Source organism: Chenopodium album, chromosome 2, assembly GCF_948465745.1.
Source record: "Chenopodium album chromosome 2, dcCheAlbu1.1, whole genome shotgun sequence".
Taxonomy (NCBI): domain Eukaryota; kingdom Viridiplantae; phylum Streptophyta; class Magnoliopsida; order Caryophyllales; family Amaranthaceae; genus Chenopodium; species Chenopodium album.
The window spans coordinates 73064733-73136821 of record NC_137835.1 but is presented as its reverse complement, the minus strand read 5'-3'; the positions used below and the strand labels follow the sequence as shown (position 1 = coordinate 73136821).

General features: G+C 33.7%; 6 protein-coding genes across 6 annotated transcripts in view; 3 read left to right on the top strand and 3 right to left on the bottom strand.

Moving 5' to 3' along the window:
• The first annotated feature begins 4466 nt into the window (after positions 1-4466).
• Positions 4467-10953, top strand: LOC145600503 (ATP-dependent Clp protease ATP-binding subunit ClpA homolog CD4B, chloroplastic). The gene is made up of 10 exons (XM_081656389.1): positions 4467-4628; positions 5842-6416; positions 6961-7076; positions 7170-7292; positions 7419-7604; positions 7746-7961; positions 8072-8289; positions 8647-8722; positions 8807-8896; positions 9548-10953. Exons 2-10 carry the CDS (start codon positions 5858-5860, stop codon positions 10727-10729), a joined length of 2766 nt encoding a protein of 921 aa, XP_081512515.1. The 5' UTR covers positions 4467-4628; positions 5842-5857; the 3' UTR covers positions 10730-10953.
• A 3124-nt stretch (positions 10954-14077) lies between these two features.
• On the top strand, positions 14078-19466 carry LOC145600507 (phosphoribosylglycinamide formyltransferase, chloroplastic-like). The gene is made up of 8 exons (XM_081656393.1): positions 14078-14179; positions 14846-14945; positions 15557-15989; positions 16341-16452; positions 17991-18167; positions 18633-18759; positions 18963-19076; positions 19160-19466. Exons 3-7 carry the CDS (start codon positions 15611-15613, stop codon positions 19074-19076), a joined length of 909 nt encoding a protein of 302 aa, XP_081512519.1. The 5' UTR covers positions 14078-14179; positions 14846-14945; positions 15557-15610; the 3' UTR covers positions 19160-19466.
• Positions 19467-19792: 326 nt separating this feature from the next.
• On the bottom strand, positions 19793-28481 carry LOC145587310 (dual specificity protein phosphatase PHS1-like). The gene is made up of 11 exons (XM_081644044.1): positions 27923-28481; positions 27641-27730; positions 27363-27508; positions 25769-25973; positions 25106-25279; positions 24864-25024; positions 23447-24500; positions 21927-22073; positions 21593-21820; positions 20626-20783; positions 19793-20372 (listed from the first exon to the last, which is right to left on the bottom strand). The coding sequence occupies exons 1-11, from the start codon at positions 27971-27973 to the stop codon at positions 20015-20017; spliced, it is 2772 nt and encodes a 923-aa protein (XP_081500170.1). The 5' UTR covers positions 27974-28481; the 3' UTR covers positions 19793-20014.
• Positions 28482-28945: 464 nt separating this feature from the next.
• On the bottom strand, positions 28946-33207 carry LOC145600498 (serine carboxypeptidase-like 45). The gene is made up of 10 exons (XM_081656387.1): positions 32838-33207; positions 32569-32670; positions 31991-32086; positions 31743-31835; positions 31549-31628; positions 30579-30863; positions 30335-30459; positions 30136-30228; positions 29543-29660; positions 28946-29429 (listed from the first exon to the last, which is right to left on the bottom strand). The coding sequence occupies exons 1-10, from the start codon at positions 33148-33150 to the stop codon at positions 29280-29282; spliced, it is 1455 nt and encodes a 484-aa protein (XP_081512513.1). The 5' UTR covers positions 33151-33207; the 3' UTR covers positions 28946-29279.
• A 13982-nt stretch (positions 33208-47189) lies between these two features.
• Positions 47190-58523, bottom strand: LOC145600490 (coiled-coil domain-containing protein SCD2-like). Its single transcript, XM_081656381.1, has 17 exons — positions 57885-58523; positions 57098-57267; positions 53765-53837; positions 53586-53627; positions 53443-53505; positions 52980-53029; positions 52879-52906; positions 52278-52349; positions 52060-52170; positions 51917-51977; positions 51506-51622; positions 51304-51425; positions 51143-51200; positions 50775-50816; positions 50224-50264; positions 48401-48527; positions 47190-47622 (listed from the first exon to the last, which is right to left on the bottom strand). The coding sequence occupies exons 1-17, from the start codon at positions 58236-58238 to the stop codon at positions 47480-47482; spliced, it is 1674 nt and encodes a 557-aa protein (XP_081512507.1). The 5' UTR covers positions 58239-58523; the 3' UTR covers positions 47190-47479.
• An 11776-nt stretch (positions 58524-70299) lies between these two features.
• Positions 70300-72089, top strand: part of LOC145600484 (golgin candidate 6-like) — a 10875-nt gene continuing 9085 nt past the window's right edge. Inside the window, exons 1-3 of the mRNA XM_081656375.1 lie at positions 70300-70451; positions 70925-70986; positions 71721-71773. Of these exons, the coding sequence (XP_081512501.1) occupies positions 70963-70986; positions 71721-71773 (77 nt within the window). The 5' untranslated portion in view covers positions 70300-70451; positions 70925-70962. The remainder of the gene's footprint in view (positions 70452-70924; positions 70987-71720; positions 71774-72089) is intronic.

Sequence of the window (72089 nt, the reverse complement as noted above, 5' to 3'; positions counted from 1 at the left end):
CATATATATATATATATATATATATATATATATATTAGTTGAGCATAAAAGCATAATTAATCCATAGATGAGATGGTAAGACTTCTAATGCATATTTTTGTAGTTGTGTGTTCAAATCTCATGGTTACATGGTAGATGACATTTTTCATTAAAATATACTCATAATTGAAAGATGATGTGGCAAGGGTGTCACGTGGAACATAAACGTATTTAGGAACACATTTAAATATATAAGTATAGATAGATTCGCATTCGGTTTTTCAGGGAGAGAGTATTCCCTAGCTTTTCTTCACCCTCCAGAATTAACTTCATTCATCTTCTCCATTGGGCTTTCAATACTTTGTCTTTGATTAAAATGGGGAGGTATTGCGTATTCTTTTCTCAAATACACCTTGAGGGGAAAAAAAAAGGAATCAAGGGAAAAATGGGGAGGTGTTTGTTGAAAAGCACACTTTTAGTCGATGAAGGAAAGGGTGGCTATGATTAAAATTCAACGATTTTGGCATTACGCATAGACTCATTGGCCTATGTTTAAATTGGACTTTGTCATGGCATCTTTTTTTGATTGAAATCTACCGTGATTATTTAATTTTGTCAATCTGTATCATGTAGAAACTTTAAGGGACATTCACATTAGTCGGATTCAAGAAATCCACACCAAAGGGAAGTTATATTTTTTATTTTGTGTGTTTTTCTCATGATAGAGCTCATATGTCCATTCGACCAACGATTAACATTCCATTTATGTTTGTTCTCTTGGTGTTAAATGACCTCTTACTTACCAGAACCAATTCTACCAAATCTAAATTGGACATGAGCCAATGCTAAAGTTGTTTGAATGATCTTAAAGTATATCATTATGATTGGATCAATACTGCCCACTTAATGTAAGGCTTCATTCTCTTTACCAATAATATCTTAATTGTAAGTTGAAATTATTTTAATTGTAAGTTGAACTTGGTAGTCCTTATTCATTATAACTAGCCTTAATTTTGACTCGTTCGATGCACGTGTTGTTACTTAGGTTATCTTTCTAAAAATGTGTCGGTGTTGTTGTGGAATTTAGTTAGGTATATATACATAGATATTGTAGGACATGAAATGACACATTGCTTTAAGTTATATTTAAGTTTAGGAGATGAAAAAACTATTTTATTGTTAATGTATGAACACTAATTAGTTTAACTTTAATTTATTAAATTGTATATGAAACACTTAATTTTCTTACTTAAATTTGTAAGTTTTAGAATGCATAAAAATTAAAGACTCAAACATTATTTATATTTTTTGTTTTTATATTAAAACTAGTGTGTGGCCCGGGCGATGCCCCGGGTTGCTAGTTTGTACTTGTTGGTTTCGAGTTTAAGTCTTGCTATAAACATTTTTTAGTTACCAAGCTCAATCATTACCTAATGGAAACAAATAGTATGATAAAACACCAATTAATTTATCTAGTTAATTATGATTTTGTTGGATAAAAAAAACACAATTAATAAATGGCTAAGATTGTAAGACTTGTAACTTAAGACTTGTTGGTCTTGAGTTCAAGTCTTGTTATAAGCATTTTTTAAGGGGGGTGTTAAATACCGCCAACAATTTTTATCAAAATCGCCAACATTAAAAGTGAATGGACATCAATATCCTTACTTATACCCCCACCCATCTTCCTCTTTCTCTTTTATTTTTTTCTCTATCATCACCCACAAGGGCCACAACCAACACTTCCCACCACAAGAGCAATTGTACGTCGGAGAAGAAGAGAGCACAGGGCCCGACGGCGACGGTGATCGGAGGTAATAACAGTGGTGTTTACCTCCAATTTGTTTTAAGAAAATATCCGGCTTTCATAGTTGACAATAGAATGATTGATAATTATTTATGGACTGAAACATTGAATTGAAATAACACAATTGCAGTAGAAATTCTCAACAAAAACCTTATTTACTGATTTAATTAGATAGCAACCCAACTTGGGCGTTGATTGGGTTCAAAATGTTCAAGTCAACTAAAAATTCCCTTGTTGAAGAACAATAGCAACATTCTAACAAAACATGAACAAGCAAAAACATATTTATTATTATGATGAATTACAATACACTATTGAAATTATTAAGAGCAACCATATTTTTTATACATCTTTCTCATATGAACTTATTTATACACCTAATCAATCACGTCTTTAAGCAATACATGTCTTCATGAGCTACTGTTTATATATGCGCATCTAGTTGTGTTGATTTGAAGCAGAGCCTCACCCAAAATCGATTAAACACCACGGTAATCGGTTTCGCACGCGGTCAACCATGGTCAATCGGCGTGCAAAACCGGTCACTTGGGACGGTAACCGGTTTTGGACGCCGATTACCGTGGTCAACCGGCGTTGAAAACCGATTACCTTCCTAAGTGTCTGGTTTTGAGAGTCGGTTGTGCTGGTCGCTGGAATTTAAAAAATCACCTTCCCCTGTGACAAGGGACGGCGATGGGTTGTCGTGGGCGGTGATGGTGTAGTGGGTGGTGGTAGTTGTGGGCGGTGATGGTGCAGTGGTCCTAGTGGGTGGTGGTAGTTGTGGGCGTTGATGGTGCAGTGGGTGGTGGTGGTCGTTGTTGTTGTGGGGGCGTGGGTAGTGCCGTAGTGGTGGCAATGGTGGTTGCTTTGTGGTGGTTAACTATTGAGTTTTTGACATAATGTGATAATGGACTTAGGAGAGAGAAAGTAAAGTGTGGATGAGTAAGGGTAATTTTGTCCCTACATCACTTTTGTTGTCGGTTTGATAAAAAACGTCGGTGGTATTTAGCAATCCACTTTTTTAAATACAAACCTAATACATGTTGTGAAGGTGACATGTCATGCTTATAGTGACATGTGGCACATATTGCTGACATGTCGAACTTAAAAAAGGTGACACGTGGAACATATTCTGTTTTAGGAACGCTTTTTAATATATAAGTATAGATGGGAATTTTAAAAGAAAGGATAAAGTTAGGTGACATGTGGCATATGAGTGATTGTGGTGACATGTGGCATATGAGTGATTGTGGTGACATGTGGCTTAGGGCCTGTTCTCATTGACTGAACTCAGCTGAACTGAACTGAACTGAACTGAATTGAGCTGAACTGAACTTAACTGAACTGAACTAAGCTGAACTGAACTGAACTGAACTGAATATTTTATAAGAGAAGGAAATTAGGAGCTGAACTGAACTGAACTGAGTTGAGCTGAACTGAACTGAACTGAGCTGAACTGAACTGAACTGAACTTCAACGTAAGAGAACATGCCCTTAGTATAGATTTGTGATTTGTGTTTTTAAATATTAAGTATAGATATAGATTTTTTTAAAAAAACTTATGTGAGCCGAATTTCCTAATTAAGGTTTATTTTTCATAGAATAAATGATTAAAACAAGATCTTTATGTACAAATTTTACTTGGTTTCAAAAACCATCAAAATAAGTTATTTATCTTTAAGTACATAAAATGTCGATATATAACCTAACTCATCCAATTTCCAAATTAATTGGAAATCAGCAAAACGTCTTTGTTAGTTGTATGTACGTAACGTAATCAAAACCTTTGGAAAACACCAACGTAACTCACACCAATCAAGCAGGCCCATTTTAACAAAAAAAAAAAAAAATACAACAAAGATATTCCTAGACCATGCTTGAAAAAATCACAAAATTACAAAAAATCATCAAAAAAGCAAAATCAAACTTGTATACATTATAAATAATGTACAAACAACTAGAAGTTGTACAAGTTAAGATTAAGAAGCAATGATAATTAACAAAATAAAAATAAACAAGACTACCTCCACCTCACAATAAAACATCATTTTGATTTTTTTACATTATTTTTGTACTAATTTTAACAACTTTTATTACTAATATATAGAACAAGTTTAATTAATGTAATTATCATCACATTAATCTTTATTCTTATCTGTTAAAAAAAAAAAATCATCACATCCATCTCAAATTGGACCCCGTTACCTATTGTAAACAATCTATTCATCATAACTACTAAGATAAGACATTACCCGTAGTTGTTAATGTAATATAGAGTATAAGGACTAACGTGTTTCTGCAAAATATTACATGTATTGAGAAACGAAGAAAATAACGTGGTATAACTATGTACATATGATATTTTGCTATACGTCTTAACCACTAAAATAAGATGACATAATTTGTTGATTTAATCTCAATGTATTATTCTAACAAACGTATTTCACCAAAATATTACATGTATTGAGAAACGAAGAAAATAACGTGGTATAACTATGTACATATGATTTTTTGCTATACGTCTTAACCATTAAAATAAGACATAATTTGTTGATTTAATCTCAATGTATTATTCTAACAAACGCATTTCACTAAATTATTACATTGTATTGAGAAACGAAGATAATATCGTGGTATAATTATGTACACACCGCCCCAATTATCATAGACCACAATATATTATCCACTTCTCACTCTACACATCTCTTCCTTGCGCACAACCTCATCTCAGCCGTTCCTTCCTCTCAGCTGGAAGGAAAAGTCTCTTCATCTTCTTCTCTTTCTCTCACCCACCATTTCATCTTCTCTTCTCTCACTTTCTCTCTCCTCCATTTTTCTTCTGGTAAACTTTTCTGCAACTTCTACACTTTTCTTTTTACTTTTTTTATTATCTTTAATTGGTATTGTTTATTGTTGGGGTGCTTTAGCTTTGTTTTTGTAAGTTAGGGTTTTGTGAATTTCTGCTTAATTTCTTTCTGTTATCATTTGTTTGTTTAATCCTTTCTGGGATCTCTTTCTGGGTATGTAATATGAAATGGGTTTATCTTATTACTTTGTTTAATTGTGTTATTGCAATTGTAGATGTCGGTTTTCTGGGTTTTTATTTTTTCATTTTCTTGTTTATTTTTTTAATTTTTATTAATTTATTTCTGTGGATTCCCATTTTGTAGTATAATTCATGCCAATTATTTTCTCAAAATGAAGTTATAATCTGGGGTTGTTTTGGGCATGGATTTTGATTTTATTGGCGAATGATTGAGAGGCATATTAAACATGTAAATCTTGAAAGTTATTGTTATTTGGATAAGTTTTAGTTAGTGAAAGCTTCTGTGAATGGTTGAGTTAGTGTAAGAATTATGATATTTATCCAGTATCTAATTTAAGATGTTTGTTTGGTTCCGGTGTGATTCGTCCTGGGTTAGGCACTGAGGAGGGGCTGTGTAATAATATAGGATCTCTCAGCTTGGGAAAGTGGTGATGATTGAGTTTCGAACTGTGTTATCTTATTACATAATGTTTCCGTGGTTTCGAATTGTGGAATCTTATCTTTGTATGGTTGGTAAGGTAGTGATGATTGAGTTTTGATTTGTGTTATCTTGTTGCATGACGTTTTCTTGGTTTCAAATTTTGTTATCTTATCTTTGTTTTATGTGTGTAGTTTTTAAGTTCAATTGCTCTTTCAATTGTTGTGACAGTCGTTTAAGAATGGTTTTCATGATTCCATGTAGTATATTTCTGTTTGTTAATGACTTTTTTCTTTTACTTTTAAGAAGTTATGACAAATGGTTACTCTTTGCAATGTGAATTTTAAGCTTTTTATCTTCTTTCAAACACTTTGCAAGCCTTTCGTGTCTTCTTTATGTAATATTTGTTATGGTGGTTAATGTGTGCTAAAAGTGGCAATCATGGTCTAAGTATTATAAGGCTTACCTTGCATAATTTTTTGGTAGAAAAAAATGTGTTTCTGGAACTTGGTTTTTGATTGTAATTATCTCTACAATCCCGAGCTTTGCTATTGATAATTTTTGCTTACCAATTACTCTCATCAAATGCAGATTTCTGGTGGAAATCATGGCTGGGGCATTAATTCAATCAACTAACATCCCTGCTTCATTTGCATTAAATGGCCAATTTCAAAGATCTGGTAAGGGTAAGAAGGCTGTAAAGATGATGGCCAGCCTTCAAGCCCCCGGATATAGAGTGCGAAGTTTCTCAGGGTTGCGTGGAGGAAATGCTTTGGATACTTTGGGTACTACTAGTGAATGTTTCTATTCCAAGATGAGAGCAGTGCTCTCTGTACGTAAAGGGACAGCCAGCCGGGGTGTAGTTAGAGCTATGTTTGAACGTTTTACTGAGAAAGCAATTAAAGTTATAATGCTTGCTCAAGAAGAGGCGAGACGGCTAGGTCACAACTTTGTTGGCACTGAGCAGATTTTGCTGGGTCTTATTGGTGAAGGCACTGGAATTGCTGCTAAGGTTCTGAAGTCCATGGGAATTAATCTGAAGGATGCTCGTGTAGAAGTTGAGAAGATAATTGGAAGAGGCAGTGGATTTGTTGCTGTTGAAATTCCATTTACTCCTCGTGCCAAGCGTGTTTTGGAGCTTTCATTGGAGGAAGCCCGTCAACTTGGTAAGTCAATGGGAGCCTTAAGCTTCCAACTGAAGACTGTTGCTCTGTAGTGTACTAAGTACAAGATGGATTGCTAATTTTTTCATGTGAATCTTATCTTTTTGTTAGGCATGCTTTTTAATCTTATTCTCTTCCTCTTAACAAGTTCATAATTTTATCAGTGGATCACATGGAATTCACATCTTTTGTGTGTAAGATATACATTTGTGCAGGTCTTTCATCCTTATTAAAACATGATGTTTGCTAAAGTCATCATTGCTTAGTGTAATGTATCTATGCCCAGTTGCCTATTTGGTAATAACATGTAAGCCCTGCAAGATGTCTTTGATTGGTTAAATGGTGCATATCTTCTTGTTGTGATGACCACATTATATCTGGCCTAAAGATTGTGATTTGTGGATGTTGGATCCTAAGCCTGCTGTTCAGCTAAGCTACCCACTGAAAAGAAAATTTAAAATTAACTTATTACTTTGATTAGCTCTGCACAATAGACACATGGTATTGTTCTGTGTTTGATTATTACATGGTTTTAAAACTGTGATAGGCCACAACTACATTGGATCTGAGCACTTGCTTCTGGGTCTTCTTCGTGAGGGTGAGGGTGTAGCTGCTCGTGTTTTAGAGAACCTGGGTGCTGATCCTAGTAACATTCGTACTCAGGTTAGAATAAAAGCCCTTCTTTGATGGTTGATGTTCTTCTGTTAACTATATTATCCTATTTAACGCTGTAAAATTTAACCTGGGAATCAATAGGTTATTCGTATGGTGGGTGAAAACACAGAAGCTGTTGGTGCTGGTGTTGGAGGGGGCACTACAGGGAACAAGATGCCAACCTTGGAGGAGTATGGAACAAACTTGACAAAGTTGGCTGAAGAGGTAGGTCTTATACTCTATCCTTCACCCACTAAAACATGCTTTGAGAAGGAATATGCACAATGTCTCATCCATCAGTAGTTCAGCTTCAGCTGAGAAGCATTATGCTGAATTAATTTATTTTCACAGGGAAAATTGGATCCTGTTGTTGGAAGACAGCCACAGATTGAACGTGTTACCCAAATTCTGGGTAGGCGAACAAAAAACAATCCTTGTCTTATTGGTGAGCCCGGTGTTGGTAAAACAGCAATAGCAGAGGGCCTTGCTCAAAGAATTGCTAATGGTGATGTTCCAGAAACAATTGAGGGAAAGAAGGTATATGAAAATTTGTATGCTCATATTTACTATAATGTGTTGTGAAATCCCTACAAGGCTAAAATATACTCATGATCTACATATCCCTACTGCAAATTATGTTGATATTAATATTTTCTTGTTTCATATAATTGACACCAGGTTATAACTCTTGATATGGGTCTTCTGGTTGCTGGAACTAAATATCGTGGAGAGTTTGAAGAAAGGTTGAAGAAGTTGATGGAGGAAATAAAACAAAGTGATGAAATAATTCTTTTTATTGATGAAGTACATACTTTGATTGGAGCCGGGGCAGCAGAAGGAGCCATTGATGCTGCAAACATCTTAAAGCCTGCTCTTGCAAGGGGGGAATTACAGGTAAGCTAAGACTTTCACTTTGCTGTCAATGTGCTGGTACTTGCGCATATATTGATCCATATGTGAAAGTTGGGGATTTTTAGGTTGTTTTTTTTTGTGTTTGTTTGTAGTGTATTGGAGCTACCACCCTTGACGAATACAGAAAGCACATTGAGAAAGACCCAGCATTGGAAAGAAGGTTTCAGCCTGTTAAAGTGCCCGAGCCAACTGTAGATGAAACTATACAGATATTGAAGGGCCTGCGTGAACGCTATGAGATTCATCACAAACTTCGTTACACGGATGAAGCACTGGTGGCTGCAGCACAACTGTCATACCAGTATATCAGGTTTGTCTTCTGGTGTTTCTACTGTAAATTTTCATGAACCATAGGGGTGCTAATTTGTAATTAAATTTACGGTTTTTACTAAAGTTGCATATGTCTCATATTTCTCCTGTTCATTGGACATTGCATTGGGTTCTTGAATGCCAGTTTGTAAAACATCATATACAAGGCATACTTGTGTCTTTTATGTTGGGCTAATCATATGGGTTTAGCCCAAGTAATAAGTTGTAACTGGTAAATGATGACCATAATCACATAAGTAGTTGTGCCATTTAATTTTTGGTAGGTTCATCTCATCTTCTTTATGTATGAATCTTCTGCCACGATTCTGATATTCTCAAATTCCTCAATATGTTGCAGTGACCGTTTCCTTCCGGATAAAGCTATTGACCTTATTGATGAAGCTGGTTCCCGAGTTCGGTTGCGCCATGCACAGGTAAATTTTTTTTATATAGTTTTGCATTCTTCAATTTTTATGCTTTCTGATTTCCTCTAGTTTAATAATTTCTGATTTCTGCAGCTCCCTGAAGAAGCTAGAGAGCTTGAGAAAGAACTTAGGCAGCTCACAAAAGAGAAGAATGAAGCTGTTCGAGGCCAAGACTTTGAAAAGGTATGCTGCCTTATTGTGAACTTATATGTGGTACTATACTGATTCAGCAGGTTTGTATTTGATCCCTTTGGATTTTGAATTTAGTGCATCCCATGGAAAAAAAAAAGAGAGCATGAAATGAATTTCAGAGGTGGGACCAGAAGATCTCTCAATAAAGGATTGACAATATGGTTATAATTTTTTTTTAAAGTAAACAGCTAAGAAGTTTCTACTACAGTATTGGCATAATATTTAAAAATTATTCATCAAGTTAACCTCCTATACTAAAGCAATTTTATAGTCTTTTTTGGCTTCTTTTTTTTTAAAAAAAATTCCTGATCAGTATGCTGTAATATCTACCTGATGGGCTTTCTGTGCTCATAGATGCATGGATGCTTATAACCCCCTTCTTATAAGCTTGTCTTTTAAACATGTATATTGTTGATGATAGATGTAGATTCTTGCTTAAAAAGTAGATTCTTGCTTTAATTTTTTTGTTCATAGATTATTGGAAGCTCTTTATTCTTTTATTTTTCTTCTTATTGCCACTTTCAAAGTATGCTCAGAATTGAAACTTAGCAACTGACTAAAATTTTGTATGTTCTTACCTTCTTTGCACTTCCATTTTCACGCTCATGTCAAGTATTAACCATGTGCAATGATTATGTGTAGGCTGGTGAGTTGCGTGACAGAGAAATGGACCTCAAGGCCCAAATTAATGCTCTTATAGAAAAGAACAAGGAAATGAGCAAGGCAGAGACAGAAGCTGGGGATGTTGGTCCTACTGTCACAGAAACTGATATTCAGCACATAGTCTCTTCCTGGACTGGTATTCCAGTTGAGAAAGTGTCTACAGATGAATCTGACCGTCTTCTCAAGATGGAGGAAACACTTCATACTAGAGTTATTGGTCAAGATGAAGCTGTTAAAGCCATTAGCCGTGCCATCCGTCGTGCTCGTGTAGGCCTTAAGAACCCCAACCGTCCAATTGCAAGCTTCATCTTCTCAGGGCCAACTGGTGTTGGAAAGTCCGAACTTGCTAAAGCTTTGGCTGCTTACTACTTCGGTTCTGAAGAAGCCATGATACGGCTTGATATGAGTGAGTTCATGGAAAGGCACACTGTATCCAAACTTATTGGTTCACCCCCTGGTTATGTGGGTTACACTGAGGGTGGCCAGCTAACTGAGGCTGTCAGACGCCGCCCTTACACAGTCGTGCTTTTTGATGAAATTGAGAAGGCTCATCCTGACGTCTTCAACATGATGTTGCAAATCCTTGAAGACGGCAGGCTGACAGACAGCAAGGGAAGGACCGTCGATTTTAAAAACACACTCCTGATCATGACATCGAATGTTGGAAGCAGTGTAATCGAAAAAGGTGGGCGCAGGATAGGTTTTGACCTAGACTATGACGAGAAGGACAGCAGTTACAACCGAATCAAGAGCCTTGTCACTGAGGAGCTGAAACAGTACTTCAGGCCTGAGTTCTTGAACAGATTAGATGAGATGATTGTGTTTAGGCAACTTACAAAGCTGGAGGTCAAGGAGATTGCCGATATTATGTTGAAGGAAGTATTTGAGAGGTTGAAGAACAAGGAAATTGAGCTTCAAGTAACAGAGAGATTCAGAGATAGGGTGGTGGATGAAGGCTACAACCCTAGCTACGGTGCTAGGCCACTGAGAAGAGCCATAATGAGACTTCTGGAGGACAGCATGGCTGAGAAGATGCTTTCAAGAGAAATCAAAGAGGGCGATTCAGTGATTGTAGATGTTGATTCTGACGGAAATGTTATGGTCCTCAATGGTAGCAGTGGTGCACCTCCTGAGAGTTTACCAGAGGTCATCACTGTGTAGAGATCAAAACACTCCTACTGATACTTCGTATGTTTATTTGTACTTGGATTTGCCTTCTGAACTCCGTATACATATGGTCTTTGTTATGAATATAGAGATTTTAAAGCAGGACCAATTGGTTTACAGTGGCCATTTGTGACATTAATCACATGTCATAACACAGATTCAGAAAGTTGTAGTATCAATTTTTCTCTAAGAAGTATGATAGTAGGTAAACTTTTGGCTTTTGTAGGAGTTAGAATGATGTAGCTTAAGGATAATGAAATTCTTATTCTAGTATAGTCTGTTATCCTGTTCAAGTAATTAATGGTTCATCCTTTGTGAAACTCTTGCATGCCAAAAGTTGTCTTTCGATTCGATGATTTGATTGACAAGAGTGGTGGTAAGTGACTAGGGGTCTTTCATAAGGTGGTATGAGTTTGGATTTAATGGTTCATCCTTTATGAAACATTTAGAGGAACTTGGTTTTTACACCAAGTGTGGGTTTTTGTCAAGGATCGTTTCTCATGTTAATCGTTAATTTGATAATTGATACCAAAAGGTTTGCTATGGCTCTATGAGACATAAGTTGTGGGTTTAAGGTACAAACTTGGAGATATATATATATATATATATATATATATATATATATATATATATATATATATATATATATATATATATATATATATATATATATATATATATATATATATATATATATATTTTCACAAAGAATAAGTATGTGTTTAGTCTAGGCCCTTAAACTTTGAAGTATCTTTACTAGTGTTTTCCTCTTTTTATGATAAAAAGTTTTGGATTTGGGCAACTTAATAATTATTTTTAGTTAAAATTTTAACCTAACCTGAAAATGGTTTGAAACCTAGGCCATATATTTAGCCTTAGCCAAATCTTGCTCATGATCATTGATCAGGTCTAGAGTTTAGTGTCGAATTCTTGACTCATCATTACATTATAGAGTACAGATGGCACTGGGTCAGCTTAAAGCCCGGCACAGCCCGACACGAAAAAAGCATGGCACTACATGGGCACAAAAAAACATGGCAAGGCATAGTACTGTGCGTGTAGGCCGAGCCTTGGTCGTCTTTATATGGGAGTAGCACGATAAGGCACGACCGAACCCGACACGACAAAGCATGCTAAAATTAATGCAATAAGCACGTAAGCTCGGCATGGCCTGGCGTGATGGCACGTGGCCTAGGCCGTACACGGGCCAACCTTTTAAAAATTTCGCCTCATCACGGCATGACATGAAACTTGTGGACTGAGCCATGGGTCGGGCAGGCACTACTTGACACGACCTTTTTTTAGTTTTTTTTTTTAAGGTAGTTATTTTGTTATTTTGACAGGTTTATTACCCCTCTGTGTTTTAATAAGTGTTACACTTTATTTATTTTTTGGCAAAAAGCTATATTTAAATACTTCGTATTATATATCTCTCTCCTCTTATAGTCCCCACCCAAATTCACTACTACTTTTTTATTTATTAAATTACCTTAAATTATCACTATGTGAGTATGTGTCGGTCAAACTGTAATACTTATTCCGTATATAAAATAGACAATGTTGTTATTTTTATTTGAATGAAAGAGACAATGTTGTTGGTATAACACAAGCTATTTTTTTTTTGGACGGATAACAAAAAGAAGCTGTTAGCCTGTTACGTATAAGGGATTTTATTTTTATTTTTATTTTTTTTGACAAGTATAAGGGATTTTATTTTATTTAAATTTATTTATTTATTTATTTTTATCATATCATATCATATAATAACTAATATATAAAGCTAAACTTTTAGCCAGGCGACGAGGCAGTGACACTTAGCGTTCCAACTTTTCGCCAAGTGTCGTGCCACGTAAGATAGAGTTATATAAAATTCAATTTGTAGGATAAAAAAGTTAGTTTAGAATTTTAGGATAAAATTGTTAATTTAGAGTTTTATTTTTGATAAAGTACCAATATTTCATAGGTACAAATTGAATTATAATTTTATTCAAAAAATAATTAGATTATAATTCTTAAAAATCATCATATAATTTAATTTTTTATGTCATAATATATTTTTTGGAGCGAAGGAATTAGTTTAAAGTGTAAAACATCTATCAATTAACTCAATTAACCTATACTAAAAGCGAATCTAAGATGACATTTGTCACGATGTCATTAATAATTTTCCCTCCTTTTTGCACTTTCCTTTTTCTTTTAACCAAATTTAAATGACTTCCATTTTATAAGCTACAATAATACTTATTTCTATTTTGACAACATATCTAATCCAATCATACCAATTAATATTTTTTTTAACATATATTCTATATACTTTAATCTTTTAGTTACAAGTATACAAACATAGATTAAAAATAAGGTATTAAATATATCATTGTCCAAGATTATTATAATATTAAGGAGTATCAATTTTTTCCTCCAAGCTCCAACATTAATCATTTGACATTAATCGTTATGCAATGTGATTATTAAAATTAAAATAAAAACCGCTACTACTCACTATAAATACATTTTAAAAAAGTTGATTATGAGATACTAATTATCCTAAAGTAATATAAATCAACTAAATTTTCATTTAATGCCGGTCAAAGTGTGTCAACAAAAATATAAGGACAAATGTATATGAGTTCGTATACGGGTACTAACTTTTTTATTTTTTTTTTCCTTTTTTTTTGAAGACATATACGGGTACTAACCTAACCTAAGCTTATATTTTCGTTTTCTTATATAAAACCTAATAGCTTCTAAATTTCTATTAATAAATTATTTTTTATAAAATTCAAAACAATAACCTTTACGCATTTGGTATAAATTAAAATTCAAGTTATTTTGTGACAAATATTTTTTTTTTTGGATAAATTGTTAAATTAACAACCATTCTTTATTCCCCTCAAAAATAAAAATAATAAATAAATAAATAAATAAAACCATTCTTTATAATTTTTGTTGTAAAGTTTAATTATAACCGTGCATGGCACGGGACTTAACCTAGTTTATAATATATACTAATCGGTTAAAATAATATACTTCACAACTAATAGAATTTTATTAGGGTTCGGCTCAACCCAACGGGCTTTGAACATTTAAATTATTTAATTTATTATGTGTTTATTTTTTTTAATGTATTAAATCGAACATTTCCACCAATATTAGTATTAGTCCTTACATGCCTACTATCAATAGTATATTTTAAAATTTGACATATAAATTAAAAATTTATCTTTAAATTCATTAAATAAAAAGCTATTACAGTCTTACAGACGGCTTTTAATCTTTTATTAGAAAAAAAAAAGTGTATTATTTTTCCTAAAAAAAAAAAAAAAAAAAAAAAAAAAAAAAAAAAAAAGGGTGCATTATTCCGTTTCAATAATTCCGTTGGTATTATTCCATTGAAGCGGTTCTGAAGTTCTGAGCTTTTTCTCCTTCATTGAAGCGGCTTCTGAGGTAAACTTTTTATTATTTTTTATTAATCGAATTTTAATTTCACAATCTAGGGTTTATCGTTTTCCCTCTTCTCTACTCTCTATGAAATGAAGCAACCATACGCAGTAATCTGCTTCACTGCTTGCTTAGTAATCTACTCTCTTCTGTATTTTTAAAGCTTGAATTAGAGGTTTAATGTATATCTATCAACACAATTTCTTATGTATAACATTGTTAGTTGACGAGCATTTGAATTTTTCTTCAATTTAAGTGTTAATGCAACTGTAAATTGGTTCCAACATAATGCCAGAATATTTGTAATTTTTCTATTGTGTTGTAATTTAATTTTCGTACTGAGTTGAAATTTGTGGTGTTGTGTTTGGTCATGAATTATTATTTGTTTGATTGATAATAATGGGGTGTTAAAAGAAATGAAAAGAGGATAAAGAATAAGGCAAAACTGAAGCAGCAGGTAGCAACACAACAATAATAATGGGGCATCTGTTGTATGCTTGTTGTAAACTTGATTACGTTGAACTCGGGTTTTCTCAATTTTTGTTTTTTTTTTTCCAGTAACTTTCGTACTCTCATTCTCTCTGTACATTTGTTCCCTTTATTAATTTCTTTTCTCAATTTTCATACACAAATTAAAAAGCTCAAACCCTAACTTTCTTTCTCTATCTCTAGCTCTTCTCACTGCTCTAGTCGGTGAGTAGACTGGGTGCGGTGGTTCCGTGGTTGTGACCGACGGGTCCGACGGCCTGCTGCCAGCCTGCGACTCTGCGAGGTAAGTTTATGTAATTCTGTCGCTGTTTTTTTTTTTTTCCAATTTCTTAAATAGTTAGTTTAATTTGTTTTGTAATTGGGTTATTTGTACTTGTTTATAATTATAAATTGTACTATTGTAGAATGTAGATTGTTAATTTGTTTTCTATTAAGTATTGAAGTGTTAATCTTTTTTTTTCAATTTGTTTTTGTATTTTGAGTTTTTCAATTTCTTAATTGTTATTATGTTGATTGAATGATTGTTAATTATTTTGTAACTTTTGTTCATTTGTTGTATTGTTAGACATGTTAGTTTGTTACTGTTAAATGAATTATGAAAGATGGACAGTAGATGTAGTACTAATTAATTTTTTTTAAAATTATTGTAGTGTACTAGTGTGTGACCATGAACACTTTATTTTATACTTAAATACCCGATTTATATCCTTGTATTTGGATATCGGGTGTTTGATAAAGTTCGAACCCCCTAGATTCAATTCCTGGATCTGCCACTGGTTGCTGTAATCAATATTTATACACACATTTTCATACAAATATCTACGAGATCATTTTGGTCTCATTGAATGCTTAACTACGTAGTGCCTTATGAATTCAACTTTTCTTGTCCATCAGTTCTCTTTTGACTCTCTACGGTTGCAAGAAATATATTCCGCATTTTAAGAGTTGATGGGTGCTCAAAGTTTGCTTACAAGACTTTCAACAAGTGCTTTTGTGCTATCTTTCAAGGACTTTCAAGGCTCGTTGTCTGATACAGCAATCCCTTGTTTTCTTCTACCAACCAAATGGAGTTCTATGCCAGCCGATCAAAAATATGGTTTATCAACTTGTAGAATTAGGACTAGTAGAAGACAATTCTTATGTTCAGTCAGCTCCCGTAAAGTAGATGATACTTCTGACAATTTAGCGCAACGCAGTTCGAAGCCTAGCAGGAAAAGGTTGGCAGTTTTTGTGTCCGGTGGAGGTTCTAATTTCAAGGCAATTCATGAAGCAACACTCAATGGATCAGTACTTGGAGATGTAGTTGTGTTGGTTACCAACAAAGAAGGTAAAATATAGCATCTTTTATTTTTGCATTGACAAGAATGTGAACTCCGGTAGAAGATCGTTTTTCCCTAGAGTTCACTCTCACCTTTTTCTGATCTATGTTTTTTGTATGTATGCGTTTCATTTAGATATCATCTGCTTCTTAAGAAGTTTAGAATTCTGTTTAACATTCTTTAGTGTTCATGCTTCCATTTAATGTGTTTCATATTTTCATTATGTGTGTAGCTATATATCACTAACTTACTTGCTAGCTTACTCATTCATTTGGTTATAAATAACTAGCTGTGAAAATTTCATCATTTGATTTGGTTATAAATAACTTGCTGTCGGATGCACCGTATGTGAATGACAGGCTGCGGAGGTGCAGCCTATGCAAAAGAAAATGGTATTCCAGTTGTTTTGTTTCCAAGAACAAAAGAAGAATCACAGCAATTCTTATCCAGTGACCTTGTAACTACTCTTAGGTTAGTTTCTTGATAACACTTTATTTGCTTTACTACTCGGGATCATTATTCTCTTCCTAATTCCAAATAGCAGACTTGAGTAATTCCTTAACCAAGAGTCGTGTAAAGTTTATTTCTTGTTGCATAAAACTTGTTATTTTTTTATTTTTTTTTCAGGTTGCTTAATAAACATGTATATGTACCTCCTCCATATATTTAGTTCTTCCACTTTGACTTTTAAGTGTGACAATGTACAACTTTGACTTTACAACTATATTTTAGTGAAACATGTAAAAAGTTGATATTTTAAAAGTACATATTGAGTCACATATATAACTACATTTGTATTTTATATAGTAGTGAAATGTATGGTTTAAGTAGGGTATGTAAAAACTGCAAAAATCAAAGTAGAGCAACTAAAAAAGAGGGAACTCTAACTGATTGTTGAAGCTTTGATTATTAGCATCTTGGGCATCAATACTTAGTGATGACAATACATGATCCATTTTGCATGTAAAATTTTATTGAGTGGGAGAATGAGTTTGCACCAGCAGAGTATGTGATTGCAAAATGTAGTTTTTTACATTGAGTCAATCCTTCTTTTTTAAATATTTATTGTATGAGATATTGGCATGAAGAATAAAAACTTCGAACGCTTGGTTAGTCTGGCACTAGTACTAAAATATGTCTTTTGGGGGAAAAGACATAAGGGGTCGTTTGCTATGGGGTAAACAAGTAAAGAAAAGGTAAACAGTGCTCATGTCTACCTTTTATGTTATTTAGTTGATTTTCGAACATTTCTATATCCCCTTTGTAGTTTCGGCTCAACCCAAATATCTCTACACCCATCCCCCTCTCCCAAGGGTTTTGTAAATTGCCCCATTATGTATTTCTACACTAGTACTAAAATGTCTTTTTGGACACTTCACGTTTAGTTCAAAATTATAGATTTTTTTTCACAAAAAATAAGTTGTAAAATGTAAGTGAGAGTGTAAAAAGGTGAGTGGTTGGGTGTAAGATAAAGTGAGCGAGAGAGTATGGAAATGTGCAAATAAATGGGGAAAGAGGGGTACTATGGAAAAGAACCAAAAATGAAATCAAGTAATTGTGTAGAACATAAACGCAAACTGATTAAAAAAAGAAAAGGAAAAGATATAGTATCAGACCTTGTCTCCGAAGAGACAAGAAAAGATGTAGTATAATACCATCCATGTGTGTGTGTGTGTGTGTTTGATACTTTGATCATCCACTTTGAGGTCAAAATTTTTATCTTAAGAGTTGTTAGTTATATTAAGTCTTCTGGAAATGTCTAGAATACCTCTGACAATATCACCAAATTTGCTTTCAAAATGTAATAAATCTGGGCACTATAAGTCCACCTATAACTTTTGATGTTACTTTTCCCAAATGGTTCATGCCATATTAATTCTGACTTTGAATGTAAAATACTTGATGTGCCCCATCCACGTTTCTGAGGCTATTTCCGCAATAGAATTTTGGTTTGAAGATCTTGTTTCTTTGTGAACGTACTTAGTGAATCAGTTTTGAATTTTATGTAGGGAACTTGAAGTGGACTTCATACTTCTTGCTGGATATTTAAAGCTTATACCAGTTGAATTAGTTCAACATTTTCCTAAGCGTATACTAAATATACATCCTTCACTTCTACCAGCTTTTGGTGGCAAAGGCTATTATGGGCTCAAGGTTCATAAAGCAGTTATTGCTTCTGGAGCAAGGTAATGTTGTCGTTAGGAATTATATTGTAGGTTACTCGTGAAGTTGTGATTTATATTACTTATATTGCAAAAAGTGTAGAATTTAGATTGCATTTGTTGTGATTTATCGTGAAAGAGGAATCTTGTACTAAACTTTCGACAGCAATGCTTTTTTGGATGGGTGCTCAAATATATCAAAAGTTTATGAGAATGGTCCTTTTATTAGATGTGTGATGTGAAATGGTTGTGTCAAGACAATACCTTTTATCCCTTGATTTCTACATTAAATTTGCCCTTGATTATGTTTGGTTCACAATATGTCCATACAGGCATACATTACTCAGATATGTGGCAATAGTGAATCATCGCGGCTTGATTTTAGCCAGTTGTTTTTTAGCATAGCTCTAAATGGGAGTGCAGGTGTTTTATTTATCTTAGGAATTTGTTTAAGCTTACTATCCTCTTAAATACTCTTTTCTTGTCCAGATACTCTGGTCCCACTATTCATTTTGTTGACGAGGAATATGACACTGGCCGGATCCTTGCCCAACGAGTTGTGCCTGTGTGTGCTTTTGACACTCCAGAGGAGTTGGCAGCTCGGGTTCTGCATGAGGTAATGTTAACTTGAGGGACTTTGTTACAAAATAAGTCTGCAATAAGGTTAATGCCGTGTAATTGCGAGTGATTATATCCAAATTGCCAAAGTTTGCGTGTCTACATCTATGAACTTGCATAGTCGATTTTCAAGTCTCTTGATTTCTTCAGAAAAATATGTACTGCTCAAGTAAATCTGTTTTTATTTTATTTTATTTACAGGAGCATCTATTATATGTGGACGTAGTTGCAGCAGTATGTGAAGACCGGATAATTTGGAGGGATGATGGTGTTCCACTTATCCAAAGTAAAGAAGATCCACAGCAATACAATTAGGTTAGCTTTTGGCTGTGTAGGAGATCAACCTCAGGGCAGATCACATATTGCTCTATAAAAATGAGCCTTTCTTATTTTTTCAGGCACATTCAGAGTCTGACAAAATTTTGGCACTAGACTATGGTATTGGACTATTGGTGCCCTTCTATATCAAGATAGAGCTTCTAGGATTCGATATAGAAATTTCTATTACTGACCAAATGAGAATTGTACCAATAAGATTACGTATACCTGGTATCACCTATCATTAATGTATCTTGAAGCTGTATTATTCCAATCTATTTTGGGATTGTGGAACGAGGAATGACAATACACTGACCATTCTTGAGATAGCCATTGAACACTGTAAGGTTCCTACAATGATAAATTAGCAGCTGAGTTTTGGTTTTACTTGCTATATTATGGCAAATGCAAGGTACATTTTCTCTACAAATGTATTACTCATCACATATGCTACTGAACTACTATGGCAAAAATGAAGTAGCTCAACACTTTCCTCTAAAAAACTACTTGATACTTTGTATTACTTGTATACTCCAGATAATTTCTTTAACTACTAAGATCCACAACAAAAGTCACTAATAGTTACTTTCATTTCGTACATTACAACTATACCCTTACTCTACCCATAGCTGGGCAAAATTACCCATGTTGTTTCATAATAAACTGATGTTAATTTATGATGAACTGCACGAAAACTTCTGATACACCGTATGTGAAGCCTGGGTTACCCTGCCATAACTCAAAATCAAATATATTCTGTTTATGCAACCCCGTATATATTGTATGTTACCCAACTGATGGAACCTTGAAAGCGGATGTTACAATGGGAATTTTACATTATCCTGCTCCATCTTTACTACAGATACTAAACCTAAAATAGTGGTACAATTGCTTACACTGGTTGCTAGTAATAGTACAACAAAATGTTAAATATACTATTCCAACATCGAGGGTGATTCTCTTTGAGTAGGACTAACACTACCTCCTCGACTAATCTTGAGTGCTCTTATTGCTTTCTGTATTTCCATCGTCATAGCACTGTCTACGCTACCTGATGACAGTTTCTTATGTGATTTTTGCAAATGAAGTTTTAGTGAACTACTGCTCAGCCCAACATTCTTCCCACATATAGGGCAAACTTTCATGGAAGGTTTCCTCTGTTGCCACTCCATTGAAACCTTCCCATGCAGTGATTTATCCCAATCCTGTAAAATCTTAGCAAACCCATCGTTTGGCTGGGCTCGCCGGTGAGCTTTCTTCAGCCTATTCCATGCTTCTAACAAAGTCAAGTTCCTGTATCAAAATAAACCTGTAGGTTATTCTCAGAAACCCACATAAGTTTATAATCACTAGTGTCGTCAGTTTTCTTGTCCTTTTAATTGTGCGCAGGACGAAGCAGGGCAATAGACATGAATTTCAGGCAATCAGTCAGGAAAAGTAGTGGCGACAAAGTAATCAAGGGTGGCAACTACTTTCGTGAGTCATGACAGGAATTACAGTTACAAATCTTAAATTTATAGGACACAATAGTATCAATTCAACTTACTTCTTCTGCATGAGATAGGCAAGAACCACTGTCGCGCTTCTACTTCTTCCTTCAAAGCAATGAACCAAAACCTTCCCATTTGTTTTCTCAACATTGTCTATGAAGTCACTGGCTTCGTTGAAAATAATACTGATGTTTGAATCTTCCTCATCACTAATCTGTCCCATTAAGTGATACAGCATGAAAAGCAGAAAAAAAATAAGCATTTCCAAACAATAACTAGCTTCAGTGTACTTGACAAATACTTCGTAATTCATAATGGGTGTATTGATGCACCATCAACATATTTTCATCTAAGAGGGAACTTACAAAGAAGGTAGTTACGATTTGCAATGCAGTAAACGTCTTGTTTAAGTTCTTTTACCATATATAAACTAAAGCTGATACCTTCACATCTTCAATTTAATGATCATGCAGGTTTTGTTAAGAACTGAAAATATGGACTAATCTACTTAGAATTCTTTACAGTAAATATGCTCTATGATCACAGTCTCTTTTGAGTTATTATTTAATTAAGCTAAAGTAATATAATTCCTCTGTTCCAATTTACTTCCAAGTTCCAACCTATGTTGCACAGCCTCGGATTTGGGAGTCGTGTCCAACATGGTGCCAGATCCTCCAACACTCCAGATTTTATAAAATTTTATATAAGGTAGTTCTGCAGTAGTATTTACTATTTAGGTGTCGTGTCATAGTTTCACTTTCACGTTTACCAATGCATAACTTGACCATTGATATCTTCAATTATGATTAAGTAAAAATTATCAAAAGTTGACATTATAACAGTATATATTGAGACAAATCTAATAAGATAACACTTGACTAAATGTCTATTTATTGCCTTACATATCAATCAATAAAGAAAGTCAAATAGAACTATGTGAATAATGTCAAATGTTCGATTGTTGCGAGTAAAATGGAACAGAGGAAGTATATATAACGGGAGGGAGGTTGGGATGTTACTTACTGAAAAGTTTTGATATTTAAACAGGTCGAGGAACTGTGAGTCTGATTGTCCAATTTCATTTGAGCAAAGGCAGAGTACATGTGTGATTCCTAGATGCTGGAGTGTGAACACAGATCTTGCAGCCAGTGCTCCGCTTATGAACAAATTATCTGTAATTAATGATGGCTTTTCTGTGTTGGCAGCATCAGATATCAGTGAGATCCTCTCAAGGATATGCTCCAGCCTAACCTGCAATTTTACATAGATTCACAGCAAAATTTTTATACCATCAACTTTAAAACGAATATTCAGTGATCAATAATATAAATATACAAGTGGACAAATTGGTTCACACCTTTAACTCATAAGCATCAACCACCGTGTTATTATCACTCCCCTCAAAAAAACCAGAATTAAAATTATTTTCATAACATAATTTGACTACATCATTGCGTAGCGTATCATTCCACAGTTCCAGTTCCTTACTCAGTTCAGCATCAACCTGAAAATATTACAGAGAACTTTCAAATTTGCATGAATAAGAAGCTTGTTCGTCAAAAAGCTACAATCTAAACAGCTAGAGGTTTGGGTACAACCATACAACTTGCAAAAGAAACTTCTTGGAGATATACATATGATAAAGTATCTACACGAAATTGAGGAAAATATATAAACATAATGATAACTAGTGAAGTCAGAGAAAAAGTAAGCCATTGGTAGCAAAATTTCTTATATTCAGCTATACACTTCATGGATATTTAAATCCAACTCTTTCAGCTAGAAGTTCAAATACCTATAGCCTAGATTCAGAAGAGTTCCATTTGTAAATAATCAATGCATGAGACAGGAACTTTTCAAGAACATATAGAGTGCTACACAACCATGCCAGATCACAAATTATCATTTACAAAAATAAATTTATAAGGCAAAAAATGAGTTTGATTTTAGAAAAAAAAAAAAAAAAAAGAACTGAAAATAGAGAAACATAGAGTTTAATTTTCAATAATTAAGCAAAGTAAATTGAATATATCGTTTTATAAAAATTAGAAAATGCTTGAAAATATTTTAAACAAGAGCCAATTATTATATAATTAAAAGTTAAAAATTAGACTTTTGGTTTGATCCTACTTATGTCATTATGTGCGTATCAACAGTACAGTTTCATTCAATTAATTTGTGCACAATGGGAACTATAATGGGGCGTAAGAAGTGACACCTAAAACATTAAATCTAGATTTATTTTAATTCATGTGTGATAGTAGAGACTAGTGAAATAAGATAGAATATGTGAGCTAAACAAATCCTATTCATGTTGAACAAGAAGACTTATAGTATGACTTTTAGATGAAAAATCTATAGGACGGTTTATAATTCCCGATCATATTATAAACAACATTTTACATACTCGTGCAATACTAACAAGATGGACAATGCACGGGCTTAACAGCTAGTAGCATTCTATAGTTAACAAGAATTCTAAAATCAAGAATTTCTTTCATTTGTATAAGCCTTTTTGCAAAGTTACTTCCCACACTTTAGAACTCAAACGAGTCATCCACGTATAAATTACTAACCTATCCGTTTATCATTACAAAAGTATACTCTGCAGCTCTTCTAAATAGATTTTTATACTCCGTATTTTTTTATTGATAAATGCCTTTCCAGAAACTAGCCACCTATAAAGTATAAACTACAAAAGGGCATGTTACCACCCTTGCCAGACTCAATGAATTCATCTACACCCAGAATTTGCCTGTTCTTAACAGAATATATAATTTGGAGAAACGTGAAACACACAGGTCTATTCAAAACTTTTTGGACTGGTATGCAAGTTGTCAACTGTCACCCTACATATTTGAGAAACGTGAAACACACCTTTGCATATTTATGGAAGTCTCGGAGCTTTGTTGTTAAGCGCAAGCAACGAACAGCCTCACCACTCCATTTTGCATACTTTCCCTGGGAGCTTTCTCGCGAGCTGGGAGAAATAGAGTCGGAATGATCCTTAGGTCCTGAAGATGATTGCTTGTCATTTGAGACTGGAGTACTATCGTGTGCTGTGTGTTCCTTTGTATGCGAAGCGGGTGAAGAGAAATGGACTCCGGCAGATTTCGGTGACTCAGGGACCATAAAATCCTCTTTATCTGATTCCCCAGCAGAATTTCGGTTAACTATACTCATAAAAGCGCGTAAAACTGTATCCAGCTTTTGGTTCAGAGTAAGCAGGAACATATGAAAACCCTGCATGTCCCTTAGAGCAGCACGAAACCCAATCCGGAATGCTTGGACAATGGACTTCATCTCAATAGAACAATCATTTATGTTATCAGCTTCAGGATACCCTAATTTACCTCCTGATATTTCATATAGCAGATGTGAAGAATATGTGGAGCTATTCAGAAGCAGCTCCACTAACCTTGGATAGTTTGCCTGGTCATTAGCACGTTTCCCAGCTGGAGGTCTTCGAGGAACACCAGAGTCAATGGCTACAATATTAAAATCCGTATCACCCACTTCATCCATATGTTGATCTTCCACAAGTACTCTGCTGGATATTGGCGATTTCATAACATCAGTAAGATCAGACTTTTGTGACTTCATTTTAGTATTATTAGGGTCCAATCTGCTATCAACAGAATTTGCCCTTCTCTCTTTCTGCAGAGCCCTGACCACTCTTGGTCTGAAACGTTTCATTGCAGAATCATATGCATCCTCCAACAAGTCCTTATTTGCAGAGACATTTTTGTCAGCAAACAACAAATTAGCAAAATTGCCACGCCAGCCTAGCTGCTTACAAGGCAATCTATCTTCATTCCTGATAACAAGGTCTAGCATCAATATCCTGCCAAGAGCTGATGCTATCTTCTCTGCAGCATCTCTGGAATTGAACGCAATTTGATTCTCCAACAAAGGGGAACCATGTACATAACTGCAAAAACAAAAATAAATAAGTGTCACTGAGAAGATGGGATTCAAAGCTCTAAAAAAAATATTGATTTGCAGCGTGTTAACATAATTTCAGAAATTCCCATCCCAATGTTCCCACTATAGTCCCTACAGACTATGTAGGGTGTGGTTAGAGAGATTCCGTCTCATTATAGCCCAAAATCTAAGTCTAATATAGCTACAGTAGCCAAGGCAAACTCTCCACCCTTTTCTTGTTTGTTGGATTTATAAGATTGTCATAAGCAAGCTTCTAAAGAGAAAGAAATGTAAAGTTTTAGATCTGCATAAAATTCCTGCTTCTAGCATTACAAACTATGTCCACAAACACACACATAGAGGGGCATACTTCATTAAGAAAAGGCATCGGCTAAGTTCAAGAGCTTCAAGAAGCTCAGAGCATGTCACTTCGCCAACTTCATCTCTCTCTGAAACAGCTACTTCTCTGGCTTTTTCAGCAGCCTCTTTTATGCGAAGCCACTCTGAGCTGGTGTTATGAATGACTCTTGCCTAAAATGAACAAAGCTTATTATGAAGCAATCTCATACAGCCAGCTATAGAGTCAGATATTCAAATGTAAGAGAAAACAACCTGAGGTATTCGAACTCCAAGCCACTTTGCTAATTCATAGCCAAAGCGTTCTGATTGTGTGGCCATTCTTGATGAAGAAAACTTTATCACAGCAGCAGTTTCTCGTACTTTGCAATCATCATTAACAGTTTTAAACAAAGCAAAGAAGACAACTCCACCAGAGTTGACAGTCACCTATAGTGAGGATGTTAAGAAACATTATGGATTATTTTCAATTCAAAAGGTAACAAAGACATATAAGCTGTAACCCCCACCCAAAGTAAGAGACCAGCTACTTAGGTCGCAAAACAATCCAGACTCTGAAATGGACCATATGTTAACAATGAGAAGAGATAGATATGCAGTGTTAATAACTCATTCAAAATATTGTACACAACCATTTAAATAAAATTTAGCCAACAAAAAGAAGGGAGACTCAGAGTTGTCCATGAAAGTCATATGATAGCCACTACACATAGAACAATTTCAAATGGTTTTGTAACTGAATCCCACACGAAAGTAGACAAAAGATTAAAAATAAAAGTTGCATCCAACGAGAAGCTCATTAAGAAAAAATTATTAAACTCTTCTAAACTTCAATGACTCCTTGATTCTATTTTAAAATATGTGTCACCAATGTTTCCTCGATAAAAATAAATAAATACGAAGTAAATGATTCGTTACCTCCAGGGCTTTACTCATATCATCATCAGATTGGTCAGTGCTGCCACTGTGCTCTGTGTGATGAAGTGAAGAGAGGTTGTCCCAACAAAAGGTGCTTGATTCAATGTCCAACATAGCTGCTTTGCCAAGCCTTTCCCAAAGATTGATTTCAGTAGCTTGTTCGGAGGGTGAAGAGTCTATTTGGCCAGTAGCTGATTCACCTGCTCTGTGAAAATAGAATTTTGACATTAAATTAAAGTATTAAACATACAAGGTTAAAGATTTTTGTCACAAATTGCCTCTAGAAATGGTTTCACCTAATATTCTATGCCAATTGATAAGAATGAAGGAAACATTTTCCAAATGTAAGAATTCTCTTCAAAATATCACTATTCATAACATGGTCACTAAAAGGACTACACAGTGAAAAGGACACGCATTGCCAATGGATTAGAAATCTCATTTATCAAGTAGCTGCATCAGTTGTGAAATGGAAGCTTCAGATCTATAACTATAGTTTACAACAGATAGAATCTTCAGTCACCATGTAGCAAAAATAGATCATGATAATCAAATTTCCAAGAACGTTGCCTAATAATTAATCCTAAATCATGTTCATGTTGACAAAAGTATTAAAGTAAAGCAACAATATTAGCACCATAGGTGTGCTATCTGCTCAGCAATCCTGGACACATCAATACAAATTCTGATCATTATTATTTCTCATTGATGAAGAACATGATGCTTCTGTGCTACAATCATATGACTAGCATCTAACAGCCTTAACCAACTATAAAAAGATGGGTTGTGGACTTGTGGTCACTAAGCCAGGATTCTGAATAGCAGCTATTCGTCTTGGCAAATTGTGCCAAGTATTCAGCTTTCAATTATATAAAGTGCCTCACAAAGCAACCCCTCATCACTACAAGGAGATAATTGTGGAATATATTGTTTATCTGAACACAGATTAGAAGTAAGCACAAAAGCAGAGCTTAAGCTTATACATCTAGGAACTTTACTACAATGATACAGCTATCAAATTGGCTGTTTTATGAAATTTCAAAATTAATATAAAGGGGGGAAAACACACAACTGCTACTGTAATCAGTCAAGATTGTACCCAAGACCTCTCAAGTAATAAAATACCCAGTATACAATAAGGATATTGTCTACATTCACAGTGATAAATTTTTATCTATAGTACCCTTAACAGGATAAAATTCTGAGATAAACAATTTGCCTATTATTTTTCTACAACATGTTGATCACTTGTACTCTTTCCATCCGCCCACATTTGGTTACATTGAGTGAGGTCAAAATAAGTAGCAATATGTATTCTCTCAAGATCACTTCAAAGGATTTGTATATGTTGTGTGTTGTCTAACTCTATCATTTCCCTTGTCAGATTTCAGCAAGATATACTATGTTGGCATGTTGTCAATGATAGTTTTGCCAACTATGTTTAACAAAAAAAGGGCATTTTGGCTCCGTTGATGAGGATGAGGATGCAAATAACAGTTTTTGACAACACAAAGATGTTTGATTATTTTGGTAATACAATGTCTGATAAAGCTAGCAAAACAAACAAGGTTATGAGATTGGACAAAGGGAATACCTCAAGGGCTTATCAAGATCCAAACTCGGGGGGCGGTGAGGGAAGCCGGAAGACCGATACTGAGCGGTTCGCTTACGAACCAATTCCAACCATTGTGTGAACCTATAAGCCGGGCCAGCAGTCAAGTCACCCAACATATACAACACCTGCATTCCATTCCATTCCATTTATTCGATCACATCAAACTCCCATTTCACCGATCAACAAATCAAGCCCAATACTAAAATCAAATTTTAAAATAAAACAAAAACCCAAATCAAGAATTTCAAGAAACAAACCCTAGAAGTAACAGTAAGCGGTAAAGGGGTTTCAGGCTCATCAAATCCAAATTCAAATTCCTTGCTTCTTTGATCTTCCTCTTCTCTATCCTGCAAATTCGACATACATACAATTCAAAATACAAAATACCCAATTAAAATCAAATCAAATCAACTCCATTCTAGTTTAAACCTAATCAAATTTCAGAAATTTCAAAGCTTAATTTCTAGAAAGATTGTAACTTTTCATACTAATACTCATCAGAGAGTACGAGAATATTTATAGGAGAGAGAAAAATAAACCTGGAGCATGGAAATGATGATTGGATCCTGCTTTTGTTCTTCATCTGTCATTTTTATTTATTTATTTTTTTAATTTTTTTGGGAGTTGATGGATTCAAATGAAATGGGCAACTGATATTCAGACAGATGTTGAGTGTTGGTAGTTTGTTTTTGAAAGATAGCAGTTTTTGAACATTTTCCCGCTTTTTTTGGGAAAAAATGGTGATCAAGTTTTGGTGTTGCTGAAGTTGGGAGTTTAAGGAAGAGGGGTTTTGCAGGTTTTCAGATCTTCTATAGATACTACCAAAAATGGCGGGGAACACTCACAGAAATTTAGGTGTTGTCCAACTTTGATCTAATTGGATCTGATTTGGACTTAAACCTCACTCGCTAAAAATAGGACGTAAACTGACTTAATATCTTAAAATCTCATTTTATAAATTTAATTAGACCCTACGACATAATCAAATTTGACACAAGTTTTATCTAAAATATACGGAGTAATAAATTGTTGGTAAATAAAATTTAAAAGTTGATACTCCGTAGTATTGTAGAGACTAAAATGTATCTGCCTAAAATAAAATCAATGATGGAACATATATGATACCCATTGAATAATTGATCAATATTATTTATTTTATCATTTTCTTTAACCTTTTAAAGTTACCCAAATCCATAAATATTAAACATTTTCTCTTCTCATAACCTTAGTTCGAAACCGAGCTTATCTGATTTTCGAGCCTTGGAATTTTTACATGAAACTTCTAACAATCCTTAACTCACACTTGAAAGTTAAAGTTAGCCAATTTTTTATGCTCATATATGTAGTTCACATAATAGATGCTTAATAACTGTAATTGTGGATTTGGCACTAATAGTAATAAATGCAAAATGACAATTTCTAATGAGCTTAGCTTTTACTCATAAAAATATTATCTTAATTGACATAGAAGACAGTAAGTCAACATGAGATTGAGAATATGACAATTCTAAAACAAAAAATAAATAAATAAATAAAGTGAACGTAATGAAAGAAGTCATAGATGTAGAAAAAAGGAGTTTTATTCATTCTTTTTCTCTTGGATTCCTTTTGTACAAAACTTGAGCAATCAACACTCAAACCACACACACAGGAGACAGGCACTCACTTCCTTAAACTAAATACTCAAAATTCCCTTTTCCCTATTTGACCTTTTTTGCTAGGTCAGAAAAGGCCACTCATTTTTTTTTTTTTTTCCTTCTGTTTCAACTAACATAACACAAAGAAGCAATTTTACTTTACAATTTCCAACTTAATCTAATTAAATTTTGAAAAAAAAAATAATCACTATCCCTTTTTGCCATCTTAAAGATTTTAAATTTTTAGAATGAGATAAGTTTAAAGCATCTGAGGAAGGGGCCTGCTTTCAAGAAAGGACTTGAACAACACAAGTGATCTCGCCGGCTGAGAGTAAGGAACTTCATGTGCTGCCCCTCGAACGGTAGCAAATGATAATATATTCCCATATGATTCAGTCCATCCACCCACCTGCATTATCAATGCACATTAGGTTGATTAGATATCAGACTTGGTTATTAATTGAATGGATTACGAACTGGAAAACATCATAAGGATATGTATAAACAGCTTTATATTCTAACCTGTTCACCAGCAAACCAAACTCGGTATGGAGTGGTTGTGTTCAGCCGTAGTTTCCCAGCTAGTTGATGCACAAGTGTGCGGCTTCCAGTTAGTGGAATAACTGAATCTTGATCCCCGCTGTTATGATCATCCAAGTTTAACAACAAAGTCAGTATTCACCAATTCTCTACCGCGCATGTTAGCCATGAGACTTAAATATGAGAAATCAGTTTTACACTTGCAACACCGTAGTGTACTCTAATTTCTAGGATCCTCTTTGTTAGAACACAGTTTGATACTCGACTCACAAATTTGGAATGCAAAGTAGGGCGGATTGAAATCACTCTAATAAGCTAGACCAGATTGCTCGGGTAATTAATCAGGATTGGGCCAAATGTATTGTAGACCATGATTGGTCTTTGGCCTGCCTGATCCCAGGAGCCAGGGCCAAATTTGGCTGACTTTTTTTTTTGTCACGGTCCCGCCCATAATGAACACTCTAATGTAAAGTATGACTTTTCAAGTACTAACATCATTTCCCTTTTGACACTAATAACTTGTATGGAACTTTTAAACTTTTTAAGAGCATAAAATGCTTAAAAAAACTTTATACCTGTAAACTAAGACAGGGATTCCATTCTTGACAAGTGATCCTACAATGGTTATTGTGGGTATCTCTACATCAAGGAGCTGATAATCCAATATGCTGCCATCAAAAAAAAAAAAAAAATTAAAGACTGTTACTTAATTGCATGTTTAAATGTCTACAACTTAGACAAAAAAAAAAAAACTTGTAGAAAAGAGAACTTTACTTGCTGCACACAGTCCATTGACGAACATTAACTAGTCGGGCATGAAGAGCCTTTTGAACACCTTTCCGGTTCAAGTAGCTCACGGTCTCATCCTCGATACAGACATCTATGCTCTCACCGTTTGACTGAAAGTTATGACCACAAAATGCAAATTGCTTTAATGTACCAAATGAGTGCAATTTACTGGAAAATTAGAACCCTTTTTTGTTTGAAGAAATTATAAAAGGTTGGAGGATCATGTTACCTCCTGAGGACTAATGATCTTAGATTGAGATAGCACAGAAGATATACAAACGTCGAGGGTAACATCATACTTGTCCACAAATTTGCTTGTTTCCATACCAACTTGCCTCATCACCTTGGAACATACTGGTGAAACATATCCTCGATAATACTCACTCACATATCTTGAATAATTGCAGGCTTTGGTAAAAATTTTGTAGGTTGAATCCGATATTAATCCGTGTGACCAGAAATACTCTGCCCTCGAGTTGAAATCCGTAGCAAACTCCAAAACCGGGTTTCCAAGCTGCATTATATCATTCCATAACACCCATGTTTAGGAAACTTTTTTCTCTTAGAAGACATAAAAATGATTATAAATTGTTGCCCTGTAGTTTTGCTAATAAGGTCAATTATTACCATTACTTTACGATGTGTCGTGGGAGTGTGAGAACTAGGAAGTTTGTGTACAATGGCCACATTCTAATTTTAGCAATCATGAAAGAAAAAAAAAAGGATAGTTTGACATGAATAAACCCAAATATTACCATCTCAATTTCTGGGTGTCTTCTCAAAAAGCCGAAGTGACACAATTCTCTTACATAGGTAAAAATATTTACCCAACAACAAGGTGAAAGATACTTTGGACTAAGGTTCCAATCTATTCAGCTTATTTTGACTGGTTTAATATTTCATACACTATTTCAGACAAAATAAGTTTTTTTCCGACAATTTTATACACAAGCAAGTTTTCAAACAAAATAAGTTTTGATTTAGATAAACATATATAGACAATATAAGTTTTACAACCCATTTATGAGAATAATCCAAAAATTGTTATTTTTGTGAGATAATCAAAAGTTCAGATTAGATAAACAAGAAGAATGATTGGCTAAAACCTGACATTAATCATAATATTCTTCTTATAAAAATATTACTTTAATTAAACCCTTTTCAAATAGTATGAAAATAAGCATGAATTTGACACATACCGCAACTCCTTTCAAGTTAAACACTTTCTCCTTTTTGTTGAATTGGACCATCAGATTTGCAAGTTGAGGAATATAATGGCCTACATCATTTAATATAATAACTCAGAAAACCATGTGATATGCACCAAACAAAATTTTAATTTCTAAGTTTTATTTCATATACAATTTTATTTTTAATATAAGAAAATTTATACCTGCATAACTTTCTCCTGTTATGAACAGATCCCTGTGTTTATACTGTGGAAATTTGTTAAACCATCTTCTCAGAAAAACTAAGTTGTCCCTGGCTTAACACACAAAATTCATAAACAAATTTAGAACATTTATAAAAGGAAAGCATACAAATTTAATCTCATCTCAAAAATAGAAACTTTATAATATAATGGGTATATATTAAAATGTTCAAATATTTACATAATTCTGTTTTCTGCAGCAAAAATACCTGTAACAGCATCACTAACTGCATCGTATCCAGTAATGTCAACTGAGTAGGAATACCCAACTCCCACAGGTGTCTCCAAATACAACATATTAGCTTCTGCAAAACCACATTATACCCAAAAAAAAAAAAAAACTATTAGTTGTTACAATAATTTGAATACACTACTCGGGATTTAGTTGTTACATTACTCGTCAGTCTAACAAAAACTATCAACGTGACTATTAATTCCGAACTGATAAACTTACAATCACTACACTATCACCGTGACTATTAATTCGAAACTGGCAGTTTAACGAACACTATCAACGTGACTATTAATTCTAAACTAATAAACTAACAATCACTACACTATCACCGTGAGTCCGTGACTATTAATTCGAAACTGGCAGCTTAACAAACAATTACCAACGTGACTATTAATTCTGAACTGATAAACTACAATCATTACACTATCACCGTGACTATTAATTCGAAACTGGCAGTTTAACGAACACTATTAACGTGACTATTAATTTCAGACAGGTTATCAAACAATAACACTATCAACGTGACAATTAATTCCGGAAAAATTAATTTACCTCTGTTCCAGCTGTGTTCATTTTTCACCAGGATATTCCCTTTAGGCCTGAAAGGTCCATTTTCAGAAAATGCACCAACCCCGAGGGAAGAACAACCGGGTCCTACACCCACAACAATTAAAATAACAACAACAAAAAAACGGTAAATTCACAAAATGTACAAAAAGGAATATTTGTCTGAAATTCAGCTTTTAAAAATTTTATATTTTTCAATAAATTAAACTGTACAACTTTTGAGTAAAAAAAAATAAAAATTGAAGGAAACCAACCTCCATTGAGCCAGAGAACTAAAGGTTTAGAAGAAGGATCAATCTCAGCTTCAACAAAGTAGTAAAACAGTGATTTATGCTTCTTTTGATCAACAGTAACATACCCAGCAAATTGTTTGAAATTGACTTTGGGTTGACCAGGTAAATTTACTATCAAATCACTTGAATTTGAGTTTGAAAAATGATGGTGATGGTGTGGAAGTTGATTTCCACTTACATTCTTGTGAAACAAGCAAATTTGTGCAAGAAAAAGAATTGTAGTACAAATAGCAATTCTTGTAACAAGATTAAAAGAAGAAGAAGAAGAAGACATTGAATTTGTTTTTGGTGGGGGTGTTTTTAGGAGAGAGAAAAGGAGGAAAATGGAGGTGGGATTTGTGTTTGTTTGGGGTTGTGGTGTGATGTGGGTGTGTTGTGGGAAAGAAGTTAAAATAGGCTAGTTGGGTTGTCTTTTGTTATGATTACATTTTTAGCTTTTTTATTTTGTGAGTGTGGTAAAGGGCTAACATAATAAAAAGGTTTTTTTTTTTTTTTCAATTTTTTTTTTTATTTTTATTTTTAATGGTAGGTAGGGATCTTAATAGAGCTTAACTTTTAGGTCTTGTTTAGTTGACACAGGAGTTAAATTCACAATTTTACGTAGTATGAAGTTATAATTTATGAAAAGTTATTTTCTGAAAGAACTTGTCTAGAATTTTCTTAATTTGTATGGTTATTAATAATAGAATTTAAAATTCTTATGAATTTTGATTGATTAGGAGACTTGGTAATTACTTTTCATTTTTTGTGAAAAGTTGAAATTTCCATGAAATCTCACTTTCTCCATTTTTCCAATTAGGTGCAAATCAAACAATTATCCAACTTATCAATTTTCATGAATTTTAACTTCCCCCCTTTCATGTCGTCAACTAAATAAGGCTTCAATTTTTATGTTAAATAATAAAAGAAAGATATGAGACTCCTGATGTCCAAGAACCTCAATTGGTAAGATTTGAACTTCATACATCAAACATATAAAGAATAGACTTGATTAACAACATAAAATGTGTAAAGTAGAAATTCGTAGGAATTTATAAATTAGATACTCGTTTGGTAGACCTTTAAAAACAAAAATAAAGAACTAAATAAATTATCCACCCCCTTAGGTCATGTTCTGATTTACTGAACTGGGCCGAACTGAATTGATTAGAGCTAAAATGAACTTAACTGAAATAAATTAGGATTTAGAAACTGAACTGAATTGAATTGATTAGAGATGAAGTAAATTTTTTAAGAGAGAAGGAAACTAGGAACTGAATTGGAACTGAACTGAACTGAAATTAAATTGATAGAACATGCCCTTAGTCAATTAAAATTCATATTACCAACTAAATAAATTTAGAAACTTCTTAAAATTTTCATTAAAATATACCTTTTAAAAATTATAATTTCTTATAGAAATTGAATGTTCATATCAAGTAAACGATGCCTAAGAGTTTTACTAAGCAAATCGAGTCTTAGGGGTGGTTAAAGTAAAGAAATACTATTGGGTAGATGAGAAAACTAAAAAATTGTGGGGCTTGTGCTTATCTGGGATTTTTGAGTAAGCATACATGTGGGGTCACATATTATTTGTTTTGATAAAACTAAAGGAGAGTGTGCTTGTTGTTGCTTTGGAAATGTCATCATTTTTTTTTACTGTGTTTGGGCTAATTCTTGTGTAATTAATAGCAAAATTTATGATTATGAGAAACAATTAGTCAAAGAAGGATCTTGCATATAATCACTGGCATGCTCATTGCTGTTTAGGGAGGATTTATAATTTGACATGGGCCATGCCAATGTGTAGCCAATGTAGGTTCGAAGGTTAGTTGTTTAGGCTTTGATACAAAATTGGTCTAACTAAGGCAGAAGCCCGTCGTAAGTCTAGCACAACAAGGGAGAAATGGTGATGGGTTGTGCCTAGAGTTTGGCACGAGCTTGACACGAGCATGATGAACTAATCAGATATTATTAAAGAAACTTTTTGACACAACACGTAATTAAAGATTGACATGAGTTCAACACGACACAACTTTTTTTTAATTTTCTTAAAGCACAAAACTCACTGGCACAACACATGACCTTGCACTACCCGACCCGATAGGCTAGAAGGATGTCACCCTAGGCATGGGGGCATGGCCCAAAGTCTTTCCACTCTATTTACTACTCATGGCACAATATAAATGAAACAATATAATATTTAAGAGACCAAGAGAGTGTATAAAACACCCACCTTAACCCAAAATCTATTATTAGGTCAATATATATGATTTATATATGCGTGTTTTGAACAAAGAAAATGATGTACAAAAACAGTAAAGAATTTGACAGCATGCAAATGGAGTATTTGCTTTAGATAGCTTATATGAGAAGATGTATGATGATGATGACTTGTAGAAGTGAGTCACTTTTAGTTGTCAAATTTCACTTTTAGATGTTATTCTTCTTGGTTGAGCCTTGTAGATTTGCAATATTCATGTATGTCAGAATCGGATATTTCATAAGATATCTGCTCCAATTCTTGCCGTAGGGTATATGCATGCATCATAAAAGCCTATTTCGTCAAGTCAATCTACCAAAAAGAAATTTAGCTTCTAACCACTATTCAATTTTACAATAGACCTAACCTTAATACATGGGAGTTATTATATTATGATTATTATGTACTAAATTTCAGCCCAAATTATGCCATCTTTCAAGCTTAAACCTTTTTTATTAAGTAAAAAGAATCCTTTTTTTTTTGGATGGGTGTAAAAAGAATATATCATTATGTCTTTTTTAGTTACTTGTACGCATTTGATTTTCGACTACAATCCTAACCTAGTAAAATAATTGGATACGATAGTGGAGTTTAGTTAGGTTTTGTAAGATGTTAGGGTATGTTCTGATTTATTGAAGTGAGCTGAATTGAATTGTTTACGAGAGAAGGATTGAATTGAACTGATTGAAGCTGAACTAAACTAAACTGAACTGAATTGAAATTAAGTTGAAAAGAACAGTCCCTTAAACTCTATTTGATTCAATTGAATTTGTCTACGAATATCTAAATTTATACGAAATATTATGTGAATTCATTTTCACCGTAGCAGATTATATATGTGAATATGTGATAAGTGTGACCGTACTTATTTTTCAAGTTATTTTTCCAAAATATTACAAATAAGATATAGTGATACTTTGTCCATTATTGTGACATAATCCATGTAGGTTTAATAGTAAGGACTAAGGAGCATATAACTTTTTTTTTTCGGTGAGATGAAACCACTAATTAGTAGCCCTTCATTATGACATAAATCCAAAATTAACTAGTCCCTTCACTTGTCCATTCTTCCCTTGAAAGAAACCAAAACTCAAGTGATTAACCCAAAACGTTGGAGATTGAAATTAATCTTTTATCCAATAAGTTTAGTTTAATCAAATTTGGTAGCGAGATTAGCAAAACCACATGCCTAAACAAGGAGGCAAGAGCCTAAGTAAGCACTTTTTAGTGAGCAGTTAGAGGAGTGTCTTATTATATTAAAAACACATAAATTTAATATTTAATATAAATATATAAAAGTTAGAGAATTTTTATTTTTTTCAAATAAACCACAAAGGCATCATAAATTGCAAATGATAGAGGAAAAACTCAAACTTATGAGCTATTTTACACAGGCTCACAATCTTTGCTGTTAAGACCATTTGTTGTTCACCTAAAAAAAGTTAAAGGATATATATAATACATAAGTTCAAATGAGTCCGAGTAACGAAGAAAACGCTCCAAAAATATGTATATTTTTTAAAAAAACCCTCAAAGGCCTCAATAGTCCAAAAACTATACAAATAGTGTGAAAGTGGATAGCAGAAGTAGTATAGGTAATATAGGGGGGTATCATCTTGTTCATATGGCATGCTTTGGTTGAGATTATCTTTATGTATTTATGTGGGATTAAGGTTTGTTCTCTTTGACCTTTGTGAAAAATAAAATTAAAGGTAGGACCTTATAATAATAATTATTATGAGACACCCTCAATTATGAATGGTTAATTTTACACACTACCACAAACCTTCATCATAGCTCTCTTACAATGGTCCCTCCAAATATTCAGAATTTTTGGTAGATGAAACTGTTGGATTCATCTTTTTTTCAAAAGTTGGCTTTCTTTTCTGGGTTTTTTTGGGTGTTGTAACCCACTTTATATTAATATATTAACTGCCAAATATAAGGACAAGATGGAACAACTATAAAGTATATATACTCTATATTATACAAGTAATTCATTTTGTACTATACATCATAGTACATAAGTTGGATAAACTGGGTGGAAAGCCAGGTCCTACAATTGAAGTAATCCGTATTTGATTGTTCTAAAGATTGGTTCGGATTGGATTGAATTTGATTTGGATTGATTTAATTTGTGGTGTGCTAATGATGAGATTATTTGATTCGGATTTAAGTTTATTTGGTTGTATGAAAATAGCTAAAAATTTGGTTCAAGTAATGTTTGATGTAGTTGATTAGAGATTCATCACATCGGGAGCACTTACCAAGTTACCATATGTCCATACCATTCCCACTTAATGTGTATTTTGTTCACTAGAACAAGGTCTTAACTTTCATTCAAGTTTAAAGAATCGAGCTCTAAATACGACAATACGAGCTAATAAATGAAAATAATCACTCAACCCCAATCGCTCATCAATGAAAATATGGTACTTAGGACGTGAAATCGACGAGAAATGGCAAAGCACGTATATTTCAATCTAGAAATTAAATGATCTTAAGGTAATTCAAGTTAGAAGTAATAGCTTGTTTTAATAGCTTTTTAACAAGTAGTCATCAACTCATCAACCCGTTTATAATAAGAAACTAAAAAATTATGTTCATATCAGCGTCTTGGTCAAATTAGAAAGCTTATGCCAAAAAGATTTAATTTTAACGGTTTTAGGAAGTTTGCTCTAACTCTAGCCCACTTCTAAATTCTGATTTTGTGTTTGTTTCCTATTTTGGCTTGCTCACGATAGTTGTGCTACTAATGATATTTAAAATTCTTCATTGAAGAATAATTTAGGGCTTCATTATGTTGTAACAAAAGCCATTGGTTGGAGTACAAAGTTCGTGTTTGTAGTGAAAAGTTGTCAAGCCAATTCAGACAAGATGTAACGTAACTTCGTTTTTAGAGAGAGTTAATGTGAGGGAGATTGTTGTATCTCATTCATTTTATCACTTCTTTTATCCTTCTTGAAAGTCAGGGCCTGTTCTCTTCAAATTATTGACAGTTTAGTTCTTAATTTCCTTCTCTCATAAAATATTCAATTCAGTTCAGTCAATTAGAACAGGCTCATATTGAGAAAATAGTGTGCTTATCTCATGGAGTAGCTCTTGTTGGCTAAACAACTTTTAATAGTTGATTACGTTCTTTATTTTTTTTTATTTATGATATCTAGGTCATTACAATAAAACAACAATTTTACAATGAAAAATTCCGTCGGAAAAATAGGCAATTCCGTTGGAAAGTTCTCTCTTCGTTGGAAATTTAACATTTTCTAAGGGAAATTCTGTCGAAAAATTTTCTGAAGGATCATGTTTTGCCGAAGACTGATTGGGCCAAAATTGTAAGTCCTTCGCAAAGTTCCGACGGATTTAAATCCATCATAAATAACCTTTTATGATGGAAATTCCATCAGAACCTATAACATCTCCGACGATTTATCTACCACAAGGAGTATCGAAATCCAACAATTCTGATGTAAAACTTCGATGAAATTATTTTCTGTCGGAATTGTTCCGACGGATTTAGCATCGGAATCCGAAAATTCTGTCGGAAAACTCCAACGAACTCAATTCCATGGAAATTTCGGATTTTCGACTGATTTTAATTTAGATCCGTCGGAAGCATTTCCTCAGAAATAGCCCTGTTTTTAGTAGTGTTTATTATATTTTTGTTGTCAGTGTTTTCCATTAATCAAAACACATTATCTACACTAATTGACTAGCTTAATTTTATTACAGTTCCTAACTCATAATACCTCTCTAATCAAGAATTAAGGACAAATAAAAGACCCTAAAAAAAAACCCCTCCTAAAATGCCTTGTAATGATGTCTGTATATTTATTTATTTTTTATAACATTCTAAAACTCCTAAAAGTAAGGGCCTGTTCTCACTGACTGAACTCAGCTGAACTGAACTGAGTTCAACTGAACTGAAGTGAACTGAAATGAATATTTTATAATAGAAGGAAATTAGGAGCTGAACTGAACTGAACTGAACTGAGCTGAACTGAACTGAACTGAATTTCAACGTAAGAGAACAGGCCCTAACTCTCCTCCTTCAAAACCACATTTAGGGCTTGTTCTCATACGTTGAAATTCAATTCAATTCAGTTTAGTTCAGTTCAGCTCCTAATTTCCTTCTCTTATAAAATATTCATTTCAGTTCAGTTCAGTTCAGCTGAGTTCAGTCAATGAGAACAGACCCTTATAACCTCTTCATCACCAGAATAAAAATATAATACTACTTTCGTTACAAGTTATGTGCAACGATTTAGGCAAAATGTCTAATCGTTACACATTAAAGGAGGTAGTAAAATCAAGAAGCTTCTACTATAGAGTTTTATTACATTTTAGTGGGTGCAATGTGGCTCAAAGAATAATAAGAATCTAATATGTCTAATCCAATTACCTCCAACTTTTCACCTAAAGATCAAATGTATAAGTAATTATTAAGAATGCGAACTTGGTACAATGTAAATCATTTGATGCAATCAAACTCAATTTTTCATCATGTTTTCTTACATTCATATTAGAAGGGCTAGATGAGGATTGTAATACAATGTTTACCCTACCCTTCTTCCTACCGTTTTAATCTATTGGGTATTGATCACGTGATTATTAACTAGTTTACTTGGTTACCAAATATTTAAGATCAAATTCTTTCTTCATCACTGTCTTTTATACCTCTGTCTACACCGGGATAAAAAGGTATTAATGCCACATTATCACGTCTTGTCGGTATTTTTTTAGTGCATCCTTAATTGATATATAGGAATGTTTATCAATTAACTAGCTCATTAGTACTCCTATCTGATCTGTACGCCACTTAATTAAAAACATACTCGTACTTGATAGATATGGCATACGTATAAATTGTACGGTATATGAAGTAAATCAACAACTTTTTGGTGCAGACCAAGCCATATCGTGTGTCAGGGGTTACCCGAGTTATTTTATCAGGGATTACCCGTGTTATTCAGCCAGGGGTTACACAAGTTACTCAGTCAGAGGTAATTTGAGGGGTTTGGACAGGGATTACTCGAGGGGTTCACTCGGTTAAAAAGGTTACTTGAGGGATTACTCGGTTAGGGGTTGCTCAAGTTCTCGGTTAAGGATTACTCGAGTTACTTGGTTAGGGGTTATTCGATCATGGGTTACTCGACTTACTCAGTTAGCTAGGGGTTACTTGAGTTACTCGGTTAGGGTTTATTTATGGAGTTCGGTCAGGAATTACTTGGGTTATTCGATCAAGGGTTACTTAAGGAGTTCGATCAGGTGTACTTGAGACCAGGGGTTACTTAGTCAAACGTTACTTGAGGGGTTACTCGAGGGGTTTGGCTATGTATTACTCGAGGGGTTACTCGGCCAGGAGTTACTTCAGGGGTTACTCGGTCAGGTTTAACTCAAGCAACCCTAACCGAGTACGTTGAGTAACCCCGCCAACTCGAGTAAGCCCTATCCAAGTAACTCGAGTAACCCCGACAACTCAATTAACCCTTGACGGAGAAACTCGATTAACCCCGACAATTAGAGTAACCCTTGACCGAGTAACTTGATTAACCCCTGCCATACATTACAACAGACCACGTACAAAAAAATTGTAGAAGTAAATTGGCAAAATTATGGCATGATAAGTATAACTTGGTTGGACCTTCATCATTAGAGATTTAGAGATTGAGAAAGGATCTCTGAAATTCACAACCAACCAAAAAAAAGAGCAATTGATTGTAGTTTGAATGTATATATGAACTGTCAAATCTGTGTACATGTGGGGCGCGCATTCTAGTATTCATTATAACACAGGAGAAGAATGGAAAGACAATATTTTTTTGGTTAAAGTTCTCTCATTTATCCCAAAAAATTTGAGAAAAATAACTTTTTACATACAAAAATGATCTTTTGGTACGGAGTACATTTTTTCCCTTTCTGATGATATTTACAAACACTATTGCACCCATAAATAAGAGATTACCCTCTGTTTACTTCATGAAGGGAAAAATAAAATAAAAATACAACACTTTTATTTTCACACTGGTTAATATTTTTCTTTAATTTTTTTGGACAGGAATTTTAATGTTCTAATCACTTGTTATTTATACATTGTAACATCTGTATATCAACTTTTTATATGTATTTTTTTTACGGGTTTTATAAATTAATAATAATACTCCATATTATTTGAGTTTTTGAAATTTTTCAAAAATAAATATTTAAAATCGGTCCGTCTGCCATATCAAAGTTTTAGACCGCTTTTTCCGGTCTTAACTTAATCAATCTGGTCTCTAGTTTTAAAATTCTAATTGTCTATCTTTGGTCCAATCCAGTCCATCCCAGTGTTTGATCAGTGAACAACTTTAACTCATCTATATACATATACATATATACGTATACAATTTCTCCGTTAATTATTTACAATTAAAATTCCCGACGTTGGATAACGCGCAAAATGCGAGTGAGAGATAAAAAAACATAGAAAACACTATATTATTCACGATTTATATGTTACATTTGATCATATTGTATTGTTTTTTTTTTCCACATTCTTAATCCATAGAGCAATTATTTTTCATATTTCAATATTTCTCTCCATGGACGTGTTTTGTTTTATTTTCTAAAAATTTCAAAGAGTGTGTGTGTGTTTTTTTTTTCCAAGGAGTTTAAGGTTCATTAATCATTTATATTTATTATTTTTTTTTTTAAAGAAATTTATATTTATTATTGATTATCAATATATAAAATAAAAATTTAATATTTGAAATAATAAATTTATATCTATGAAGTGTAGTTATCATAATTCTAGTTATATTACTACCCAATAATACCTTAAAGTTGTAACTAATATGAAATGGAGGTAGTATAAAAATATTAAAATAGAATGTGTGAGTAGTATAAAATGCAAAATGTTTCATTAAAAATAAACGAAACATACATAAAATAAATTTGTAATCCTATAAAATGAGAAGAAAGCAATGAAGGTGAGTGGAACTGTGAAAGATCAGGGTTGGAAAATGTGTTAAATTTTTGTAAAGATTATTATTATTGTTATTATTATTATTGCCTATTTTTTAGACTTGCAGTGGAAGCAAAACTTTTGCTTTATGAAATAATTTATAAAGTTTTATGACTACATAATACTATAATACCGACTTTGCTTTTTTTGTTGGACCGTTTGTAAACTTAACATAAAATTAAGTGGAGAAAGTTCAATGACTTTCTTAGACTTCTCTTTTTATAAACCATCATTAATTAACCTACATTTGATTGACAAAAGTTCAACAACTTTGTTTCATGCTTTGTTTAATTGACTCACTTTAATCTTTAATTTGTTCCAATTTCATAAGCTTTCTTCTACTGTATCTTCTTATTCCACATTTGACTGCATGCCTTTACCTATACAAGGTTATTTATGATGATTGCTAGGAGTGTTTATGGTCGATCTATTAATCAAACTGTTAAGCTTATTATCATTCTCATGTTTCTTTATATTTGTCCCATATAAAATATTATATTTAAAGAGAGAATCTATGTTATCATTATTATTCATCGATATATATAGTTGTTAAATATGAGATATGGAATTTTAAAATATTAATTTTAAATTAATATACTGCGTAATTAAGATAATATTACCTGTTGATATTATGGAACCGTAAAAAGTCAAATGGGATATGCATTATAAGACGATGTGATGGAGTAACAATTTCAATTATTAATCGTTATAATGATTAAGAAAATTTTATATTTGTAAAGAGGTAACCTAATCATTATTATAGGTGGAATATGTTTATTAGATGGGAATTAATATATATTATTATGTGCATATTACAAACTATCTTATGATGAACCTATGAACCTGTTTAGTTTCGTCTTTTTAGTTCTTTTTTTTTTTTTTTTTTTTGTTTATTGTATAGGAGTAGTGGAAATGCTGTTACGAGAGAAGTGATCCAACAAAGTAGTGCATGAAAGGGGAACAAGGAATTGAAAATTTTACTTGTATTTACCAAGGTAGAAATAAACAAGAAAAAAAGGTGAGGTTATACCAAAATTTTCTAACTCTAATAACTTGAGTTATCAATGACTTTAATAAAAATTATCGGTATCAACTCTATTGAGTTATACTTCGTATTTTAGATGGTGGCATTTTTAATATCGACACAAAATTCCATTAATACCAACAAAACTTCAATTCTTTGTGGTGTGTTAGGGCTAAGGAACAAGTATATATTCGTATCATTACAATATAATATAATCTAAGCAAGATTTAATTGTAACAGACATCTTTAGTCATTGAAAACTCAAATTATTAGAGGCTTATAATTTCTCCAAACTTGAGCTTATGGATCATATATTCATACTCACACAGTCACATTTATTAACTTTTTCCCCACTTTAGGGTGCTTACTACTAAAATTGAGCTAAATTAAGATGTGTGAGGATTCATTATATTCTCAAATTGGTAAAATCTTTCTTCTTACCTACTACGGAGTAAAAAAACAAACAAGTATTTGATTTATATATTATCATTTCCTATTCCTTTCTCTATCCCATTCCCTTTGTTAGTAGAATTTCCTTTGTTGACTACAAAAATGATCATATGTTGAGTTATTGCTTGATTATTATAAGACTTAACACAAATGTGTCCATGTGGTTTACTTATCTTATCATTACTTATTTGAGATAAAAATTAAGCTCATATGCTACCTCCATTAATTTTTAATTGTAACAAAAGGGAATTATTTGTAAAATATAACAAAATTCATTTGTACTAACTAAAAATTAACAGAGATAGTATATTATTTAGATACAATAAGTTACTCTACAACTATTCAAAACATAAGCTACGTAACTGTGATTTGTAGTTCAAATAATTAAATATTACTCACTCCGTCCTTTTATTAGAGTTCCATTTTAACATTATTTATTACTAACGTAATAAAGAGAAATGAGATTCTAATAAAAAGACAGACAAAGTAACTACTATTCATATTATACATGAGATATTATACTATTCAAGTCATAAAAACAAAGTATTATTATCACGACAACTAATTTCGGACAATCCAAATTGCAAACATAACCAACTAAAAGAAAGCCTGGTCCAATATAAGGCAGTTTCAGATGTTATGATGTAGAGTGGAGCACAGTTACCTAATAACAAAAACGGCAAAAGGGATGTGGAAAACAAAGCAATTGGAAAAAAATTTCACTCATTTCAATTCCATCATCAAAAAAAGATGGGCATGTCATGGCATCAAGCCTACAGTTTAACTGCATGCCTTATGTCCCCTTGTGTTTCAGAGCCATACTCTTTGTTTGGCTCTAATTTTTATTTTATTTTTTTATTTTTATGGGTTTTTTCAACTTTTATTTTTATTTTAATTAATGTACCAATAACCAATTCTCTCTGTCTTTTGTCTAGTGCTCTTCTAGCACGCGTGGGATTATATCATCATTTCATTTTTTGACATTTTTTGTACACAATTTTATTTTTTGTAATTTTTTATCCTTTTGTATTTTTATTTTTTAGGGCAATTATGGTTATGGATAATTTAACCTAGCTTTAGGCTCAAACAAACATGCATTTCCTAATTTGTTATTACTTCTTGTTCTTGTTTTAAACTATTGGTTCTTTTAGCCTTTTCATAAAAGGAATTTTGAAATTATTGTGTCACTTAAAACAAAGGTACATGACAAATATAAAAATAACAAAACAAAAGAGAGGTTGTATAAAAAAATAAAGGCATGTTGTTCTTCTTAATGCAAGGCGTGTTTATCACTTCAAGCTAGTCAAATGACCCTCAAATTTTGGGATTGAAACCATTAATCTTATACATTTTCCATGTCGTATCTATTTGAAAGTCTAGCACCTCCAAAACTAATTAGTTATGGAGTAGTAGTATCTAATAAGCAATTTACGTATTACAACTATGAGTTGGTTTAGTGGAAAGTATTGCATTATAATCTTAAAATTGTAATAATTTAATATCAATTGTTATTGAAAACACTTTGGAGGTGGAAATTCCCTTGCCTCCATTGTTAAGAGACCTTGCCCACATCCCAGTGATTAATGCAATAATTCACGTTCAGCAATACGCCTTATCTCTCACCTAGATAATGTATAATGAATTAAATAAATTGATAAGTAAGATCCTATTCTTTTGTGTTGTTCTAATTTGCTGAAATCTACTTTATTCAGCTCTGTCTAGAAGCTCAAAAGAATAGGGTCTAATTGCATCTATGAAAAATAAAGGTAAAAATATAAGACTACTAAATCCTTTAGTAAGAATCTACCATACAATCAATTGATGATATGAAAAAATGTCACCAATCTAGGTCATATTGTAGAGTATCCTTTTACAAATCAAACCAATATAATTTTAATTTTATTTATTTTTTAATCAAAGGAAGAAAAAACTTTAGGTGCCCCTTCGCAAAAGGGGGGTAAGTCAAATTATTTTGATTCCACTTACAAAGAGAACAAAAGGAGGGGGAGCAAAGTCATACAATGTCACCCGACTAGAGGTTAAAGGGGGGTAGATTTTAGTGTTACAAATAAATACTAGTTTGACAACAACTTTTTGGTGCAGTAGGTCACATCATACGATAGGGGTTACTCGAGTTTTTTTTGTTAGGGATTACTTGAGTTTTTCAGTCAATGGTTACTTGATTTACTCGGTCAGGAATTACTTGAGGGATTCGATCAGGGGTTCACTCGGTCAGGGGTTTAGGGTTACTCAGTCATGGGTTACTCGAGTTTCTCGGTCAGGCCGCATACGAAAAATTGTGACTCGAGTGACCCCCTAACCGAGAAACTCGAGTAACCCCTGACCGAAAAACTCGAATAACCCCTGACGAAGAAACTCAAGTAATCTCGGAAAACTCAAATAACCCCTGACTAAGAAAGTCAAGTAACCCCGAAAACTCAAGTAACCTTTAACCAAGAAACTTAAGTAACCCTTACCGCACGGTATAACAGGCCGCATGTAAAAATTTGTGCTAGTTTCAATATCAAAAAACATAAGGTATTTTTTGTACGATGTAAGCAACTATAATTTGACAAATTCTACTCACTACCTTTGAAAGGCTAATATGATTAATGTTTGAGAAACTGAAACACTACCAAATACTATTTCTAGGCAAGTTTGGCAAATTTAGTTGTTGTAGTAGCTGTTAATTATATTAGTAGATGTTGGATGTTAACGAGTATATATTGGATAACTATTGAAGTAGTTATTTTGAGATTGGTGAAAGTGTACGACAAAAACTAGTTGTTTGAAATTATACAATACTGATTTCAATAATTAATATAATAAAGGAAATATAATTACATTTGACAAACACTATTTCAAACCCAAAAAAACCATCAAAAAACCCAAGCTTGTTTGGTGGAGATGGTAGACACTTTGTCAGGTCACAAGTTCAAGCACCACCATTTACATATGTTTAGAAGTAGGAGAATTATCTCACCTTTCCATCTGCTCTCATGTTTTTCAACTAGTATTTTAGCTAGGTTACATCACTAATACTCCAAAATTTGTAGCCGAACATACCTTATACATATTTGCTACCTTGTCAAACACTAATTTTACTAACAAGTGTTTTAACCTAGTTAAAGTGTTAATTGTTTCTTAAAACGCTATCGCTGAACAAAATGGTTGCCTAAAATTATTTTGATCAGAAGGGAGCAATTCTTATACAAGTAAAATCTTCACTGTCACTATTAATGTCAAATTTCTGTTATAATAAACTTGCGGCATTCTATGTCTATACCCTACAAAAACAGGTGAGAAAAATCCTACTGAAACTGCGCATATTGCAAAACTGGAACTTCCTCACACAAAATTCAGAATATTGAAGACCAACCACCAAGAGAGAAGACTCAAGAGACCATGTTTCAACAAACATCATAAAAAGCTAGTTATGATCTAAAACCTGTAATAAATATATAATCCCATTCGTAAACCAATACATAGAGCTAATTGTGTCAAAACTCAAAAAATCAAAGAATCAAATTACATCCGAAAAAGGAGAAAATCAAAGATCAAAGGGTGATTAGAAGACTATTGTACAAGTAAAAATACAGTAAATCTAACTGCAATTCTATAAATTTCAAAAATTACTGCATTTGCAAGATTTTATACAAGCACTTTAATTACACACCGACTTTACAAGGATTCTCGATTTCTTGTTCAATGATATCAAGAGACTAAGCACGTACACAATGCCACCAACCTCTACATTTCGTTTTTCAAAGGTATAAAAAAATAAACTGTGAACTGAAAAAAATGCCAGCCATAACATTTAAACTAAACAAGAGAAAGGTTGAAAATTGTATTGTTTACCATGCAGTATAGCAGGAGAAAGTCCATTATGTAGAATTCTCTGATTCGGCATCATGTTTGTGATTGGCAACTTGTGATGAAGGTGAATGATGTTCCATCTCTTTGCGAGATGTTTCCCACAGTTGTTGTTCTAATCCAAGTTTCCTTAACTCAATCAAACCACGTTCAACTGACACACAAGTATTCACGTCAAGACACTTTCAAAAGTTCTGGGTAAAAAGATAATAAGATATTCCAAAAAGAGTGGCAAATTAGAGACAAACTGTTTTTAACAATATTATCTAACCTAAAATGCATACAATTGACCACTAGTGTTATATGAAGAGTGCAAAGCCAAGCTAATAATAAATTAACTACATGTTCAAAATTATACGATATGTTGCTAAAGAGCATCAATAAATAACATACAATGTTGTCCATATCAGAATATATCTCAAGCACCTTCACATCATCATCAAACACTCTTTATTAGAACTTTTTCAAAATATTGATTTGCATTACAATCCTCAATTGTTTTCATGGAATGCAGATCCAAAAACCCTAACTGGAATGACCAATTAAGCAAATGTAAATATATTACCAACCCACCATCAGTTTAATAATCATCAAATGGATCCAACTTTTAGATTTATGCTCAATTTGAGCAAGGCACGACTGATTAGACACAGTTAGCATGGCTTGGAGCCCACTTTTGCACTTTCATGTAAATGAGGACAATCATACTGATAATTAAAACATACAAAGTTTTAGTTAAAAAGCAATGGGATACAGTGACTACAGTTAGGAAACAAGTTTCTACATAATTGTGACCAGAACTTGCCTTCCTTGGCAAAAACACCTTAATAGATCAAAAGTACCACTATTCACTATAAATCTGGATCAAAATGATCTTCAATGCAATATGACCACAGTAAATACATTTAGAAGATTGGTATAAGAGCAAATACCATCGACTGCATCCTGCAACGCTGGAGACTGACCGCTGCGGCTGGTCCATAATTGAAGTCTCTCTTCAGCAATGTCCTCCTCAACCTGGTGATCTCTTGCTCTTTTCCAGAAATACGTCATCCAGGCCTAGGGTTATAAAATAAACATGAAACCTTTTCAAGTCCCGAATCAATATCCAACTATAACTTACATTTACATGAGGCGGAAAGGGGGAATTGATTAGCTCCCTGTTCTACCTATCCTCTCATCAGCATACGTAAAAAAAAGCCAATTAGTGCATTTTGCGCTTTATATAGTAACTATACTTGGACGAGCAAAGAAATTCCGACTTTCATTTACAAGACAGTCTCAGCTCGTTTCGTTATCCTGTCATCCTTATAGCTAGAGGTGGGAATTTGGTTGTTCGGATCGAGTCAATTTGGGTTGGGTCAATTTTGGGTAAGACACATTCAGATTGATTTCAGGTTCTAACCAGTTCATGACTGGTCCGGTCGGGTCATATTCAGTTCTTTTGCCAATATGCTTATTTATAATAGAATAATCATTACTAGGAAACATTGATTGTCGGTTCGATTGGGGTTGGGCAGAGTTGGATAAAATCAGGACAGAATCGGTTCAAGTGACTTGAGTAGAGTTCAGGTATTTCAGGTTGGGTAATCAGGTATAGCGCGGTTTTAACAGGTCTTGCTGTCTTGTTCCATAGATCCATGGCTTGTATGAGTAAAAAAACATGGAGTTCCAACTCAATGCTAAACAGGGCCCCAAACAATTTTACAATTAAGACCATCTTCCAATTCTAAAAGTTTCAGCCACAGTATTTTCTAGGCAATAGTTAGCCTTTAATTAAAGAACTATAGCAAGTTCTTTGTGATGCAGCACCTGTTTCTTGCTTAATTTACCCCCAACCCTACAGCTTATTCAACACCACACCTGCAGCATGATCAGTGTCACTGTATAGTAATTTAGTAGCAATAATACCTTGGCATCATTTAGTGAATCCTCGTTCCACAATGTTAGAGCATTCTAGGCCATATTATAGAAGACAGACCAACTAATCCTCCCATGAAGGCCCATTATAAAACTTAGCAACCTTTTGTCACATTGGTATAACTTTAACTAGTTATAGCATTGATTTGCAAATGACAACTGTTTACTATCTTAAACTTGCCAAAACTAGCAGATAACCGGCCCCATCTTCAAGAGCCAAGAATAAAGGTTTAAAAATTGTAAAACCAACATAAGGAAAAATTTCAAGTTCTTTCTTTCCTTTTCCTGCTACTTATTTTCTCTTTTTATCCTACACTGTCTTAAAGCAAACAGCTCTGGAAAAGGGAATTCATATTCACATTCTTCAATTCTCAAGTCAACAATAACAATCCCTACCTTCCCAACTATCTCTCATTCTTTACTCCAGCTCCCACAAATCAAATTACATAGCCATGGTCATCTAGGCAATCTATAATTCACAGTAGTCAAGCTGAAATTAAATTCAAACACATGGCAAGGTTCGATATCATTAACCCATATCTGAAAGGGAAGTGAAATGATAGAGATGAAGTGGCCCAAGTTGAATAAAGTAAAAAGTTCCACTGAATAAGGGAAGGGGATAGCAGGACAAAGTTTCCATAACAATTATCCACCCACTGTATTGCAAAATATACTTGGAGGTTGTAACATCAGGTTGCAATTGGACATAAGGTCATTATCAATTAAATTACAATTTTAGGTACACATAAAGTTCACGGTGTGATAATAGCCTTGAGTACCAGTCTAAAACGACACTACTCAATATTGTATCATATAGTGCTATATTGAAGCATACCTCCTTGAAAAGCACATCATCTGTTTCCTCTTGACTCAATTCTGCAGTAACACAATTTTGGTAAAGTACATTAACACCAAGATATTAGATATTAAACAGTTTAAAAGTTAATTCACCACAATATAAACATGCACTATGCATAAACCAGAAATACTCAGGCTCAGATACATCAGTTTCCCGCAAAATAGGAAAGATATATAATATATTGACTTCTTTAACTCTTTGAGGGAATTTTCTTCTCATGTCTTAGTTACCTACACTGACTCTGAACAACAAAGGGTATGCAACAGAAGTTTTGACCTATAAACCGACCAGATCATATAGATAACATCATTCAACTAACAATTGTTCCCCAGGTTTTAAAGCAGTAAGATACAGCTTGTGTACCCATAATGTCTACAATAAACAGACGTTAAATGAAATATAAACAATTTATACCCATAATGTCTACAATAAACAAACATTAAATGCGATATAAACAATTTATACCCATAATGCCTACAATAAACAACATTGAATGCGATATAAACGATTTATATGAAGTCCATTACCAAATGACTCCATAAACTTGGGATCACCAGCCACTTTGAAATCTGGAAAATAAACATTAAATGAGGGAAGGTAAATGTGGGCTCTAAATCATCATAGTGATAAAATAAGGAACAAGAAAAACAGATTTAAGTAAGAAAAGCTTAAAACTTATAGACATATCAGCCCAAAATAAGTCAAATAAGCAATACAATTTTACATTTGCATCTTAAACAATTCCCCATTCTTCATATTAATTGCTACAACTACCAAAAACAAACAAAAAGAAAGAAAATAGAGGAACGCTTCAAGTTGAAACTTAAGGTTTTTGCTGCTAGCCAATACAAGATACTAGCAGTTCTACAAGTCTACAGAAAAGTATTGAGCAAACCTCGGACTAAATTTGGGCGTCTTTTTTGTGCCATTGCCAATGCAACTGCATCCTCTATCTGAAATGAGATGTAAATTTTGTAAAGGTCTAATAAAGGGAATTGCAAAAACCGACAATCTATTAAGCACGAATAACTTGACAAGTTGACATTGAAGAATAACCTTTAAGGAAGCCATTTCCCTTAAACCCATTTCTACTGAAAGCATAGTTTCAATGTTTCCCTCCCCAGTAAGATCACTGGTCTCTCTGCCAGACTTGCTCCCTTTACTTGAATCACTCTCACCTGTAACAAATAATGAGCTAAAACATTTGTTCGCTTAAAATTACAAACATATTTAATAGAAAAGAGAACTATCAACTAACCTCTATTCACAAAATCCTCCTTAGCCTTCTGTCCTGCAGATATGACAACTTCAAATGGAAGAGGAGCAAATCTAGACCAATGTTCATACTTGGACCCAGCTATATCGGCACAAATGCCTGCATGTAGCAACAAATAAAGAGATGTATCAGCACTAGATGCATAAGAATATCTTATTATTCAGCAACCACCAATCTTTCCAGAATAGTGATTCTTTAAACAGACGAAAGCGATTGCTGGCACAAAATTTTTGTACACAGCATTCTGCAACCTTTTCACAGAAAACCAACAGAAAAATGAATTCAAAAGCAGCCATAAGTACAATTGTAAGCCTGAATTGCCCCCATGCTTCTAACAATATTAACTTATTAAGCTACTATCTCTTTGTATAGAGGACACAAGAGGAATCATACCATACTGCACAGCCAAGCCCCAGTAACGAGCAAGCCAGCACCTTTTAAGAACAACTTCCTCCTACATGTCAGAGGAAGTTTGTCAGTTTCTATTCATCCTGTAAACATGTAATCAGCATAGATTTAAATGGTAAATTACAAACCATCTCTTCCTGGGTCAAAACCATTCTCTTAGTCATGGTACGCATCGCTTTTGCCTCAGACTCAGCTTCTTCAAGCTTTTCCATTGTTGCAGCAGCCTCCATTCTTAGGTTCTAACAACATCAACGATGATGATGATAATTTATTATAATTCAAGTATAGCTCACACAAGCACTATACTTTAGAAAGTCCATTGCAAACTTTGCTAAGTAGATTTTACCTCAATTTCTGAATGCAAAGTCTCCATTTCTGCTTTGCCTTCCCTGCGTTGTTTTGCAGCTGCAAGGGCAGCCTACCAAACAGTTGAAGCTCAACTTATCAGAAAACTTCCTAAACAGATTTTTTTTTTTATTTTTTTAATCAAACTAGTAGCAGATGTGCCAAGGAATGTATGTATTCAGTGGTAAAGCCTTAAAATTTATTTTTGAAAGTGCCATGAAGTGTGCATGTCTAACTAAAGTTTTAGGAGCTTCCGCAGCCTTATGTGAGTCTCGCAAGAAATAGAAAGCAGAGAACCCTCAGAGTTTTAGCATCCATGGTTATTTTGCAATGCTTTCCCAGCCTAATACCCTACCATTTATCATGACCCCAAGGCTTTTATAAAAATATCCATATGAGATGTATAATTAGTTAGCACTCTTTTCTGTAAAATCCATTATTTATGCAAATTAATAAGGTTGCTTTCAATGTTATTATAAAAAAAAAAAAAAAAAAAAAAAAAAAAAAAAAAAAAAAAAACAAGAATTTCAAGCCCCGCTTCAATGGCAAATTTTGGTAAGTGAGAAAACTAAAATATTAACACGATAAGAGCCTATACACACCTCTCTTTGACGTAGTGCTGCTTCCTTCCTGTAAAGAATCACAATGAGTTCATGCAACACAATCATTGTAGCTGAGAGGTTAATATCAGGAATAAAGTTACCTGCTCAACATTTTCGCTTCCAGAGATAAACCTTCTCCCATCGATGCAACCTGTCAGTAGTCAGTACGAAAATTTAAGATGTTATCGGACACGTAATCTCATTCAAAACATGTTAATATATACTTCATGAGCAAGCTAAAATCTAAAGCACAAAAGTCTAAATACATAAAGATAGAAGCAAACATATAAACTTCACAAAACATCAAGATAGAAATTCCCAATAAGAGATGGAATTATTGCATTTGCAGCTGTGATGTTGAACAATATTAGTTATTTATGATGATATTTGCCCAAATGATACCCAAGATAGGAATATATTCCCACAGGTTAGATTTAAATACTTACACTTTAAACAACTTATAGGGTGTAGAAATCAAGTTCAGTGAGGACTACATTTTTAGACTCCATCTTGTCAAAGTAAGAGCTGCAAACAGAAGAATTATACCTAGCCAAGGATACAGACCTGTCTTTCAAGTTCTCTTGCTCTGGCCTCGGATTCTTCACGTTTTCTCTCGGCTTCTCGAAGCTGTAATAGGTGTAAAAATTCTTACATTCGAGACCAACCTAAGGCACTTAACTATTTTCTTTCAAAGGGCAGGAATATACCTGTTCAAGAACATTTTCATTCTCTTGTTGTAGCATATCCAACTGCAGTAAGAGAACATATCATCTTAGAGAGCATGTTTATGCCATTACACTTCATAACAGTTATGGATACTGCACATATCAATAGTCAATAGACTAATAAAAGAGCTTAATGAAACATCATTGCAAGTTTCACATACTTCATCGAGAAGAGCAGCATCCTCTGGTCCGCTTCCCGAATCTCTCAATTTGAGATGACCAAAATCTGGAAACCTAGTTATTTCACAGACAATTTTTTTAGCAATTTTTTTTGGGGAAAATTATAAAACAGACAATTTAACGTCTTTTCTACAAACAAGGTAGGGAACAACCACTACCATGCAGTATCATATACCACGCACAGTTGTACCAGCTACTCCAATAGGCCAAAATATAAGGTTTACAATTTTAAAAAACATACAGAGAGAGGATAATAAAGAGACAAACAATAGGCTTATAAACTAGGTAGCACTGAAACAGCCCATTTTGGAAATGGGGAAGCTGTGATTCTACAATTTAATAGATATTTATAAAATTGTACGTATTTTATTATTGCCTACAAATATAAATTTGATAATTGAAATTTTATTTTATCAAAAAGTTTTTTTTTTTTCAATTTTTTTTTAACAATATTTTTCTACAAACTTATTAGAACAAGTATGAGGCTATTAGCTAACAAATACCCTTTCAAACAAAAAAAAGAAAATAGTGAAGCTAGTTAAAAAAAATAAATAAGCCAAGTAAATAACAAGAAGCCCACTTTATTTATGACATCCCAATATATCTCCTTGATAAACGAATGCGGCAAATCAAGTGGCATAAGTGTATTATCTGGTGAGTTGCCGAACATTGATCATTGATACTTGGTTGTTAATTTTATTCAAAAATGCCAAGAAAGGAGAAAGTAGTGGGCCTCACATAGTCACATGTATGAGTAGTTTGTTGATTTCATTACAAAAATGCCACTTTGTTTGTACTCCATGCTTATCAGGGAAATAAACTTGGAATTTCCCCACATTATCAGCCCATGATATGTATCCCACTACGTCACAAATATTAATACAAATTTCATGTACAGCCACAAAAAGGGAGACACATATAGCTCATAAGCAGTGTGTAATAAGGCAGCAATTAGGGTACAGCGCTTTTTTATGGCTCCAGGCGAGGTGCATTCAAAGAGGTGCACCTCAGTATATTTATGTTGTATGCCTCAATTCAAAGAGGTGCACCTCAGTATATTTATGTTGTATGCCTCAATTCAAAGAGGTGCACCTAGGCGCAACAGGACATTATCACTCTATGAGCCTTGAGCCATTTTATACATTGCTCATGAGCAAGGAGACAACCACAAGAAGATAAAGAAGGTGGAAATTGACACGCCAGGAAACCTTTTCAGCACACATATCAAAAAAAAAAAAAAAAAAACATAAATTTTGGCAGGCTGAAGGGGCAATGGAAACGTTTCCAATTTACTGAACCCGGATCTGAAAGATTTCGGTCGCATATCTCGGCGTTTCTGGCTGTTTTTCATATCTGAAATGGCGAAAATTTACTCTCCACTCCTCAGCCACTTCCGTGCTTCATAGCTCATAAATGAGTCACTGTTTTGGAATGAATTCAAGAAAATTGGGACAGTGGTCATATTGGCAATGATGACTTCCAACTTTTGCTTCCCATGTACACACATTCTATAGGTTGAGAAAATGCTAGAATAAAATCTATAACTAATACAAGAATGCCTTATGGAAACTGAAACCAATATGCATCAAACTCAAAAACAGGTTGTTTGGCCTCTATATTTTGAATTTGTCTCTAGGTTAAAGTCTTATCTTTCAGGCAGCTTATAAGTATGAGGCAGAATAAATGTTTCATACCTGCTTTCACAGGTGAAAGGTTAGAATTGAAGTATTAGGGAAAGTGGAAATGCCATGACTAAAACTTTAAGAGACAATTGGCAGGAATGAGAGCTCCAAACTTTCTACCCACCAATTTATAACCTCCACATCCATCATCAATAAATGACCATCAATACCAACATGCAGAAATGGTACGGGAAGAGGGAAGGCCATTCCACAATTCTGGTGCACCAAATACAGCAACATTTTTTTTTACACTCTTTGACTTAGGCAGACGCAGAAAAGATTAATCCACCGTCCCCTTGACCAAGAAAAAAGAGTGCTAGGACTTAGGAAGCATTTTCTTGAGGAGAGGGGGTCAGGTATATGTATAAGCCTCAAGTCAGGCTTCTTATCTCAAAAGAGAGCCCAACCCATCACAACAGCCAAGTACCTTGAGAATTGGGGTGGAGGGAGATAGAGGGGGGACCACAAGTTCACAACAGGCGAGTACGTAGAGAGTTGGGGTGGGGAGAGAAGGGGAGGGGGGGGGGGGGGAGACAAGAGAATTCTACCTCAAGATGCCCCTAGTAAGACTTGATCCCATGAAGATCAAGTCTTACCAAATTAACCAACCCAGAGGGAAAAAAATGACTCCAATAGTCAGCATGGTGACAGAAATCATTTTGTTCATATGAGACAATGGCAATTTCAAACCCTCACATCTGAGACTTCAGTCATAACCTTTATTTGAAGTTAAAATACTTCTATTCCATGGCTTCCCTCTCTCTATGCAGCACTTCCACATCAGTCACCACCGGATTTTAAAGTCATCAAGGTACGTGATTGTTCTTATGAAATAAATAAGCCCAAAGCTTCATGTCCCATCCTATGACACACTAAGGGTTCATTTACTTCACAAAATTTTCATTCTTCTGAACTTACTAAAATTTACAAGACATTATTTTGAACTTAGTGAACTCTATTGTCTCAACTCTCAAAATAGGCTCCCTCTCTTAGGTAGCATAGGGGATTGAAAGGGCAAAGTATATAGCCTTAGCCCTACTAATAGAAACAAATTGCATCCTAAAACCCAAGATTTGAAATAAAATTGACTTCGCAAAATATACAATGAACAAGAAGTTTATTGAACCATTATTATTCCATCCACCAAAAACAAAAGCAGGAAATATAGTTAATAATGACTTTCAAATCCACTAATTAACAATCAAAGAGTATATTGGAGTGATCAGCTAACCTTCTCCAACAATTGCAACCTAGCAATATAGACTATAGGTGATGTACGAAATAGATCCTCTATGTACATTGTCATGAATTCTTGACACTAATTCAAAATTAAACAAATGACAGAACTGTCAGCATAAAGCTTCCTAGAGGAAATTCCTCATAAATTATTTTAAAAAAATTGTTGGGTATGTGCTCCTTGATTCAAGAGCTTTTACATGGGGGCTTTCATTGTCAAATATTCAGCATGGCAGGCAAAATAATTTACAACTCTCAGGGCTTTTTAATATTATAGACTTCATACTTGATACTTTGTATATCATAAAAGACTGTTTGTCTGGGCCTTAGTATCACATATGGAGTACTAATCAAAGTAGATATTACTGTAAAACATTAAACATAAAGCTCTTTTACCTTTTGTCTGATGATCTTGTCTTGGAAGTGGGAAGTTCTACCGGTTGTATCGCAGCAGGGGTTTTAATCCCCACTTTAGAAGGTTGTGTCGCTGCAGGCTGTCGAGTTGGCCTTCCAGCTGACGTTGAACGTACAGAATGAGCGTTGTGATCGACATAGTTCCTACCTAACTAATTCAGCCATACAAAAACATCTAATCAGTCCCCTAATTAATTCAATCACCTCACAACAAACCACCTGCATTGAACCACAGCTCAATTCACCACCACAGTTGGAAATATTATCACATAACTCTACATAATGTCAAATTTCATGCCTTCATACACTCTTCAACACTCAATTTCTTACTCCAATTCACTCAACTAAGAGCAATAAATAAATTAAGTAGCTTGTTTGAGCATTCTACTATTTAACTCCAATTCTCAGATCCTAATTTCCCATCAAACAGGCAATTAAACTGATTAAAAACCACTACAGAAGTAAAACATAAAAACAACTACTCATACTCCAGCACAATTGGTTAAAGTCTCCGCAACTATAACCATTACCTAGAATCAAATCCCGTCTACATCACTTGATTCATATTCCAACACGGACATAAAAATACAAAACACGGGAACGATCAAAGCAAAATAAAGTTAAAACAACTCCTACTCATTAGCTCAGTTGGTTAAAGTCTCGGCGACAATAACCAATACCTAGAATCAAATCCCGTCTACATCATTTCCAATTTAACACGAACATAAAAATACAAAACACGGGTTCGACCAAAGAAAAATAGAGTTACCGCAGGAGACGGAGCACGATTACTAGGCCGGGAAAACCCATTAGTAGAATTCTTCGAAGGCGGAACCAAAGACGGCGGAGGACCAAACCGTAACCCAAGATCAACATCACCGTCATCGTTATCATCATCATCATCGGTAGCAGTTTGAGTAGCCATAACCTGCGCTAATCGGCGAGCAGCGGCTTTAGCGGCAACATTCTGAGTACGTTTAACAGTCGAGTAACCGCTTCCGAGGCGTGAGCTAGGGTGCGCCGGAGACATCGCCGGCGACACCGAGTCGGTGCTGCTTGAGTTTGTCGAGTTGCTGCTCCACTGTCGGGTGTACACCGGACTCAACGCTCGTCTCCGATCCATTACTTTCTCTCTCTAGAATGAATCGATCAATGGAGGATGAATTGAATTGAAGTTTACTGTGAAGAAATTGAGTTGAAATTGAGGTTTGAAATTGAATTGAAAATGGAGGAGAGAGGATTTAGGGTTGAGTGGAGAAGTAGATCTTTGGAAATTGCGGGAAAATCGGGAGGAGAGAGAAAATGAGGGCGGCGTGGAGGAGAGAGAAAGTTGCCGGAAGAAGAGAATTCCGGTGGAATTAGATGCGTGTGTTGTGTTTTTATAAAATGGGTGAAAATTAAAATTTTAGATTTTTGGCCGAAGAACACGAGAACGAGCTTTGTGTGTATGTGTGTGTTGTGATTTGATGTGACGTGTATTGTGGCCAAAGACCATGTCGACTATTTTAGTTTGTATTTTTACTATGTTCTCACGAGGATAATTTTGTGAATCTGTAAGTGCGTTGGATACTCCAATTGTGAAATCAAGAAACGAGAGAAAAAGTGTCTTTGATAATATGTTCGATTTAACAAGGTATTGCTCAAATGTCTTTTGTTAAGTTGATGACTAGTAGGTTATCACTTTCATTTTCAAATTCTGAGTGTCACATTGAAGAGCTAGTTTGACTCCTTTATGAAGAGAAGTAGCTTTCGCTATAAATACTTTGGTGTTAACGAGGTTGAACGTAGATGCCTTGATAAGTGCTTCACTATTATTTCACATGATAATTCCTGTTGCTACTGGCACTATAACTTGTGAATTGTTCAGGTATGATAGCTGAAAATTATAGCCTTATTTGATAAATACCTTTTGCTTGGTCTTTTGGTTAGTTTTTGGCTTTTAGTTTTCATCTCGGTCAAACACCTAGAAAAGGTTTGGTAAGTGACTTTTTTGTTAGCTAAAAAGTCTGTTTTGTCGCCAAAAATTTAAGGATTTTGTTATACATAACCCTAAAGGATATGCATAAGAATCAACAATTTCATATCATTAATTTTATTTTTCTTGTTTCAATGGAATCTCATAGTATTATTAATCCAGAATTAATCCACTCAAAAAATGTAATTAATACCTTTCATACCTACACAATTAATTACCATGAAAATGCATTTATAAACGAACCAATTAAATCTTTTTTTTTTTCGAGATAAAAACTACTCTGTATTGTATTTTATTTAATTATTTAAGCACTAACAATCTAGCATCATACGAAAGTAGAAAATTATATATACTCTAAAAAAAATAGTAATATTAAAATCCAAAATAAACACCGTGCAAATCGATCTTTGACTAACATTCTTCCAAGAAACAACATATAGCAACCAAACCATCTATTAAACCAAGGACTCCAACCAAACCATCTATTAAACCTACCCTCATGAAGAGTTTGAATTCCAAGTGGACAATACTGCAATAATATATTAGTGTGCTGCTAAGATTATTATTTTTTTTTAATATTGTCTATACATCGTGGTCGCCTGATTCTGTTTATTAGAAGTTAAAGTTAGTTAATTACTTCCTCCGTTTTCTTTTACTTGCAACACTTCCCTAAAAAGAAAATGTCACAATACTTGCAACACATTATAAAAGGAAAGTTACTTTAGAAAAAACTATACTATGTCCCTTATTTAAAGCACATGGCCCACTAAATTACACCCCTAACAAGTAACAACCACTCATCCTATTTTAAAGTTTATTATATCATGTAAACCCCACCTTTCTTAATTACTGCGCTAAAGGGTGTGTTGCATCTAAAAGAAAACGGAGGAAGTATATTTTCAAGCTTTAATTTGTATTCCATGTATTCCCATCCAAACAAAACTACTAATTCTATGCCTAACCAATCATCATTGGTTCAAAATATTTCATTCATATAGGTCGGACAAAGATATATTACTAGAAGATGATGATGATATTGATTTTTATTTTTATTTTTTTTATTGTTGATAAAAATGCAATTTAATTTGTTTAGGTAGGTGGAAAGAGGAGAGGGAATAGAGGTAGCGGAAAAGATTAAATAAATTTCTACGGGAGTACTAGTTTTAAAGGTTGAAGTTCATTTTTGAGAAGGCTACCATAATAAATAGGATTATATAGCTAAATATTTTAGAAGTATAAATGGAACAATTTCCCTAAAAATTGTTCAAACATAAATTTATTCCCTATATGCATGCATCGGTTTAAAAAGTTATTCCTACAATGTTGTCCACGTAGGATTGGTTAACGCTTCATTTTTTTCTAGTTAACATAGAACCGCTAATGGTGATAGTGGTTCTACAGTACACATTAGAACCGCTAATACCGTTAGCGGTTCTAATAATTAAATAACATCACACTATAATTTCTTTTCCACTTCCTTTTGTCTATTAGAACCGCTAACGGTGTTAGCGGTTTTAATGTATAGATCCACTATAACCGCAAGCAGTTCTAGGTTGAAAAAAAAAAAACGAAGCTTTATCCAATCCTACGTGGATAACATCGTGGGAATAAGTTTTTAAACTGATGCATGTAGGGAATAAATTTACCTTTAAGCAATATTTAGGGAAATCATTTGTATAAATGTAATCACACTTATTCTTATGGTTTATGATTTTTTTTTTAAAGCAATTAACATTAATGAAGGCAAAGAAATAAATAAATATGTTAGAGGGTTTGTCCAAACACTATGGACAAGAGTTTACTCAAACTTTTTAAAAGGTAGGGAATCAAAAGTAGTGATTAATATAAGAAGACTAACTTGCTATAGTATTGAGATTATTCTTTTCAATTTTTCTTATTTCTTTTTATATTATATCTTTATAAAAATATGCATTCTATCAACTCATATGCATAATGACATTTTCGTATTTATTTATAACTATATAGTAAAAAAAAAACAGTATACAACAATAATATAACACACATGGAAATACTCTGTCATATAACAAATTGTTTTTGTTTAGTATGCAATGTGAGAATAATTAAATTGATCTAATGATTTAGAACTAAATAAGCCTATAATTGGTTCACCTTATTATTGTTTAGCTGATCTGATTTGAACTTTTATTTTTGTTTATATCTAAATTTATTTTTCTAATCGAGATTTGACTAGCATACCTATCCTTAATATGATCTTATATGTATGTTTACTTTAATAACAGTAGGAAATGGTCATGGGATCCAATTAACAATGGCAAACATATAGATACATGCAATGTAACTTGCAACCTAACTGAGTAATGAGTATATTATTACCACTTACCAGCCAAGTATTAAAGTCTATATTACTCTGTAACAATTAATGGAAGGATTTTCAGAAAATCTTCTTATGAAATACTACTAATCTACTATAGTTAATGAGATTCAAACCCTGACCTTAATTATTAGAAAATTAATTAAAGTAGTCACCAAAATGAAAACCTGACCAACTATATACTACCTCCGTTTCTTTTTAATTAATACACATTCCTTTTTAGGAAGTTTTTTTTAGTTGACTCGTTTTTTTTTTTGGGTAAAGTTTTTACCTTGTATTTACAAGCTACCACACTTGCTTTTTCATTCTCTCTCACTCTCTCTCCTCTCCTTAATATATGTGTCCAACTCAAACGCGTCAATTAAATAAAAACGGAGTAAGTATATTCTATAAATTTCTATTTTCTAACCACCTATATTTCAAACTATAGTCACCAAAATGAAAAAGCTGGTCATATATTCTAAGTTTCTAATTTAATCACCTATATTTCAATTGTTGCAAAATGGGATCGGATGTAAGATAAGCTAGGCATGCTGTAAGTGCGTACAAGTACAACTATACATACCATAGACGGAGGGTCGAATTGCAAGCCAAGATCCCAGTCGTTGTCGTTGTCGTAAACAACATCATATGTTGGAGTCGGATTATTAGCAATAACCTGAGCCAAACGCCTTTGAGCATCTGACTTTTCAGCACCATTTCGACGAGTTCGTTTCGAGGTGCCAAAACCCGAGCCAGTACGACGATGTCCTGGCATCACCATCACCGACGAACTTATCTCTTGATCACTGCCAATAGAACTCATTTTTATCGTGATCAATCGTATGACATGGAGATCGAGTTATATAATATATACAAAAATACATATACAAGAATTAATAATTAGCTAGATTTATTTAGAAGCAAAGGTAGAAATAAAAAGTGATCATCGGTTTCGTGCAAATTTATACTTGTTAACATGGAGCTGCTAATTAAGAATAGGTAATTAAGAATTGGTCGCCAAGTTGACTGGGTTTGGGTGTAGATTATATGCATATATTTGCCTTCTTTTTCAAACTTAAATTGGTCAATGTTTATATTGACTGCGCGCTTCAACATGATTATTATTCTATGTAGTATGTACATGAAAAATGGTTAGGTAATTAAAATATACTCCTAGTTGTTGGTGTTAGGCCTTGTTTACTTCACCTTATTTTTATTTATTTCAGAAAAAATAAATTTAGATCAAATTATTTTATATGCAGTTTTTTATCACTAAATATCTTTAATTTTGTAATGAAAAAAAAATTATGAAAACTACATATTAATAAAATACACATTATTACGAATATATCAAGATCACACTTACATATTATCGTACACTTAAGGTCAAAGATTGGTCAAATCAGACAATCATACTAGATCAGATCAGATCACACTAGATTAGATCAGAACAGACCAGATTAGATTAGTCAGACCAGACTAGACCAGATCAGATCAAACCAGACCAGACCAGATTAGATCAGATAAGTAAAAATCAGGTGGACTAAACGGGCCTTAGTCTCCCTTCTTTTCACTTTAAATTACTCCCTCCGTGCTTAAGTAAATGAAACACTGAGTAGTATTAGTAAAATTAATTTTAGTTCAATAAAAGTAAGCCTAGTTCGGAAAAATTAAGTTTAAAATAATTTTGAATTCATAAAAATCAGTAATTTTGAAAAACAAATATAATAGAATATTGTTAGTAAAATAATTTTATTTCAATAAAAGCAATTTCAATTTAGTGAAAAATAATTTAATTTGAAAAAACTTAATTTAAATTAAAGTTAAAATAATTTAATTCAATAAGAATGCACCTTACTTAGAATATGATATATGAAAACTAAATTATTCACATATTTTGTAAAAATATTGAATTCTTCGTCACTTTGTGTATTATTATTATTATTATTATTATTATTATTATTATTATTTGAAAGATCGTCACTTTGTGTATTATACTTGTAAATATATATATTGAATTCTTATAGTTTTTAGTAAATGACATTTAAAGGTATAATTGTTTAAAGTTGTGCACTGGTATTTGAGAAGCGTGAAAGCTAAGTCCAATATTACACCTTGTGTTTTAAAAAGAGAAATAATAACTAATATTTTTCATAAAAAAAACTAATCACAAAAAAACAAGTAATAAGTTTTCGTAAAAAATTAATCATATTATATATACAAAGTATTTACCAAAGTAATGCATTATTAGAGTAGTCCTTTCCAATATATAGTTAGTGTAAGAACTTTTAGAAACATATTGATTAATAATTAATTTAATCATAATAATTAGTGTTTTTTTCTTTTTTCTTTTTTTTTTTTTTTTTTTTTTTTTTTTTTTTTTTTTGTAAAGAAAAGTGGAGCCTTATTATATCGATAGTAATTTATCCATCAAAACATACAAGAAAACAGTATTTGGGGTTTGATTAACCCAAACTTGTTCAACACCAGAGAGCTTAATCTTATCAAGATGGTGAGCTACACTATTATCATCTCTTCTTACATGACGGAATAAAATTACTAGAATAACTAATACTAAGAACATGTTTAGTTTTTTGTTAGAAAAAGAACATGTTTGGGAAGAGTGTGTGTTCTGGGTTGGAAATATATTCAATTAAACCGTTATTGCTATCACGTGTTTGGTTAGAAGGCTTGGGTATGTAATAACAATTACAATTACCTAGGGATAATGATTTTCACCTATTTGTATTGTTATTACCTCTCTAAAACCCAATGTAACACTAATCCTTACCCTCCCCATACAAAGAAAAGAGAGTTAGGTTTAAAAGATTCTCCTTTCTATGGTTAAACCAAAAAATGAAAAGGTAAGGGTTCGTTTGGCATTGTTGTGGTTTTCAGTTTTTTGGTTTTTTGTATTTTTAAAGTGTATGATATATGTCATAAAATGAATAAAAAAATTAGTCAAACTTATTAAAATCATGCTAATTTTGAAAACTGACAACAGAAAAGTGAAAACACCTTTTTCTTGTTTCCTGTTTTTGGTTTTTTGTTTTAAAAAAAAAAAAACTGAAAACTGAAAACAAAAAACAATGCCAAACAAACCCTAAGTGTCATGTTACTTTAAATAATTTCTTTCTTCAATTCTCCATTTCTATTATTCGCACAAAATGCTTCATGAGAATATCTTCGTTTGAACAATAAAAAGGTTATTGTGGAGCATCTTCTCACTTATATCCCTGGAAAATACAGTCTTATAACTTGTTGGAGAGATAAGCAATCTAACGATCTTTTGTAGCCGATAGTATGTTTTCCTTCTAATTAATTTAATGATTGTATTTGAAAACTTGATAACCTTGGCGATCTTGCATAGTTTTTCACCAATGAAACAATTTCACGACAATCCATTCGATTTACTATCACAAATTTAAAACTAAGAAATTTGTCCATCGAACTGTCTTTCAATTCGATAGAGGTCGAAAAACCCTTGTCTTTCAAAGCCCGTCTTTCGAGAGAGAAAAGGACATCTCATAAGTTTTAATTCCATTGGTTAAAAATGATGGAAACCCCTTCAAAAATTGACAATGGAGGCTAGGATTTAGGAAGAAAGGAAGGAGGAGAGATGACAATATAATTTCAAGGAGAGTACCATCTATCTTGCATTTTTTTTTTTTTTTGTGTGTAGATGATGCAATGTTCTTTTCAAGATCAACATGGATTAAAGATCAACATGGATTAATTCTTGTATTACTATAGCAGACATTCTTGTCAAGTATAGCCCGTCAGTGTCCCCGGAGTTAGCAGAATCCTTTAAGGATATCCTAAGGGTCTTGGTAGTGTTGACACGAAAATTTTGTTAATTATTAGGTGCCAGAAATATGTAAATAAAGGGATAATATAAAAAAAATTGAGATATTTTCTTCAGATGCTCGTAGAATATTTGATAATTATCTTGTTATGACTCTACAACTCTCTATATAAAGTGGGTTGTTCTTAGCTATGTTACCAGGACTCGAGTATGGGTGTCGGACACGGACACATGTCAAGGTGTCCAATTCGGCAAAGTTCAAAATTTTGGGACTCGGGGACTCACTCCGAAATTTGGACACGGGTGCGGGGACATATATATATATATATATATATATATATATATATATATATATATATATATATAGGACCAAGTTATAATGAGAACCAAGGCTAAAATAAGAACTAGGAACTAATCTAGGCCCTTAAATCATGTTAATCGGACGGCTCACATGCTTCCCGTGTCATTAATGGCATTTTCGTAATATTTTAATGTTACAAACTGATTTCTAGCTTCATTTCTAAAAAGTAAATGAAAAATTAGTAAAAGTAAATGAAATCAGTCATAAAGTAAATGAAATTGCCTTAAAAGTTAAAAAACTGGAAAAAAGTTTGAAAATCCGCGAAATTACGAAAATGCCATTAATGAAAGCGGGTGAGATGTGAGCCGTCAGATGGAGCACGATTGAAGGCTAAGATTGGTTCCTAGTTCCTATTATTCACCTTGGTTCTCACATGATCTCAATTATATATATATATATATATATATATATTCTACGGAGTAAGCCATAAGGAAGCCCAATTTTAAAGTCCACTTGACTTAAAATACAACCAACAAATACGTATTAATTTGAATTGTGTTTGAAAAAAAAAAGTAAAGGAAAAAAAGGATGTCTGATGTGGGCCAGGATAGAAAAAAAGAAACAACCTTTAATGAAAATAAAAAAGAAAATACAGCCAGTTAAAGCATAAAGAGTAATAGTCATGTGAAAACATTTTCTTTTCTTGTCTCTCTCTTCGTATTTCTTCTTCAACTAAAAAACTCCCTGCACTTAATGGAGTCTCTTTTTTCCGTCACCCTCGATGCAAAATCAGAATGGCGTTTGGCTCGCCAGAGGCCCACGAGTAAAAGCCCTATAGTTTTATTACTTTTTACTTCTTCATTTTTGTTTAATTTGGGAATTAGGCCAGGGTTTCTGCCGAATCCGAGGAGAAGTTGACGAATTGGACACGAATTTCGTGTCCGAATCCCATACGCGTCGTGTCGACGCGCGTTCGGCGGCCAAAATGCCGAGTTCGATTAACAAAGGTTCTTAGGGTATTAATTAGGCTCAGATATAATAAGTCACAAAGATCCCATCTCCTCCCTACTACCAAACATTGTAGGTATACAATATTGATTAAGCCGACAAGGCCCCATACTATAAACACATCAAAACTCTATCCCTTTAGAGAGTGGAATTAAGAGATAAATGAAAATTATAACCTACAAATTATCAATGAAATCATTGTTTCCATAAATTTTATCCCCTCTTTATTTGTATTTTACAGATTTGAATTTTTTTGGTTTACAAATAGTATTGAAAAACATTTATTAGGAGTCTCAATAGAATTTATGGGGAACAAATAAAGTTGCAATATTTCATCTACCTTGTTGATGAACAAGTTATACAGAAAATTATCTTTTAATTTGGGTGCAATGCAATCTATCTGAAAACACAAAATTAATCCGTATTAACTATGTTCTTTTGGGTATTTCTTTTCATGTTATGAAATACTTCAAATTTCCATTGGTAATTGAAAATAAGCTAGATTCACTTATCACTAGGTTCTGGTGGGCAAAGAGTGGTGATAGGGAATACATTGGGTTAACAGACAAACGATATAGCTATCTAAAAGCATAGAAGGCCTAACTAGGTATCCACTGTGTAAATGTGTATAATGATGCTTTTCTCTTTAAATAGGTTCAAAGGATGCATACTAACCCACAACTTATGGCGTCAAGGGTTTACAATGCAAGTTTCACTTGCCTATCGTGCACGGGGAATACACTAGGAAGAAACTCTGATCCCTACTTTTTCTTGGGTGCAGAAGAGTATGCATAATTTTTCTCTCAAAATAAGTAAAGGATTTGCTTGCGCAAATTGTGTCTTGTAAGGGTATTTTATCCCTTAGTTTGAATTGTGTTCATGATATTACTTCGTGTGGTTAGTCTAATCAAAGCCTTCGACAAAAGTGCAAAGTGGACAATTTTTAATCTTATTGAACATAGATCTTATACCTAAGATGTAGGAACTATTTGGGAGCATTTTGAATAGGACAGTGCAAAAAAGATCTTAATCACAATAGATTTGCCGCAACATACATGGTGAAATGATTTTCTCTATTGGCCTCAACACTCTTCTAGAAGGTATACATTATTTAAGTCTAGTTATGCTTTTCTTGCAGATTCAAATGGAAGCATCACATATAAAAGAAAGCCTTTGATGTTTATAAAATCATATGGCATTTGAAAATCCCACCAAAAGGACATCTATAAGTGGAAATTAGCTATTAATGGTATTCCAATTAAAGCAAACCTCCTAACTAGAGGTTTGAATGTTGATGGTTTGTGTGGTTATTGTGAAGTGGAATAGAAAAATGTTCATCATCTTTTTTTTTTGGATTGTTCTATACCTTGGTATGTTTGAGATAATTGTGGTAAATCAGTCTGCGAAAAATAAATTAGGTATAGCTCTTTGCAAGAGAAGTGGATATTCAAACCTATATCTTACTGTTTATAGTCAAGATGGTCTTTGGAAACTGTTGAACATAAAGAATTGTTGCTACGACGTGGTCTATATGGACAAGAGGGTCTTTGAAGGGAAAATGGTTATTTGAGGAGCTATATTTCAAATCTTAATCTTGCACTACAATATTTTTCATGACTTCTTGAACCTAGATGTTTGAAATTAAAGCTCGGTGGGCACTTTAAGGGTATATGATGAGGATTTTTATGTACCTCCTCATGGGTTCTTACAGGTTCCCTTAAGAGTGGAGAATCATTCCCTTCATTTTAGGACTACTCCTTTAATAGCTATAGTTCGTGTTGATGTCTCTTGGCATAAAGGTATTAACACTTATGGGACAGGTTTGACTGCGACTTCTTTTGAACAAGCGGGGGTTAATTCTAGTGTTGCGAAATCGGCTATTCATTCGAAAGGGTTTGCCCGTCTTTCTGCTTTTACGGTGGAGGGACTTGACGATGTTAGTTAATTCCTTAATCCATAAGGATAAGCTAACATGGAGATACACTGGATGACAACAGTTTTCCTAGCATAGTGCCATATATCTTCACATTTGATAGAGATAAGGTTAACCGAGCTCACCTTCTAGTAAACCAGTGCTATCTTTTTCGTTCTTCTTTATCTTCCCTATGTAATCTTTATGTTAATTTCTTTTATGTTCTATAATATATAGTTGTAAAAATAAAATCGTGCTATTACATCGCCTCAATTAATCTCCGTGATAAACAAGTTTTGTTTATCACAGCGCATAGTAAGGAATAAACCACTATTTGAAAGTTGAAAAACTGTTAACTCACACTTGTTTAACGTCGTTTTTTATTTGGTTTTCAGATTTTTTTGAAGATAAAAGGCCACAAAAAAAAAAGTTTTACCACTTAAAACTAGGGCTGTGCACGGTGCGGTTTATGATTTTTTCAAACCGCACCAAACCGCAATTCTATACAAACCGCACTGCAAAATACGGTTTGGTGCGATGCGGTTTGCGGTTTTTCCATAATTTTTTTACCTCACAAATAATGATTATTTGCTAATCTTTTGTTATGAAATTTTTACTTGGAAACTGTACAACTATGCAAATAATTCAATAAAGAAGTAATGCTTTACTTCAATGTTAATAGTGACCCAGTAACATGCCAAGGCAAACATGGAGCAAAATCATTAAGTAAACCAGAACCACTCCATTACAACTTCAAAGCACAAGAAACGGAGAGTAATAAGAAAGGAAAACTTTGGTTTTCTTAATAATGACCCACACAATTCAGTACATATAAATACAATATAAGAGTCTTCTTAATATAAGAGTCTTTGCATTAAATTGCGGTTTGCGGTGCAGTTTGATTTGAATTTTTTTTGAAACTGCCCCAAACCGCAAAACCGTAATTTGGTCAAATTTGAAAACCGCACCGTAATTTCCAAACCGCAAAATTGCGGTTTGGTTTGCGGTTTGGTGCGGTCTAGACCGTACTCTGCACAACCCTACTTAAAACACTTTTGGCCTCGTGATAAAGAATCGGAGTTAGAGCTGGGCATGGGCCGGGTCAGCACGCGGGCGGCCCGGGCACGACCCGAGGATGGCCCGGCACGGCACGGCCCGCTGAGTGGCCCGGCCCGGCACGACGGCACGCCCCTCGTGCCTCGTGCGGGCTGCGTTTAAAAAAAAGCAAAAAATGGCACGGCCCGGCACGAGCCCGTGAAATGGCCCGCCGGCACGGCCCGCCGGCACGGCCCGCAGGCACGGCCCACGGTGGAGGCAATATGTTATATTGTTATTTAATTTTTGTCTAATACTTATATAGTTATATGAATAATATGATATATAGTAAATTATGAATGAACAATAAATATTAATATAATTTAAACAATATTTAATATAACTTAACTCCATAAAAAATTTAATAATTATTAAATTCAAATATTAAATTGTATAATTATTCAATTCAATTTTTTCTTTCATAAAAAAAATTCAAGTTTTTTTAAAGTTTTTTTTAATTTTTTTTTTTAAAAAAGAAAAAGAAAAAAGGGTAAGCCGTGGGCCGGCACGGTGGCCGGCACGACGGGCGGCCCGGCACGGCACGACCGGCACGGTGGGCCGTGCCGTGCCGTGGACAGGGGAAGCTTGAAGGCCGGCACGGCACGGCACGGCCCGCCTCCACCGTGGGCCGGCACGGCCCGGCACGACACTGTTCATGGCCCGCCTAGGCACGGCCCACGGCAGGCCCGGCACGGCCCATGCCCACCACTAATCGGAGTTAAACTAGGATTTTGTACTCCTTCCATGTTAATTTAAACTTTTTCCTCTTTGGATCTTATTTCATCACCAACTTACCCTGCCTCGCTGCACACCCTTCCCCCTTCTCTCCTCCATTGAAGCGTACTCTGAATTCTCCATTGAAGCGACTTCCGAGCTTTCTCTCCTCAATTGAAGCGGCTTCTAAAGTAAGATTTCAAATTACTTTTAATCATCGAACATCAATTTCACGATAGTGTGTTAATCGTTGATTTAATTTAATTATCAGTATACTCAATTTAGGGATCTTCTAAGGTGGGTTATTGCAGTATTCATTATAATCATTCAAGTTATGAAAGATCATAACGACTGATTTCATTGCTAGAATCTAATTCATGTTCTTAAGCGAGATGAATTTAATGTAATTTTTTGAGTTTATTTGACAATTGAATCAAATTTAGTTGATAATGTGTTGCAGACTTTGGTTTATATAACCCTTTAATGTCAGGAAGAATCTAGAATTAGAACCTCCTTTCGGCCTCGGGTGCTCTTGCCCTCGCTTAGGGACGGGCTTAATTTGATATTAAAGACTCCAAATTTAACCTTTTGATTATAGATAATAATTCATTGATTTGGGGTTACAATTTTTAATTTGCATTTTTCTGTGATTACTGATGTTCAGGTTAGCACGAACGTGGTTGAAGTGGCAGGTTAATTAGGATGGATTTTGTATCTGGCTATAAGGTTCATCTTAATCCCTATTGCTTATGTCATCTGTCTTTGTAAACTTTTATTCACATTTCATCTGCGATTTCGGGTGTGATTATAATTATTTATGAATGTGATATTAGTCATTTTACTTTTCTTGGCACTAGGACAGCATCATTGGCACTACTACAGCATCATAAATTGTGCATCATATTATTATTGAATTGATCAATGTGAGCTCAAACATAGTGTTGAGTAGGGGCATAATAAACTTAGAGTGTATTTTCGGGTTTTTGTGAATTTTTTTATTACCTATGGGATAAGGCTTTGTACCGTAACTTCCTTACTCAGCCTTATGTTATCAGGTGATTTTCGGGTTTTTGTGAACTTTTTTTATTACCTATGGGATAAGGCTTTGTACCGTAACTTCTTTACTCAGCCTTATGTAATCAGGTGATTTTCGGGTTTTTGTGAACTTTTTTATTACCTATGGGATAAGGCTTTATACCACAACTTCCTTGCTCAGCCTTATGTAATTAGGTGGGAGCCTGTTTGTATGCGTTGGAGATTTGGGGCAATTTTTTGTTGAAGTTGAAAAAAAGTTGTATACTTGTCTGTATAAAGTTATGAACTTTCTTGGAGGATGAGTTTTCTTAATTATGCATATAGTTGATGTAAGCATTGGGAGTTTGTATGTCTGTTTGTCTTTTATATTGAATATTTTTTGACAGCACTAAGAACATTTTAAAATTGTGGCAATTTCTTGACAGGGAGTTGTTGGACGTGTGTTTGGAAATGATAATGCTACTTCAAATGAAGATAGGTGAGTTGTTATGCATTTTTTCCGTGGCTAACTTACAAACATTTTCTATGAAATATACTGGGAATAATTGCTTATTTTAACAAACCTCTCCCTCCATTTGGAAATAATAGCCAGATTAGCTATTTTAGGATGTATGTAAAAAGTTGCATTTTCTAAATTTTTTATGATTTGTCTTTGGTTTTCCCTATATACTCTGTTAAAGTTTAATGAAAAGAATATGAGAATAATCGAATTTCAATGGAGGGTCATTGATTAAAATAGTGTCATATCCTACGTTGTTATATTATTTTGATATTGATTTCGGATGAAGGAAGTT

Excerpts from the sequence above, each read along its gene's own strand:
- LOC145600490 (XM_081656381.1), bottom strand. The coding sequence starts at position 58,238 with ATGGATCGGAGACGAGCGTTGAGTCCGGTGTACACCCGACAGTGGAGC. Across the intron at positions 52,907-52,979 it reads GAAGCGAAAATGTTGAGCAG|GAAGGAAGCAGCACTACGTC; the intron begins GTAACTTTATTC and ends GATTCTTTACAG. Across the intron at positions 51,201-51,303 it reads GGGAAATGGCTTCCTTAAAG|ATAGAGGATGCAGTTGCATT; the intron begins GTTATTCTTCAA and ends ATCTCATTTCAG.
- LOC145600507 (XM_081656393.1), top strand. The coding sequence starts at position 15,611 with ATGGGTGCTCAAAGTTTGCTTACAAGACTTTCAACAAGTGCTTTTGTG. Across the intron at positions 15,990-16,340 it reads GTTGGTTACCAACAAAGAAG|GCTGCGGAGGTGCAGCCTAT; the intron begins GTAAAATATAGC and ends TGTGAATGACAG. Across the intron at positions 16,453-17,990 it reads GACCTTGTAACTACTCTTAG|GGAACTTGAAGTGGACTTCA; the intron begins GTTAGTTTCTTG and ends AATTTTATGTAG.
- LOC145600503 (XM_081656389.1), top strand. The coding sequence starts at position 5,858 with ATGGCTGGGGCATTAATTCAATCAACTAACATCCCTGCTTCATTTGCA. Across the intron at positions 7,077-7,169 it reads CTAGTAACATTCGTACTCAG|GTTATTCGTATGGTGGGTGA; the intron begins GTTAGAATAAAA and ends GGGAATCAATAG. Across the intron at positions 7,605-7,745 it reads AAACAATTGAGGGAAAGAAG|GTTATAACTCTTGATATGGG; the intron begins GTATATGAAAAT and ends AATTGACACCAG.
- LOC145587310 (XM_081644044.1), bottom strand. The coding sequence starts at position 27,973 with ATGACAGATGAAGAACAAAAGCAGGATCCAATCATCATTTCCATGCTC. Across the intron at positions 27,731-27,922 it reads TCATCATTTCCATGCTCCAG|GATAGAGAAGAGGAAGATCA; the intron begins GTTTATTTTTCT and ends TCGAATTTGCAG. Across the intron at positions 22,074-23,446 it reads ACTTCCATAAATATGCAAAG|GTTGATGCTGAACTGAGTAA; the intron begins GTGTGTTTCACG and ends TAATATTTTCAG.
- LOC145600498 (XM_081656387.1), bottom strand. The coding sequence starts at position 33,150 with ATGTCTTCTTCTTCTTCTTCTTTTAATCTTGTTACAAGAATTGCTATT. Across the intron at positions 30,864-31,548 it reads TTAACTTGAAAGGAGTTGCG|CTTGGAAACCCGGTTTTGGA; the intron begins GTATGTGTCAAA and ends GATATAATGCAG. Across the intron at positions 30,229-30,334 it reads CAATGGACTGTGTGCAGCAA|CATATTGGATTATCAGCTCC; the intron begins GTAAAGTTCTCT and ends TTTTGATGGCAG.